Source organism: Oncorhynchus keta, chromosome 2, assembly GCF_023373465.1.
Source record: "Oncorhynchus keta strain PuntledgeMale-10-30-2019 chromosome 2, Oket_V2, whole genome shotgun sequence".
Classification (NCBI taxonomy): domain Eukaryota; kingdom Metazoa; phylum Chordata; class Actinopteri; order Salmoniformes; family Salmonidae; genus Oncorhynchus; species Oncorhynchus keta.
In genome coordinates, this window is record NC_068422.1 from 40,971,377 (window position 1) to 41,043,465 (window position 72,089).

At 42.9% G+C, this 72,089-nt stretch overlaps 1 protein-coding gene and 2 long non-coding RNA genes across 5 annotated transcripts; 2 read left to right on the forward strand and 1 right to left on the reverse strand.

Annotated features, from left to right (window-relative positions):
* The first annotated feature begins 2,978 nt into the window (after positions 1 to 2,978).
* On the forward strand, positions 2,979 to 58,875 carry LOC118400294 (ras and Rab interactor 2-like). 3 transcript variants are annotated; one of them, XM_035796994.2, is made up of 12 exons: positions 2,979 to 3,242; positions 11,401 to 11,488; positions 21,366 to 21,466; positions 24,379 to 24,583; positions 30,804 to 30,915; positions 36,059 to 36,131; positions 44,352 to 44,440; positions 49,666 to 51,183; positions 55,137 to 55,445; positions 56,114 to 56,245; positions 56,417 to 56,580; positions 56,722 to 58,875. In XM_035796994.2, the coding sequence occupies exons 2-12, from the start codon at positions 11,432 to 11,434 to the stop codon at positions 57,169 to 57,171; spliced, it is 3,210 nt and encodes a 1,069-aa protein (XP_035652887.1). In that variant the 5' UTR covers positions 2,979 to 3,242; positions 11,401 to 11,431; the 3' UTR covers positions 57,172 to 58,875. The 3 variants fall into 3 exon arrangements, with proteins under 3 accessions (XP_035652887.1, XP_052332611.1, XP_035652895.1); XM_052476651.1 differs by lacking the exon at positions 11,401 to 11,488; XM_035797002.2 differs by lacking the exons at positions 2,979 to 3,242; positions 11,401 to 11,488 and adding an exon at positions 14,299 to 14,465.
* LOC127911006 (uncharacterized) lies at positions 40,032 to 49,035 on the reverse strand. Its single transcript, XR_008077298.1, has 2 exons — positions 48,346 to 49,035; positions 40,032 to 40,683 (listed from the first exon to the last, which is right to left on the reverse strand). It is a non-coding gene; the product is annotated as an uncharacterized LOC127911006 (long non-coding RNA).
* A 9,562-nt stretch (positions 58,876 to 68,437) lies between the features above and the next one.
* Positions 68,438 to 71,190, forward strand: LOC118361784 (uncharacterized). The gene is made up of 3 exons (XR_004821063.2): positions 68,438 to 69,313; positions 70,230 to 70,251; positions 70,947 to 71,190. It is a non-coding gene; the product is annotated as an uncharacterized LOC118361784 (long non-coding RNA).
* The last annotated feature ends 899 nt before the right edge of the window (positions 71,191 to 72,089 follow it).

Consider the following 72,089-nt stretch of genomic DNA (forward strand, 5'->3'; position numbering starts at 1 on the left):
GTGGTGATCCTAACTGACCTAAAAAATGGAATTTTTACTTGGATTAAATGTCAGGAATTGTGAGAAACTGAGTTTAAATGTATTTGGCTAAGGTGTATGTAAACTTCCGATTTCAACTGTATGCTGAGCACTTGTTGGCTGCTTTTCCTTCACTCTGCGATCCGACTCATCCCAAACCATCTCAATTTGTTTGAGGTCGGGTGATTGTGGTAATCTGATGCAGCACTCTATCACTCTCCTTTTTGGTCAAATAGCCCTTACACAGCCTGGAGGTGTGTTGAGTCATTGTCCTGTTGAAAAACAAATGATAGTCCCACTAAGCCCAAACTAGATGCGATAGCGTATTGCTGCAGAATGCTGTGGTAGCCATGCTGGTTAAGTGTGCCTTGAATTCTAAATAAATCAGTGTCACCAAAGCACCATAACACCTCCTCCTCCATGCTTCACGGTGGGAACCACACATGCAGAGATCATCTGTTCACCCACACTGCGTCTCACAAAGACACGGAGGTTGGAACCAAAAATCTCACATTTGGACTCCAGACCAAAGGACAAATTTCCACCTGTCTAATGCCCATTGCTTGTGTTTCTTGGCCCAAGCAAGCCTCTTATTATTATTATTGGTGTCCTTTAGTAGTAGTTTCCTTTCAGAATTTTGACCATGAAGGCCTGATTCACACGTTCTCCTCTGAACAGTTGATGTTGAGATGTGTCTGTTACTTGAACTCTGGGAAGCATTTGTTTAGGCTGCAATTTCTGGGGCTGTTACCTCTGCTGCAGTGGATAAGTTCATTAGAGTTATCTCTGGGTCTTCCATTCCTGTGGTGGTCCTCATGAGAGCCAGTTTCATCATAGCACTTGATGGTTTTTGCGACTGCACTTAAGTTCTTGAAATTTTCTGTAATGACTGACCATGTCTTAAAGTAATGATGGACTGTCATTTATGTTTGCTTATTTGAGCTTTTCTTGCCATAATATAGACTTAGCCCTAGCCCCCCCCACCTTGTCACAACACAAATGATTGGCTCAAATGCATTAAGAAGGAAATAAATTCCACAAATGAACTTTTAAGAAGGCACACCTGTTAATTTAAATGTATTCCAGGTGACCACCTCATGAAGCTGTTTGAGAGTGTTCAACGCTGTCATCAAGGCTACTTTGAAGAATCTCAAATATTAAATATATTTTGATTTGTTTAACACTTTTTTTGGTTACTACATGATTCCATATTTGTTATTTTATAGTTGTGATGTCTTCACTATGATTCTACAATGTAGAAAAGGTTCAACATAAAGAAAAACCCTTGAATGAGTAGGTGTTCTAAAACTTTTGACAGGTAGTGTATATCCCAACCACAACTGAAATACAAATACGTTCTGTATTACTTTAAAAGATCGGTCTAACACTTTAAGTTCAGAAAGTCACAACCAAACCACTGTTTTAACTCAATTTACATGTTATAACCCATTATTCCTATTTGTGTATCCTTCACTATGCTTAGGATGTACTTTTCTACGACGCGCTGTCGTTCACGTCGATCCAGAGCATCCCAAACATGCTCAATGGGTGACATGTCTGGTGAGTATGCAGGCCATGGAAGAACTGAGAAATTTTTAGCTTCCAGGAATTGTGTACAGATCCTTGCAACATGGGGCTTTGCATTATCATGCTGAAACATGAGGTGATGGTGGCGGATTAATGGCACGACAATGGGCCTCAGGATCTCGTCACGGTTTCTCTTTGTATTCAAATTACCATCGATAAATTGAGGAAAACACTTCAAGTGCTTATGGAACATTTCTCGAATCTTTTATTTCAGCTCACGAAAGATAGGAACAACACTTTACATGTTGCGTTTATATTTTTGTTCGTATATTTAGTAACTTTGCAACTACTTATTACTTTTCAGCTACTTTGCGACTACTTAGCCCTAACCTTAAAACCTTTAACCTCAATCCTAACCTTGACCCTAACCCCTAGCCTAGCTAACGTTTGTTACCTCGCTAACATTAGCATTAGCCACATAGCTAGCTAACTTGTGTTACAACAAATTGGAATTCGTAAACAAATTATGCGTTTTACAAATTGATAACATATTGTACAAATTGCAATTTGTAACATAATGTACGAATTATAATTTGTAACTTTTCATCCGAAAAGGATGATGGAAATCCACAAATTAATACCATACAAAATATAACATATCTTACAAATTGGAGTTCCCTGGATTTACTTTTACTATGTTACATCTACCCCCAAGTGCAGGTTGGGGAGACAGCCACTGCCTCTGACTGGGGAGAGAAACAGGCTTGCTTGAGCGGACTGCCTGACCTTAATAGAAACAACCCTTCTCTAATTCTGTAGCCTACTAGAAATCATATATTTTAGGGTTCATAATACTACCAAAGTTGTATTTTGAGAAATAGCGTTCACTCACGAGATGCACATTTCTTCACTTTGCAAAATAAACTTTCTCCATTTGATTTTTTTACATTTTCTCTATCATTCTTATTCGTGCCTATAAATATTATATGTTCATTTTGACTACTATTTTATTTGTTCCATGTTTGCTCACAGATTAGAGGGTTTGTTAAGAAGAGAGAAAGAGAGGAGATATTGTGAGTTTCTCCATAGCCCTGCTTAACTTTTTTCCCTTCACAAACCAAAATAATAATTGTCAGGGGGCGGATTCAGTCATAAAATTATGAATTTAGTCGAACTGTGTGGTGTAAGAAGACAGAAAGCCAGTAGCTGCCAGGCGCTTTACAGTGGGATATGTTTATCTTGGTATATTATTGAGGGGGTCAAATTGTCCTGTCTCTAATATTGGAGGGGGTCATGACCACCCGATTCCCCGCAAGTTACGCGCCTGCGCACACATACAAAAATAAATAAAAAAAGTTGTAATTTTTCAGGAAAACAGGACATCCACACCAATAAAGCAGGGTGTACCCATGCCAAGCTCGTCCCTTGCAAAGACACGTGACGTGAAAGCACTGATTTTACTTTAGTTCTCCAGCTGTTGCTTGGGATGTCGAATGCACGCATTGAATTGTGGAGGAAGGAAAGACAGGAACTAGAGTAAATCATGGACGCAGCCGACTCGGAGCCCAACTTTCTATGACGAACTATGAAAACTCCATCATTTGAATGACACAAATGTGACTTATTACTTCACAACTGGAGGCAATTATAAACATACATCAGAGTTGTCGGTTTAGGAGCTCAATTCTGCCGACTTGGTACGTTTGAAAGAGATACGTTTTCATTGTGTTTACATTTTGCATCATTGTTTATAGAACTTTTCTCAATTTATTTCTCAATTTCCTTCCAGCAAGCCTGTCCGTAAATCACAAACGGCATATTTAGAAAGAATGATAATAGGCCCTATGTATTCATGTCGCCTGTTATTTTAGTCAAAAGAACTATTGTCCCCGAAAATACTTATCCTCCTGTTTGGATGGAGACTAAAAATCTCAAACATTGTCTCGCTAGTAACTGATTACATTCAGTTACATGTAATCTAATTAACGTTACAAATAAATAGTAAGTAAACAGTTGGCAGCAATAATAAAAACATCTGAAAAAAGAAGCACATTTAAATTTGTTCACCTAATCGAGAATGACCACACGTTTACAGATCACTATGATGACAGCAAATGCGTTTGATCGATAATTTATGTCTTCTTCTAATGCCTCTAAGGGGAAAGTCATCCAAAAGTAGTCAGATATTTACTTAGTTTGGGTAATCCTAAACTTTAGCCTGGTCTCAGATTTAATGTAACATAGTAAAGCAAATCTGGAACAGTCAAATTAGTATATGTAATGTTTGGTATGGTTACTTAAAGGCAACTAAAGTTGGGTGTGTAATGGGAACGTCTTGCAACCCAAAGGTTGCAAGTTTGAATTTTATCATGGACAATTTGAGCTAATTAGCAACTTTTCAACTACTTGCTACTTTGCAACTACTTAGCATGTTAGCTCACCCTTCCCCTAACCTTAACCCTTTTACCTAACCCCTAAAGCTAACATTATCCAGCTAGCTAATGCTTGTCACCTAGCTATAATTAAGCAATAAGCCACGAGGGGGTAAGGTATATGGCCTATATTCCATGGCTAAGGGCTGTGCTTATGTGCAACGCAACATGGAGTGCCTGGATACAGCTCTTAGTCGTGGTATATTGGCCATATACCACACACCCGAGGTTCCTTATTGCTATTATAAACTGGTTACCACTGTAAAAATAAATGTTTTGTCATACCCGTGTTATATGGTCTGATATACCACAGCATTCATTTGTGGATGTCTGTCAACCAATTCGTATGTGTTATGGATTACAATTGGTATTAAATTTTATGAATTTGCTAAAGTTATGATATATTCCAAAGTATAACTGGGTGGTTTGAGCCCTGAATGCTGATTCACTGACAGCATACCATACGAAATGTAATGTCATACTAAATGTAGCGTCTCCGATTTACATACAGAATAATACAAAATGCTCTGAGAACAGGTTGAAAAGTGACATCACTGATTTACAATTTTGGAAAGATAACTAGCAACTGTATTACATTTAGAGAGTAGGCCTAACCTAGCCAACCCTGGCTATAGCTTATTCAACACCTGTTGCCCGGTGTCTCACCTTCGATTGAGAAATACAATGTAGTGTGTGACGAGACTCTTCGGTCAGGGATGGTGATATTGTAAGTAAGTTGAAACAGTAGCTTACTCCATGTGCTCACTTGTATTCTGTGCAATTCACTCTAGGGAGTAGGGACTCAATACTGTATGTTGCTATGTTGCTATGAACCATGGCTGGATTGTTTATAGCCTACTGTACATTGGAATATTGAAGTAGGCCTACTGTAGTGGACCTTTATGATAAGATATATGAAGACATAGTCCTAAGAAAGCTCTAACCAACTTTTACTTATCATAGAAATAGAATATAGATATTGTGTGTACTTATCACAATTTACCCTCTAAATCGCCTCCAAGTGATTATCTGTGTTTTATTTCACAAAGTGAACTCAGAGTAAGCATGGAGAATACAAGGAGTTATACAGGTGCAAGCTCATTGTGACTTAGTACTGGGAGGTTTGCTTTCTGTTCAGCAGGTTGAGTCATAAGAGGAACTCGCTGATAAGCCTTCAGTTGAGTGTTTGATCTAACAAGCGTTTCAATTTCTGCATTTCTTCTGTTCTAGTGTTCAACCATTTCAGTTTCTGATTTTAAAATGATCTTGAGTTGGTAGCTGTCACCCTGTAGATTTCCAAACTACATTCAAAACCTGTTTTCGTTATGTTACCACAATCATTTCAAACTTTTCCAGCAAAAGTTACCTTTTTTCTTAATTACATATACATACCAAGGTGCCAGTTTTCCAGTATGCTCTGAAATATGTTTAAGATTAGCTTTGGGGGAAAAGCAGACTGGTGTTACGTAGAACTTCAGTCACAGGTTAGAATTTGAAGAACTGTGCCAAGACTGGCAGTTCATTACTTAGCCAATAGTTTGTTTTCCCCTTCTCTCCTTTACAGACTAGCAGGTTCCCTGTGTTCAAAGCTTCCATGCACACTCGGCTGAATATTACTGTCCAAGGCAGGATTTCTCCCCATTACCATATTGTAATTGGCTGTAGTTTTCTTTTACCTGTCAGTTTCTTCCCCCAGAAGTCTGCTGTGGTTGCGTGCAGATCACCAATAGGGAAATGTTTGTCATCACTTCAGACTCTAACCACAGAAAGCCTAGGAGATATACTACTGCAAAAAAAGCTCTTTATGGTAGACTTGGTCAGAAGTTGGAGTTTTACACTCGAATATAAAGTTAGGATTCGGCTCTGATTGAGAGGGAGAACACTTCAACCTCTGAGAACATTAGCCATAAATGCTGTCATATAGAGTTTGGCATAAAGCCTATCATAACAAGCCATGACAACAGTACAGACAATAAACCTATAGCCATTCACCTCACCCATCTGTCTGCTAGCCCCAACTAACTACTACTGTAGATGCAGTGTAGGAAATCTGTTACTGTCAGAGCAAGAAAACAAGTCTGTTCATAATTTGGTGGGGACAGATGAGCAGCTTTTGTGTTGAAACCTGCTTTTAGACCCCCTTCACTGCGTTATTTTATCCAACCCTACTGAAATACAGCTGGAGATGCAGAGCTCTACAGTGTGCAGTGTTGAGAGAAGTGCAGGGAGTTGGATGTGTAGTTGCGATTGTAGGGTGTTACGTGGGATGCTTTGATAGCTGGTACTGTCTTTAGAAATTTAGAACAGGCAACCACTGTTTTAGGATAACTCCCTCTTGTCAATCTGTGTGTATGTGTGATTCATGCGAGTCTTAGTGGCTGTGACCTCCTATGCAAGCAGGGACGCACACCTAATCCAAGTGGAAACAGGCTGAATGTGTCTTTTTGAGGGAGCCACATTTGGCCCCAAGTGTTGACACTCCAACACACAATAGTTATCCGGAATTCACCTATTGTTGCTTTATTTCAAGTTTTATTTATAGAGGACATCATATACAGGTAACTGCCAAAATAATGGAAACACTTGAGTAAATGAGGGATACAAAATATATTGAAATCAGGTTACTTTGGTGTTCTTGGGCACAGGGACTATGGTGGTCTGCTTGAAACATGTAGGTATTAGACTTGGTCAGGGAGAGGTTGAAAATGTTAGTGAAGACACTTGCCAGTTGGTCAGTGCATGCTCGGAGTACACATCCTGGTAATCCATCTCAATGTTGACGTGTTTAAAGGTCTTACTCACATTGGCTACGGAGAGTGTGATCACACACTCATCCGGAACAGCTGGTGCTCTCATGCATGGTTAAATTTTGCTTTCCTTGACATGAGTGGAGAAGGCAGTTAGCTCGTCTGGTAGGCTCACGTCAGTGTGTAGCTTGCGGCTGGGTTTCCCTTTGTGATCCGTTATAGATTTCAAACCCTGCCACATCCGACGAGCGTCAGAGCCGGTGTAGTAGGATTCAATCTTAGTCCTCTATTGACACTTTGCCTGTTTGATGATTTTTTTGAGGGCATAGTGGGATTTCTTATAAGCGTCCGGATGAGTATCCGCTCCTTGAAAGTGGCAGCTCTACGCTTTAGCTCTTTGCAGATGTTGCCTGTAATCCAAGGCTTCTGGTTGGGATATGTACGTACGGTCATTGTGGGGACCGTGTCGTCAATGCACTTACTGATGAAGCTGGTGACTGATGTGGTATAGTCCTCAATTTCATCGGATTAATCCCAGAACGTATTCCATTCGGTGCTAGAAAAACAGTCTTGTTTGCTTATGGCGGTCTGAGAGCCTGCATCGGTATGTGGTGGTAAATGGGCAGCTATGAAAAAATATAGATAAACTCCAGGTGAATAGTGTGGTCTACAGCTTTTCATGAGGTACTCTACCTCAGGCAAGCAAAACCTCAAGACTTCCTTAATATTAGATTGCGCACCAGCTGTTGTTGACAAATATACACAGACCACCACCCCTCGTCTTACCGGAGGTTGCTGTTCTATCTTTCCAATGCATGCAAAAACCAGCAAACTGTGTATTATCCATTTCCTCGTTCAGCCACGACTCGGTGAAACGTAAGATATTACAGTTTAATGTCCCATTGGTAGGATAGACTCCGATGGAGCTCATCCAATGATTGCACGTTTCCTAGTAGGACAGATGGTAAAGGTGGATTATCCACTCGCCGACGAATTCTCACCAAGCACCTGGATCTGTGTCCCCTGTATCGGTGTCTCCTCTTCATGCCAATGATGGGGATTTGGTCCTGGGAGGAGATATACACTGCTCCAAATAATCAAGGGAACACTAAAATAACACATCCTAGATCTGAATGAATGAAATATTCTTATTAAATACTTTTTTCTTTACATAGTTGAATGTGCTGACAACAAAATCACACAAATTATCAATGGAAATCAAATTTATCAACCCATGGAGGTCTGGATTTGGAGTCACACAAAATTAAAGTGGAAAACCACACTACAGGCTGATCCAACCTTGATGTAATGTCCACAGCATCAATGCCTTCCTCTTGCAGGAACTGCTGACACACTCCAGCCACATGAGGTCTAGCATTGTCTTGCATTAGGAGGAACCCAGGGCCAACCGCACCAGCATATGGTCTCACAAGGGGTCTGAGGTTCTCATCTCGGTACCTAATGGCAGTCAGGCTACCTCTGGCGAGCACATGGAGGGCTGTGCCCCCCCCCAAAGAAATGCCACCCCACACCATGACTGACCCACCGCCAAACCGGTCATGCTGGAGGATGTTGCAGGTAGCAGAACGTTCTCCACGGCGTCTCCAGACTGTCACGTCTGTCACATGTGCTCAGTGTGAACCTGCTTTAATCTGTGAAGAGCACAGGGCGCCAATGGCGAATTTGCCAATATTGGTGTTCTCTGGCAAATGGAAAACATCCTGCACGGTGTTGGGCTGTAAGCACAACCCCCACCTGTGGACGTCGGCCCCTCATACCACCTTCATGGAGTCTTTCTGACCGTTTGAGCAGACACATGCACATTTGTGGCCTGCTGGAGGTCATTTTGCAGGGCTCTGGCAGTGCTCCTCCTGCTCCTCCTTGCACAAAGGTGGAGGTAGCGGTCCTGCTGCTGGGTTGTTGCCCTCCTACGGCCTCCTCCACGTCTCCTGATGTACTGGCCTGTCTCCTGGTAGCGCCTCCATGCTCTGGACACTACGCTGACAGACACAGCAAACCTTCTTGCCATAGTTCGCATTGATGTGCCATCCTGGATGAGCTGCACTACCTGAGCCACTTGTGGGTTGTAGACTCCGTCTCATGCAACCACTAGAGTGAAAGCACCACCAGCATTCAAAAGTGACCAAAACATCAGCCAGGAAGCAAAGAAACTGAGAAGTGGTCTGTGGTCCCCACCTGCAAAACCACTCCTTTATTGGGGTGTCTTGCTAATAGCCTATAATTTCCACCTGTTGTCTATTCCATTTGCACAACAGCATGTGAAATGTATTGCCAATCAGTGTTGCTTCCTAAGTGGACAGTTTGATTTCACAGAAGTGTGATTGACTTGGAGTTACATTGTGTTGTATAAGTGTTCCCTTTATTTTTTGGAGCAGTGTACATCTTTTGCCTCCGATTCGTTAAAGAAAAATTATTTGTCCAGTCCAAGGTGAGTAATCGCTATTCTGATGTCCAGAAACTCTTTTCGGTCATTAGACGGTGCCAGAAACATTGTACAAAAACAAGTTACAAACAATGCAAAAAAACACACAGAATAGCACAATTGGTTAGGCTCCAGTAAAATGGCAGCCATCCCCTTCTGCGCCATTACTAAAAATGTTGCTGGGTTTTCCACTCTCAACAGTTGTTCCGTGTGTATCAAGAATGGTCCACCACCCATTGGAGTCAACATGGGCTAGCATCCCTGTGGAATGCTTTCAAGACATTTGTAGAGTCCATGTCCTAATGAATTGAGGCTGTTCTTAGGGCAAAAGTGGGTGCAACACAATATTAGGTGTTCCTAATGTTTGGTATACTCAGTGTAGGTTCCTACCTTTGATGCCCGCTCCTCCGCTCTCTCCACTGGCTTCCAGTTGAAGCTCGCATCCGCTACAAGACCATGGTGCTTGCCTACGGAGCTGTGAGGGGAACGGCACCTCAGTACCTCCAGGCTCTGATCAGGCCCTACACCCAAACAAGGGCACTGCGTTCATCCACCTCTGGCCTGCTCGCCTCCCTACCACTGAGGAAGTACAGTTCCCGCTCAGCCCAGTCAAAACTGTTCGCTGCTCTGGCTCCCCAATGGTGGAACACACTCCCTCACGACGCCAGGACAGCGGAGTCAATCACCACCTTCCGGAGACACCTGAAACCCCACCTCTTTAAGGAATACCTAGGATAGGATAAAGTAATCCTTCTCACCCCCCTTAAAAGATTTAGATGCACTATTGTAAAGTGGCTGTTCCACTGGATGTCATAAGGTGAATGCACCAATTTGTAAGTCGCTCTGGATAAGAGCGTCTGCTAAATGACTTAAATGTAAATGTAAATGTAATGCCGTCAACACTAGCAATCAATAATAAGTGCCATTTATTTTCCATTATTTGATTCACTTCTGAATTGACACCAACCCTGGCAGTGAATTGTGTTTTGCTATAACTAGGGTTATTTTTCCTGACATTGTTACATAACCTAGAAAGACTTTCGGCCTGTTTTGTTTTTTTACTTCATTCTGGTCAGTTGGTCATTTATTTATACCCATGCAGGGCTTTGAGTCAGTGATGATATTTGTTACTGTAGATTTTATTTTGCCTCAAATGTCAGCCGTAGGAGCTTTCCTGTTTACCTGGCCCTTTGCAATGTGTGTTTGTACCGTATGTGTGTGTGACAAGATGGACGAACATGGGGATGTTTCAGGGCAGTAACAACATCAGATACAGAACAATTAAAGAATTGGGTCAAATCTCTCACTGGCTGTTGGGGCTTTTCAGGAAATGCCTTCAAATACCTTCAAACCTAACCTCCTCCACTTCCTCTTTCCCGTTCTCTCTCTCCTCTGGTATTTCCTGAGGAATGCACCAAAACATGGAAATATATTTTTGTTTTTTCAGGGGGGGGTTCTGTCCCAGATACTGGAGAGTCCATACAACAGGGGCAATGATTGACAACAGGGGTCTGGTCACAGACCAGCATCTGCGCGAGAGTGTGGATGTGTGTGAGAAAGTCAGAGAATTTTTATACAGTCCTAGACATGGCTGTCGGATCAAAGCCAGTCTGGGTAGGGCCTGAGCTACAGGTGATTGTCCTGGTTTCCCCCCAAAAATTAAACTACCCTTTCACCTTTTAACCCCAAACAGTAGCCACTAGCAGTTACAATTAAATAGGCAGGTCTGAGACTGAAGTAGTCTCCTACAGTTACAATATAGTACATCTATGTAGACTGAGGGACTGTAGTCCTTTCAGATACACAGTGATGATGTTTCATTCTCATGCCTGCTCTCTCTGGGCTGGAGAGCTGGCATTTCATTTATAAGCATTGTGTATGTACAAAATATGCCCCAAAACATGCTTAGACCATGCACACACACGTTTTCTAGTGGTTGAGATATTGCATTGCAAGAAGGCAAACGTAGCCTAGTAGTAGCCTTATGCAAATGGTAAATATGATACCTCTTATTCATAACAAAAGAACAGGTAGGCCAAGCTAAATATAATAACAAGTTGCAATCATTTGCCATTAGTGAGAAAAACGAAAATGTATTTTTCTTTGCATTCAAAAATAATAATTCTGGGATATTTTGTGTTGACCTTGGCTTTACTGGAATATACCAAATACTAGACAGTACTGGAGTGTAGCCTACAGGACTAAGCATGACATTCTGTTTTCTCCCCCACAGAGACAGGTACGACAAAGGACAGGAGGATAGCATGTCCATCAGCTCACTCATTGAACGCAGCGAGGAGAAGAAAGGGAGCTTCTTCAAGGTATGGTGGGAGGGAGGGGGGAGTAAATGAGAGAGAAGATGAATTATGGGGGTCAGGCAGAAGAGGGAGATGGGGAGGAGCCTTCTTGAAACTGTCCTTGTGACTTTTGTTCTGTCATTGTCAGTATGTCCATCTGTCTGTTATGACCTGTTCTAGTTTTGTCTGTTAAGTTAATCAACTGATACTTATTTGAGGAAGTTGGGGTTAGTTAGGTTATTGAAATTAAAAAGTCCCCATGTTCTTTCATTTTCGCATCTCAAAGTCCATGCAACAGATTTATGATATATACCCTCCATTATAGCTGTGGCTGAGCCCTCACTGTTTACCGTAAATGGTCCGAGTTGTGGGTTGTGGGTTCGAGCCTCTATCTCTCTGTAATAACGACATCAACCACATTTAAGCTGTGAACTCGGTGAAGAGCCTCTTTCAATAGGTCTGTTGGGTGGTTATGTGCTGGGACTTGCTTAGCTAGTGAGCCTCAACCTCACTAGCTAATTATAGACCTGCACACTCCACACCACCACACTAACTAATTATAGACCTGCACACACCCACACTACCACCACACCACTTGTCAGTGTTTGTGAAGAGGGGTAGAATATCTACTGATTCCAAATCAACTCTTTATATATCCTACCTTTGAATGGGAGGGGTAATAGGTTACTCTAATGAACTGTGTCCATAGAACACACCCTCAAAATTTTGAGACCAGGCAATTTCTCACACTTTGAAGCCATTCAATTCAGATAGTAAATTAAAGCTATGATGGGGTTATGCATTCAGTATGAGTTACTGTAAGGCTGATGTTTGATATCAGGAAAGGGGATAACGAGAGGAAAGTCGAGGGGAGATGAAAATCGAGAGGAGGAAATGGGAATAGGAGCACTAGGTCCACTTCAGACTGAAATTCCAGAAATCTGTCTCGGCTTTGTTTGATGTGGCTGAGCCCTCACTGTTTCTTCTTTTTTAAATTTTTTTAATTTTACCTTTATTTAACCAGGCAAGTCAGTTAAGAACATATTCTTATTTTCAATGACGGCCTGGGAACAGTGGGTTAACTGCCTGTTCAGGGGCAGAACGACAGATTTGTACCTTGTCAGCTCAGGGGTTTGAACTCGCAACCTTCCGGTTACTAGTCCAACGCTCTAACCACTAGGCTACGCTGCCTCTTGATCACATTCCAGAGGTTTTCAATGCAGTTCATGTCTGGAGATGGCTATGACAGGGTCTTGATCTGGTGGTCCTCCATCCACACCTTGATTGACCTGGCTGTGTAGCATGGAGCATTGTCCTGCTGGAAAAGCCAAGTTGGGGAACATTGGGGAACATTGTTGGGGAGTTGGGGAACATTGTCTGAGCAGAAGGAAGTAAGTTTTCTTCCAGGACACCCTTGTACGTGGCTTGATTCATGTGTCCTTCACGGACACATCTGCCCGATTCCAGCCTTAATGAAGCACCCCCAGATCATCACCGATCCTCCACCAAATTTCAGTGAGTGCGAGACAGTGGCTTGTAAGGCCTCGCCAGGTCTCGCACACACTGTGAAATTTGGTGGAGGATCGGTACTGTTATTGTGAAGTGGCAACGTCTAGGAGCAACAACCGATCAGCCGCAAAGTGGTAGGCCACACAAGCTCACAAAGGTGCGTAAACATAATCTGTCCTCGGTTGCAACACTCACTACAGAGTTCCAAACTGCCTCTGTAAGCAACGTCGCATAATAACTGTTTGTCGGGAGCTTCATGAAATGGGTTTCCATGGCGGAGCAGTCGCACACAAGCCTAAAATCACCCTGCGCAATTACAAGCCTCGGCTGGAGTGGTGTAAAGCTTGCCGCCATTGAACTCTGGCTTGATGAACAGTAGGCCTGATTACCAACAATGCTGAAACAGCCTACAGGGCTCTCCAGAGGGTGGTGTGGTCTGCCCAAACCATCACCGGTGGAGAAACTACCTGCCCTCCAGTATACATACTTCACCTGATATCACAGGAAGGCCAAAAAGATCAAGGACATCAACCATGAGCAGCAACCAATGAGCACCACCAACACAGTGAATGGAAAAATTGATTAAAAGGGATCTCCCTCTGCTGGTGATTGGCTGAATGTGCAATCCTACAGGAGGGTTGATTGGTTAATGATCTATAATGTACATTTCTATGTATTAAAATGTAGAATATCTTCAAAAGTAGCACAGAGCCCACTGGAAATGTTATATTGTTCCAATTAGGGGTGTGAAAGTTTAAATGTTAAAACGTTTAAACATTCAATTGTTTAAAAGAAGTTTGGATCCTTAACGCTAAGAAACATCCCTCATAACTCAGTGGGGTGCCAGAGTGGTGATCTTCTTAAGGCCACAACACCCCGCACATGTTCGATTCTACCGCCTGTGTGCATACGAATCCCGGCACATACCGGCCCTACTTTGTTTATCCCTTCTCTCGGTCTCCCTTTCATTTCACACAGTATCCGTCATTGGAAAAACAATGAAATACTGATGGAGAATGCAAGTTCACAACTTTTACTGATCTCTTATGGGGTATTTGTTGCCAACATAGAGGCTAGTTGCAGAACTCCTGGTAAATGTGTCATACTGACTGTCTTCCTGTATAACTGCTGCCTAGTGCAGGAGGAAAGGAATTTGCTGTGCTATTGGAAACTATTAGAATTGTGGTTTTCACGATGTTCTTTAAATAGTTTAAATCCTTCTACCCTGCGCTATAACAGCTGAACCTAGTTGCATAACATCTATTCTGAAACTGGTCTTGGAACAAGTGACACTCGTGCTTGTGAGTGTGTCCATGCGCATTCGTGAATATGTAATTGAGCAATTGCATCACTTGATTTTCAGGAAGACATTTATCGTCTCACATGAAATGAAAAAACCCAGAGGTGACTGCTGGCAAACTGGGGTCTTATTTCTTTACTAATGATGTTAGACTTTTGCTTATTTTACCTATTATTTTTTTACACTTTCAAGGTAAGCAGAGATTTACACTGTACTGACTATAGTGAACTATTGTAAGTCATTCACTAGAATAGCTGATGTACAGTAGTTTATGCATGGAGAATGTGGTTATTTTGCAGTCCCTTTTGGATTCTAGGGTTAAAGCTACATCGTCAGTTTGCTTTTCTGGCTGTGTCTTGGCAGTGAACTGGAGAGGGACAGGCAGACCCACTGCTGTGTGTGTTTTCATTGCCTGTGTTCGTGAGAGCTTGCGTGCGTGTGGTTTGCTGACTGGGGTTCAGTTAGGGTTAGACTATAACAACCCTGTGAGTAGTTGTGAAAATGAAAAGGTACTGTAGAAGCATTTACTCAGTGGTGCTAGGATGGGCTCTGGTTGTGTGTGAGTCCAGTCAGATTTTACAGTGGTGTGAAATCCGCTAGGTTCATTATGTTCATGTTTGAAACAGTGACCTTTTCTGGAGATGTTTTTATTTAACGAGGCAAGACGGGTAAGAACAAATTCTTATTTACAATGACGGCCTACACCGGCCCAACCCAGACGATGCTGCGCCAACTGTGTGCCGCCCTATGGGATACCCAGTCACGGCCAGTTGTGATACAGCCTGGATTCGAACCAAGCTGTCTGTGGTGACACCTCAAGCACTGAGATGCAGAGCCTTAGACTGCTGCGCCACTCAAGATTACTGGTTTGGTCTTTGTTTTGCATGGCTGTTTATTTCTCCTAGTTAACTTTAGTATCAGCGTTAGAGGATGTTATGTGAGTCTGGCTTCTCATCTGGTTTGTTGTCTTAGTGGGCATTTTGTCTTGCTTTTCTTTTCTCTGTTTCTCTTTCCTTGTAGTCTTGGTCAGTCAGTAAAGGGGAAGTGGCTCTTCTGTGAAATAATTGTATGGTTAAAATATATAATAATAATATGCCTGTACGTTGACTAACAACCTAAATTCCATTGCTGGTTGTGTGTTAACTTCTCCTGATTGGATATTTCTACTACAGTGACAGAAAAGGATGCAGTTAAATGGTTATACAGGGTCAATTGATTAAATGGAACAGTGAAACATGTGGTTTGCATATTTGTTTTGTTTGATACTCTTCAATTTATTCAATTCCAGCCTTTTACAATGAGCCCTTACTCATATAGCTCTTCTCACCAGCCTCCTCTGACACACACTGGGAGGCGACTAGGGCTGACCCCATTTAGTTGACTGGTCGATATACATTGCCTTCAGAAAGTATTCACACCCCTTGACTTTGTCCACATTTTTTTTTTACCAAGTGGAATTAAAATGGATTTAATCATAATATTTTGTCAATGCTCTACACAAAATACTCTTTCAAAGTGGAAAAAAGAATCGACATTTGTAAAAACATTTGTTAAAATTATTTAAAAGCACACAAAGAAATATATTAATTTAGATATGTTTTCAATTACAGCTTAGTCTTTCAGTATAAGTCACTAAGAGATTTGCACACCTGGTTTGTACAATATTTGCACTTTATTTTTTATTTTTTATTCTTCAAGCTCAGGCAAGTTGGTTATTGATGAATGCTAGGTAGCAATTTTGAGGTCTTGTCATAGATTTCCAAGCAGATTTAAGTCAAAACTATAACTAGGCCACTCAGGAATATTCAATGTCATCTGGTAAGCAACTTGTGTATATTTGTTTTAGGTTATTGTCCTTCTGAAAGATGAATTTGTCATCCAGTATATGTTGGAAAGCAGACTGAACCAAGTTTTCCTCTCAGATTTTGCCTGTGCTTTGCTCTTCTGCTTCTTTTCATCCTAGACGAGGGAGTTCTTGCTGATGACGAGCATAACATGATGTAGCCACCACCATGCTTGTAAATATGAAGTGGTACTCAGTGACGTGTTGGATTTGCTCCAAACATAAAGCTTTGTATTCAAGACATAAAGTAGATTTTTGCAGTTTTACTTTAGTGCCTTATTCCAAACAACATGTTTTGGAATATTTGTATTCTGAACATGCTTCCTTTTCACTATGTCATTTAGGTTAGTATTGCGGAGTAACTACAATGTTGTTGATCCATCCACAGTTTTCCCCTATCACAGTCATTAAACTGTAACTGTTTTGAAGTCACCATTGGCCTCATGGTGAAATCCCTGAGCGGTTTTCTTCCTCTCCGGCAACTGAGTTAGGAAGGACGCCTGTATCTTTGTAGTGACTGGTGTATTGATACACCATCCAAATTGTAATTAATAACTTCACCATGCTCAAAGGGATATTCAATGTCTACTTACATTTTAATTTTTCAATTTTTTTTTTTTTAACCCATCTACCAATAGGTGCCCTTCTTTGCGAGGCATTTGGAAAACATCCCTGGTCTTTGGTTGAATCTGTGTTTTGAAATTCAATGCTGGACTGACAATTATCTGTAAAGTATTAATGTGTGGGGTACGGAGATATGGTACTCATTAAAACATTTTGGTAAAACTCTATTGCACACTGAGTCATGCAACCTATTATGTGATTTGTTTAGCAAATATTTTCTTCTGAATTTATTTAGGTTTGTCATAACAAAGGGGTTGAATACTTAATAAGACACTTCACCTTTTCATATTTTCTTAATTTGTAAACATTATTCCACGTTGACATGGGGTATTGTGTGTAGGCCAGTGTCACAAAATTTAATCCAAATAAAAATGTATGCTCCAACAACACAAAATGTGGAAAAGGTCAAGGGGTGTGAATACTGTCTGAAGGCCCTGTATCTACAGCAATAAGACAGATGCTGCTTCTGTTGCCTGTTTGAGTGTTTGTTTAATTGCCTGCTGATTCACTGTGCTCCAAGCCTCATGCAACCGCAACATGTCGGATACAGCAGTTCCACAACTTTGCCATGCTGAAAAAAAAGGCTCTTTCAACAAATGTACTATCAACCATAATTTCATGTGTCAATCTGAGTAATTAATGCTATAGGTTTGAAATTTGTGAAAATGAACCATGCATCAACATCACCATATTTTGCCTTACAGTATTAATTGGACTAAAATGGATCACATAAGCTATACTAACCATCATTTTCTCAGCTCACTTTCATTGTAATTTTCAATTACTTTTCATGCTTAGCCGTACCAGCTGTCCTTGTCATGTCTTGATAAAATAACTGTCTTTATTCTCGTTACAAACGACATACACAAAATGAGTATCACATTTCCAACGGCTTGACATAAGGTAATTGACCCCCAGAATGATAGATTTTTTTAACCACTAACCTGTTGATTTTAAAAGCTTATGTGAGAAGCTGCTCTGTCAAGTAAATTGATTAAGGCATAATTCTAATGTCAATTTTCAAACATTCAGTCACGTTGCTATTCTGTTAACATTATAAAAGCAATATGAACTAATGGCCTGTGCTCAAATGTTTATTTTATTCCAGGTCATCAGTGTTCGGTTGTAAGATTCGGGTACAAATTCTAGTCAGACTCTGAAGAAAGTTCCAGCTAGATGTATTAAATCACACTGGGTCAAACAGCTGCAAAGACAAAGTATGATTATACACGCACATATATTTATAACCTCCGTTTGTACCCTCCCCCAAGACAATACCTCCCCCTCCAGAGTCTAGGCTGTACAATGCATCTCTGTGGCTAGGCAGGTGGTGTTATCATCCCAGCCCAAGTACGGAACCTTTGATACTCCTCCACGCATCTCCTGGTCTACTTATCAGCCAGGAGAAGCTTTGAGACTAGGGAGTATACATTCTTCAGCCTGACTCAGTCCGTTGTTAATTATCCGGACTCATACACAGAGGTATTTGAGAATAAGCCACCCATTCGTACTCAAGTGTACATAATGATGCAAAACATATTGAGAGAATATGATATAAAAACAGTGAAGCTATAAGACCGTGTCATAGGGCAGTACTTTACAATCTATTAGCTTTAACACATGCCTCCCATCTCACCCTTAAGAAAACATTGTCTGCAACAGTTCTTCTTTGTTTTGTAAATATAAATATGCTCTAGTCAATTTGTTTCCAGCATCAGTTTACATTCGTCCCACCCACACGATACATATGCTGTCATTTAGTTACCAGATGGGTTAAGGAAATGACATATTTGAAACAACTACACAACTGAAAAACACTTCCAGGCCATTTTTTTTTTACTTACATCGCTCAAAGCCACTAAATGTTTAACTTTGCGAAACAACATCTGGGCAGTTATTTTGCAGGGAGGTTAAGAACAAATTCTTATTTTCAATGACTGCCTAGGAACAGTGGGTTAACTGCCTAGGGGCAGAACGACAGATTTGTACCTTGTCAGCTCGGGGATTTGAACTTGCAACCTTCTGGTTACTAGTCCAACGCTCTAACCGCTACCCTGCCGTCCCAACTCTGAAGCAGCCAAGAATAACTAAGTACTTCCGCGTCATGAATCCTTCAGAGTAAGCGTTTCGTCCTTTATACTTAGTAAATTAATAATTAGGGCAAAAAATGAATTCTAGTTATGCAAATAATGTTTAGGTATTTCTCTAAGAGATTGATAGATTTTTTTTTTCCTAATACTATATAGTCAACAATGTTTTATGTATGTACACAATTTTCCGTATATTGTGTCCAGATCCAGCTCCAGGATAAAGTGACTAAGGAGGCAGTTGAAATCAGCGAGGGGGCACTTTTTTGGGGGGTGGGGGGGGGGTTATATTATTATATTATATTATTGTATGGAATTTAATTCTGCTTATATAATCACGCTATACAACAAACAAAGCTTAAATGCAGAGACTCTGAGTCCTTATGAAATCTATCGCCCATCCCTGCTGCACTGTCAGCACAATTGACAGCGCACTACAGCAAGGCCACTTTGGTCATGAAAATAGGCTACAAGGGTAATACACCTATTACAAACGGCCTATGTGAATGCAGCCGTACACAGCTGTCTTACCAAAATAATGCAAACTAAATGCTGAAAGTAGTAGCCTAGTTATTCATGCTTGCAACAACAACAAAAAACAATAGCAATTTTGGTTTAGAATACCGACACATGCGAACAAATTAATTTGAACAAAACAGCGGTACCAAGTAGGCATAGTAAACACAATATCAGATCGATAAAGGCATGACATAATCTATATTTACGCTAGTTATATTAACAGTAAACAGAAGGTGACTGGAGATAGCAGCTCACTGTAGTAGGCTGTCTTGCCAAATAAGTAGGCAGAGACGGGCCCGCTTCAAACATGGAAAATAGTACCGCTCACTCGTGAGTTCAGCAACACGTTGTATGGTACAATACACTTCTGTGAATCAAATTCAACCCAATTACCCAATGCTAGCCTACCACAAACACTTTTCCAATACGCACAGTTCCATTTACAGCAACAAAAGCCATAATATAGTGTATCTGTTTCTATGAAGAAACATATCGATATGTAGCTATTCCCAGAGGCGTCATTTGGAATAGTGCATTGGAATTCTATTGAATTCTGCTTATGTCACGCTATACCACAATAAACATGCGTTCAAATGCTTTTGACCAAGAAGTGACAGGTTCAATGGCACAAAATCAGGGCTGCGCTCTATCAGCAACATGGACAGCACCATACAGACTAAAGCAAGATTTGGATAGAAAACAACCACCTAGATTGTTTTCTGCTGCCTCCTTGATGCTCTGTGGAACTTCCTGAATAATCAATAATTCTATTCTCCTTAGAAACTTGTAAAATCCCCCTCAAATGCCAGTTGTATTAGTGGAGCTTTCCTCTGGTAACATCCTCTTTCGGTGCTAACTGAAAACTTATCAAAGGTGGAAAATTAATTGACATGTAGCTGTGGACATCCCAAAAGTCAGTCCATGTTTCAGTGCATTAAGCACGGTTGATATAGTGGAGAGGGTCCAGGTGTCATCATTGGAGGCAGAGTGGATGATTTCAGTCTGCAAAAACTGGCGAGCGACACTAAACTCAGCTTCCACCAAATCGGTTCTGCTTCGATCCAGCCAGCAGTGGTTAATTGTTTTACCTGTTTATTTGACTAGGCAAGTCAGTTAAGAACAAATTCTTATTTACAATGACTGCCTACCCGGGCCTAACCCGGACTACGCTGGGCCAATTGTTCTCTGCCCTGTTGGACTCCCAATCACGGACAGTTGTGATACAGCCTGGAATCGAACCAGGGTCTGTAGTGACGCCTCTAGCACTGATATGCAGTGGCTTACACTGCTGTGCCACTCGTGAGCCCTGAGCATTTTTCCACATATAGAAAGTCATGGCTCTCTCCTATTTTCAGTGGTTACTGGTTTGAAACTAGGAACTCGATAATGTCCTCAATCACCGAAAAATAAATGTGATTTCTTGCCAGATGCCCATAATTATATATGGATTAAAACTGAGGGGGCTAAACCCACTTTAGCCCCCTCGTGTGGACTGGTACAATTTGTGTTGCAGTAAAATCTACTGCAGAATGGCCCATTCTACTCAGGAGCACTTCTAGTTTCCAAATCCAGAGTTTTCACTGAGGAGGGTCACTTAGTTGGATTTAAGCAGATTGGCCACACTGTTTCTTTCATATTGGACATGCATATTGCACTGTACACAATTTCCTGTAAGTTCTGTCGCAGGAAAGGGAGGCTCCATTCTACTCAGGAGCACTTCTTGTTTCTAAATCAATTGCTGTCGGGCTCCCTCTTGGGTTATTTGTGTCTTAATTATTTAATCAAACGGTGCACTTAAAGGATCAGACAACTCGATCAACAATGATTATTTTGTATTTTTTGGGGGGGGGTCGTGGACAGCCCTAGAGGTGACAATTATCCCAGCTCCTGAGTCTGCAGGAATGAGTGCAAAGTTGTCTCACACGAAAATACATTCACTATACACACACATTCTCAACTTGTTTGCCTCGTACGCCCTCTATCCCTCGTCACTAATCAACTCGTCTTTCTGTGCTATAGCTGATTGACTCGTTTGTCTGGGAGATCGGGACTCTGAAGAAGGAGATGGTGCAAAAGGCTGAGCAAGCAGAGGGAGATCCAGAGCCTGTAATACTACAGGGGTAAGTGTTAAAACCTACCGACAAACGGACTAACAAAATTGTTCTTTCTGTCCATCCATTTACTCTAATAGTGGTACGATGAGCAGACTTGCTTCAACCTTATGATGGGCTGATGTAAAACTAACGTTAGCTGTGTATGTTAGAGCGAGGGGGGAGAAAAAGGAGGAAGACATTAACAGTGATTTGTTTCCTTGAAGAATTTCAGACCACTCTCAGTTTGTTCAAGTGTAATAACAACAGATGTTGAATTCATTGTTTCGCCTGGTTCACCAACTACTTCTCTGATAGAGTTCAGTGTGTCAAATCGGAGGGCCTGTTGTCCGGGACTCTGGCAGTCTCTATGGGGGTGCCACAGGGTTCAATTCTTGGCCGACTCTCTTCTCTGTATACATCAATGATGTCGCTCTTGCTGCTGGTGAGTCTCTGATCCACCTCTACGCAGACGACACCATTTTGTATACTTCTGACACTTTTGGACACTGTGTTAACAACCCTCCAGACGAGCTTCAATGCCATACAACTCTCCTTCCGTGGCCTCCAACTGCTCTTAAATACAAGTAAAACTAAATGCATGCTTTTCAACCAATCGCTGCCTGCACCTGCCCGCCCGTCCAGCATCACTACTCTGGACGGTTCTGACTTAGAATATGTGGACAACTACAAATACCTAGGTGTCTGGTTAGACTGTAAACTCTCCTTCCAGACTTACATTAAGCATCTCCAATCCAAAATTAAATCTAGACTCGGCTTCCTATTCCGCAACAAAGCATCCTTCACTCATGCTGCCAAACAAACCCTCGTAAAACTGACCATCCTACCGATCCTTGACTTCGGCGATGTCATTTACAAAATAGCCTCCAATACCCTACTCAATAAATTGGATGCAGTCTATCACAGTGCCATCTGTTTTGTCACCAAAGCCCCATATACAACCCACTGCGACCTGTACGCTCTCGTTGGCTGGCCCTCGCTTCATACTCGTCGCCAAACCCACTGGCTCCATGTCATCTACAAGACCCTGCTAGGTAAAGTCCCCCCTTATCTCAGCTCACTGGTCACCATAGCAGCACCCACCTGTAGCACACGCTCCAGCAGGTATATCTCTCTGGTCACCCCCAAAACCAATTATTCCTTTGGCCACCTCTCCTTCCCGTTCTCTGCTGCAAATGACTGGAACGAACTACAAAAATATCTGAAACTGGAAAAACATATCTCTCACTAGCTTTAAGCACCAGCTGTCAGAGCAGCTCACAGATTACTGCACCTGTACATAGCCCATCTATAATTTAGCCCAAACAACTACCTCTTCCCCTACTGTATTTATTTTGCTCCTTTGCACCCATTATTTCTATTTCTACTTTGCACATTCTTCCACTGCAAATCTACTATTCCAGTGTTTTACTTGCTATATTGTATTTACTTTGCCACCATGGCCTTTTTTTGCCTTTACCTCCCTTATCTCACCTCATTTGCTCACCTCGTATATAGACTTGTTTCTACTGTATTATTGACTGTATGTTTGTTTTACTCCATGTGTAACTGTGTCATTGTATGTGTCGAACTGCTTTGCTTGATCTTGGCCGCAATTGTAAATGAGAACTTGTTCTCAACTTGCCTACCTGGTTAAATAAAGGTGAAATAATACAAAAAAATTGTTACTGGTTGTTTGATAAGCATGATTTGAGGATCATGATGATAACGATGATGAGTGCCAGTGAGTAAAGTTGATTGGTGTTCTGTAGTTCCCTGTTTCCACCAGCAAGTGGGGATAGTGTGCTCTGGTCATTCAGGTAGCTGAGTTTCATGATGTCATTGTGTTGACGAGATGTCAGAGGGAAAGGTGGATAGAGTATCAGTGATTTCCAAAGTGAACACCAAACATGTTTGTGTAGATTAAATTATAGGCTACAAAAAATGATTTACAGATTACCTGACATTAGGTACATAATGACATGTAGATTACACTGGGTGTACAAAACATTAGGAACACCTTCCTAATATGGAGTTGCACCTGCTTTTGCCCTCAGAACAGCCTCAATTTGTCGGGGCAATGGACTCTACAAGGTGTTGAAACCGTTCCACAGAGATGCTGGTCCGTGTTGACTCCAATGCATCCCACCATTGTCAAATTGGCTGGATGTCCTTTGGGTGGTGGACCATTCTTGATACACACAGGAAACTGTTGAGCATTCAAAACCCAGCAGGGTTGCAGTTCTTGACACACTCAAACAAGTGCATCTGGCACTTACTACCATATTTTGTTCAAAGGCACATAAATATTTTGTCTTGACCATTCACCCTCTCTCTGAATTGCACACATACACAATCCATATCTTAATTTTTTCTAGGCTTAAATATCCTTATTTATCCCGTTTCCTCACCTTAATCTACACCACGTGTCAAACACAGGGCAACACAGGGCAATGATACATTTCTATCCAGCCCGTGCGATGATTTGGGTTGTCAATTCATTTTGGCCCGCTTACATACCACCCCTAATGCGGTGCTCTACAAGGTTACAAGTCACAGCAAGCACTATCAGTGGCGTTAGCGGGTCTGTTCTGACCTGATAGGATGTTAAAGCAGTTTCCGTGGAATTGAAAAAGCACCTATTTCTGAAAAAGTATGAATGGTGGGCGTTCTTGCGTTGAGTCATTTCATTGGGTACATGTTTTACACTGGAATACTGAACCAGTTTTGAAATCCATTTATAACTATGATTCAACTCAATAATACTTTTTGGTTCTCATGCTGATCTATTACGTTCTTGTTTTTATTATGTGTTTGTGTGCACTTGTGTTTGCATAGTTTTTTGTGTGCATGCATGTGTCTGTACATTAGATATCACTATTAGTAAACAAATAGAGGATATAAATAGTATATTTCTAATTTGGTCTTTCTCCCCCTCTCAGGCTAGATGGGCAGGTGGGAGGTCTGTTCCTACCTCCCTGTGTTGGTGTGCGGGCAGGGCTTGCTGGAGTTAGGGATTCAGGCTACGACTCTTTGCGTAGAAGGATGAGTGTGCTGGACAGGCTGGTGCAAACGCACGCTGTGTGGCTGCAGCTGGGACTGAGCCGGGCAGAAGCCACACGCAAACTGCAACCACAGCCCACTGGGGTGAGACCAGATGCACTCACCTAGTCACAGGACCCAATTCATGTTCTACTAAGCTAACATATGGAATTGTTTTTAAGGTCATACCATGGATCATTTAGCCATTTGATTTAGAATTTTAGGACCCCTGTAGGCATCATAAAAATATCGAATGTGGCCTTTTATTTGCCCTTCACTACTATACCCCTTAGAAATGCGTTGAATAACACATTAATACATGTAAAAAATGAATCAAGGTTTTGAAGTGTCTGTCCTATATCTAGGAGATGTAAGAAAGCTCAGGAAATAATGTAGTTGTTTTTGGACACACGTTTCACAATACATTTTTTTGGACCCAAAACTACCTTCATACTTCCATAAAATGTTTTAACCATTACTGTGTTGCCTTCAGACGAGTACAGTGACAGTTGAGGGGGTCGTAGAGCAAAACGGTAAAACCATCATGTTCGTGAGTCTCCCCTTTTCCATAGTGGTCATATTAGTTATTAGGTCAAACCATTCGGACGGTACAGACTGATTTTTCAGGATATCTCCTGGTCTGACAAACAGCGCTGTAGCTCTGGCGGAAGGCACATACAGGCAGAAGGAACACACAGGCGGAAGGCACACACAGGCGGAAGGCACACACAGGCGGAAGGCACACACAGGCGGAAGGCACACACAGGCGGAAGGCACACACAGGCGGAAGGCACACACAGGCGGAAGGCACACACAGGCGGAAGGCACACACAGGCGGAAGGCACACACAGGCGGAAGGCACACACAGGCGGAAGGCACACACAGGCGGAAGGCACACACGGATGCAGTGAATTGAAACGTGTCCCATGCAACAAAAAAAAACATCTCTAACTTAAACTAAAGGATTTTGATGGGGATTTTTATGTTAATTTGATTGACGAGTAGGTGTCAATAGACTCTTAAAGAGATTATAGTGGTATTGTTTACATGCAAGCCTCAGCAAGCACCCATAAGATACTGGACACTATCACTGGCGCTTAATTAATAACAAAGGAAAGACCACTCACCCGTATTTCCTATAATTCTACACATTTTGTCATGTCTTATGTGTGTTCATGTGATATTTGAGTGACTCAAACGTTACAACAAAATCAATGGGCTAAAAAATGATAGCTGACATGGGATAGTTGATCTGGACATTTCTAAAAAGTTATAAATAGCTCTCGAAGGTCTGCAATGACTGACATGACAAGAGGAAAACTGCTGACGCACTACCCAATTTCGAAATTGCACCTTGAGCAACTTACATTTACATTTAAGTCATTTAGCAGACGCTCTTATCCAGAGCGACTTACAAATTGGTGCATACACCTTAAGACATCCAGTGGAACAGCCACTTTACAATAGTGCATCTAAATCTTTTTAGGGGGGGTGAGAAGGATTACTTACCCTATCCTAGGTATTCCTTGAAGAGGTGGGGTTTCAGGTGTCTCCGGAAGGTGGTGATTGACTCCGCTGTCCTGGCGTCGTGAGGGAGTTTGTTCCACCATTGGGGGGCCAGAGCAGCGAACAGTTTTGACTGGGCTGAGCGGGAACTGTACTTCCTCAGTGGTAGGGAGGCGAGCAGGCCAGAGGTGGATGAACGCAGTGCCCTTGTTTGGGTGTAGGGCCTGATCAGAGCCTGGAGGTACTGAGGTGCCGTACCCCTCACAGCTCCGTAGGCAAGCACCATGCTCTTGTAGCGGATGCGAGCTTCAACTGGAAGCCAGTGGAGAGAGCGGAGGAGCGGGGTGACGTGAGAGAACTTGGGAAGGTTGAACACCAGACGGGCTGCGGCGTTCTGGATGAGTTGTAGGGGTTTAATGGCACAGGCAGGGAGCCCAGCCAACAGCGAGTTGCAGTAATCAAGACGGGAGATGACAAGTGCCTGGATTAGGACCTGCGCCGCTTCCTGTGTGAGGCAGGGTCGTACTCTGCGGATGTTGTAGAGCATGAACCTACAGGAACGGGACACCGCCTTGATGTTAGTTGAGAACGACAGGGTGTTGTCCAGGATCACGCCAAGGTTCTTAGCGCTCTGGGAGGAGGACACAATGGAGTTGTCAACCGTGATGGCGAGATCATGGAACGGGCAGTCCTTCCCCGGGAGGAAGAGGAGCTCCGTCTTGCTGAGGTTCAGCTTGAGGTGGTGATCCGTCATCCACGCTGATATGTCTGCCAGACATGCAGAGATGCGATTCGCCACCTGGTCATCAGAAGGGGGAAAGGAGAAGATTAATTGTGTGTCGTCTGCATAGCAATGATAGGAGAGACCATGTGAGGTTATGACAGAGCCAAGTGACTTGGTGTATAGCGAGAATAAGAGAGGGCCTAGAACAGAGCCCTGGGGGACACCAGTGGTGAGAGCGCGTGGTGAGGAGACAGATTCTCGCCACGCCACCTGGTAGGAGCGACCTGTCAGGTAGGACGCAATCCAAGCGTGGGCCGCGCCGGAGATGCCCAACTCGGAGAGGGTGGAGAGGAGGATCTGATGGTTCACAGTATCGAAGGCAGCCGATAGGTCTAGAAGGATGAGAGCAGAGGAGAGAGAGTTAGCTTTAGCAGTGCGGAGCGCCTCCGTGATACAGAGAAGAGCAGTCTCAGTTGAATGACTAGTCTTGAAACCTGACTGATTTGGATCAAGAAGGTCATTCTGAGAGAGATAGCGGTAGAGCTGGCCAAGGACGGCACGCTCAAGAGTTTTGGAGAGAAAAGAGAGAAGGGATACTGGTCTGTAGTTGTTGACGTCGGAGGGATCGAGTGTAGGTTTTTTCAGAAGGGGTGCAACTCTCGCTCTCTTGAAGACGGAAGGGACGTAGCCAGCGGTCAGGGATGAGTTGATGAGCGAGGTGAGGTAAGGGAGAAGGTCTCCGGAAATGGTCTGGAGAAGAGAGGAGGGGATAGGGTCAAGCGGGCAGGTTGTTGGGCGGCCGGCCGTCACAAGACGCAAGATTTCATCTGGAGAGAGAGGGGAGAAAGAGGTCAGAGCATAGGGTAGGGCAGTGTGAGCAGAACCAGCGGTGTCGTTTGACTTAGCAAACGAGGATCGGATGTCGTCGACCTTCTTTTCAAAATGGATGACAAAGTCATCTGCAGAGAGGGAGGAGGGGGGATTCAGGAGGGAGGAGAAGGTGGCAAAGAGCTTCCTAGGGTTAGAGGCAGATGCTTGGAATTTAGAATGGTAGAAAGTGGCTTTAGCAGCAGAGACAGAGGAGGAAAATGTAGAAAGGAGGGAGTGAAAGGATGCCAGGTCCGCAGGGAGGCGAGTTTTCCTCCATTTCCGCTCGGCTGCCCGGAGCCCTGTTCTGTGAGCTCGCAATGAGTCGTCGAGCCACGGAGCGGGAGGGAGGACAGAGCCGGCCTGGAGGATAGGGGACATAGAGAGTCAAAGGATGCAGAAAGGGAGGAGAGGAGGGTTGAGGAGGCAGAATCAGGAGATAGGTTGGAGAAGGTTTGAGCAGAGGGAAGAGATGATAGGATGGAAGAGGAGAGAGTAGCGGGGGAGAGAGAGCGAAGGTTGGGACGGCGCGATACCATCCGAGTAGGGGCAGCGTGGGAAGTGTTGGATGAGAGCGAGAGGGAAAAGGATACAAGGTAGTGGTCGGAGACTTGGAGGGGAGTTGCAATGAGGTTAGTGGAAGAACAGCATCTAGTAAAGATGAGGTCAAGCGTATTGCCTGCCTTGTGAGTAGGGGGAAGGTGAGAGGGTGAGGTCAAAAGAGGAGAGGAGTGGAAAGAAGGAGGCAGAGAGGAATGAGTCAAAGGTAGACGTGGGGAGGTTAAAGTCGCCCAGAACTGTGAGAGGTGAGCCGTCCTCAGGAAAGGAGCTTATCAAGGCATCAAGCTCATTGATGAACTCTCCAAGGGATCCTGGAGGGCGATTAATGATAAGGATGTTAAGCTTGAAAGGGCTGGTAACTGTGACAGCATGGAATTCAAAGGAGGCGATAGACAGATGGGTAAGGGGAGAAAGAGAGAAAGACCACTTGGGAGAGATGAGGATCCCGGTGCCACCACCCCGCTGACCAGAAGCTCTCGGGGTGTGTGAGAACACGTGGGCGGACGAGGAGAGAGCAGTAGGAGTAGCAGTGTTATCTGTGGTGATCCATGTTTCCGTCAGTGCCAAGAAGTCGAGGGACTGGAGGGAGGCATAGGCTGAGATGAACTCTGCCTTGTTGGCCGCAGATCGGCAGTTCCAGAGGCTACCGGAGACCTGGAACTCCACGTGGGTCGTACGCGCTGGGACCACCAGATTAGGGTGGCCGCGGCCACGCGGTGTGGAGCATTTGTATGGTCTGTGCAGAGAGGAGAGAACAGGGATAGACAGACACATAGTTGACAGGCTACAGAAGAGGCTACGCTAATGCAAGGAGATTGGAATGACAAGTGGACTACACGTCTCGAATGTTCAGAAAGTTAAGCTTACGTAGCAAGAATCTTATTGACTAAAAAGATTAAAATGATACAGTACTGCTGAAGTAGGCTAGCTGGCAGTAGCTGCGTTGTTGACACTACACTAATCAAGTCGTTCCGTTGAGTGTAATAGTTTCTACAGTGCTACTATTCGGGGGCTAGCTGGCTAGCTAGCAGTGTTGTTTACGTTACGTTGCGTTAAAAGAACGACAATAGCTGGCTAGCTAACCTAGAAAATCGCTCTAGACTACACAATTATCTTTGATACAAGGACGGCTATGTAGCTAGCTATGTAGCTAGCTACGATCAAACAAATCAAACCGTTGTACTGTAATGAAATGAAATGAAAATGTGATACTACCTGTGAATGCGACCGGGTTGTTGAATACTATTCAGTAGACGTTGGCTAGCTGTTAGCTGTTGGCTAGCTAGCAGAGTCTCCTACGTTAAGGACGACAAATAGCTGGCTAGCGAACCTCGGTAAATTAAGATAATCACTCCAAGACTACACACTCTAAACTACACAATTATCTTGGAAACAAAGACAGCTATGTAGCTAGCTAACACTAAACTAATCAAGTCGTTCAGTTGAGTGAATAGCACTACAGTGATGCTAATCTGTGGGCGTTTGCTAGCGTTTGCTAGCGTATGCTAGCTGCTGGGCGAATAGCAGTGAAGGCTACGTTAGGGCGACGAAATACGATAATTATGCAATTATCTCTTTCAGGAGTAAGTTGAACGCCTGACTGAGTTCCTTAAGGTACCCCCTGCCGAACCCTTGCGTACACCAGAACCACTGAGTGAGAACCACCTTTTGTTACTGGCTCAACGCTTTAACCACTAGGCTACCTGACGCCCCCTAGATGAAGAAAAGTAGACAGGTTAAAGAAGGATTTTCAAACCTAGAGACAAATTAATTGTGGATGGATTGTGTATGTGAGCCATTCAGAGGTGCTTTTGAATGGGGTATGGTAGTTGGTGCCAGTGCACGGGTTTGAGTGTGTCAAGAACTGCAACGCTGCTGGGTTTTTCACACTCAACAGTTTGCCGTCTGTATCAAGAATGGTCCACCACCAAAAGGACATCCAGCCAACTTGACACAACTGTGGGAAGCATTGGAGTTAACATGGGCCAGCATCACTGTGGAATGATTTCCACACCTTGTAGAGTCCATGCCCTGACAAATTGAGGTTGCTCTGAGGTCAAAAGAGGGTTCCACCCAATATTAAGGTGTTCCTAATGTTTTGTACACTCAGTGTATATGACATGGTGAAATGTCCCTCTTCCTATGAGAAGGCTGACTCACTGGTACATCTTCGTGTGCAAAGCAGTGCTTGGAGTATTTCCTACTCATCTGTGATCATAACAAAGTAGCAGCTGTTTGTGATGACCATCTTTCACAGTACCTAAGGCCAGGATGAAATTGGAAAAATAAATGTTCCTATAATTCTCCTTTTGTCGAAATACTTTAAAACTGGAGGAGAGGGTATTGCTTGCTGAGTTTAAAGCTCTGATAGAGGAAAATTACTATCGTGATTGTTTTTAATGTATTGTGCTAATGTGTTGCATGTACACACTGACTACTTCCTTGCCAGGTCCCCCTCAGTGCTTTCTAACCTCAAGGGTTTATTTTTCTGTTTAAATAAAAATGAAGCTCCTATTCATGCAACAACACAGTACACAGACACCCTTACATTCTCACACAATGGAGGACTAAATGAGAAACATACTTCAGAGGTGTCAGTGATTTTTTTCCATTTCAACGTTTTTATTGATGTCTGTTTCTCAATGGGCTTTTTCCCCCTGGCTGCAGACGTTTCTGGTGAGAAAGTCGACTACCCTGCAGAGGAAGGTGATCTCTCTGCGGATGCACCAGGACTCTGAGACACCCGTCAAAGATTTCCCTGTGAAGGAGTGTCAATACAGTAAGCACATGGCCTATCAATTCCTATCTATTAGGGATCTTTATCATCCAAATCTATCCCCCATAGACCTGTTATTATAAGCTTCTCAACACACCATTTATTTTTCCTCTGATTATTTGAATATTCTATTTTAATCTATATCCCTTTTGCTCTAATTTCCCCTCGTGTTTTCCCCCCATTCTAAATCAACACCAGTGTTGACGTACTTCTGTCACGGTACAGTATGTGGTGTTTCTCTACCTGGGCCTCAACATTATTATCTTCTCTCTCTACTCAGAGGTCGATGCAGAGAGCACTGGGTGTTTCTCCAAGCCTATTTCCCAATACTTACCTAGTGAACGTATTTATGTGTTATGCAGTTAAGTCACACAAAGATTCACTTCTTAAACCAGGCTTTATATTGCTGCCTCTCTTTTGATGTTCTTGGGTTGAATATAACAATCTGACTAAACTATTTGTTGGGTGTGTTGTCCCAGAAAATGGCTGACCAGATATTTTGTGTGGTTTCTTAATGTGATGTAGCCTGGTACGTGTTGCAGCTTGCTCTCCGATTCTATGTAAACGGTTGTACTACGCGTAGACAAATGCCTGGAAAACACATGCATCCCTCCTGCAAAAAGCCCCACTGAACAAGGCAGCTAACTGGGCATTGTTTAGCCATGGAACAATAATGTTGGAGAGTAGTGACATTGTCCAAATGTATGCTGAACAAAAATATAAACGCAACATGTAAAGTGGTGGTTTCATGAGCTGAAATAAAAAAATCACAGAAATTGTCCATACGCACAAAAAGCTTATTTCTCTCACATTTTGTGAACATATTTGTTTATATTCCTGTTATTGAGCATTTTCTCAAGATAATCCATCTACCTGACAGGTGTGGCATATCAAGAAGCTGATTAAAAGGCATGAGGGAGCGTGCAATTGGCCTGCTGACTACAAGAATGTCCACCAGATAATTGATTGTTCATTTCTCTATCAAAAGCTGCCTCCAATGTTGTTTTAGATAATTTGGCAGTACATCCAACCGGCGGGATCGTCTTGTGACATCCATTTATTTATTTCTATTGACTCATTTCCTTATATGAACTGTAACTCATTAAAAGCTTTGAAATTGTTCCATTGTTCTCTTTATATTTTTGTTCAGTATAGATGCTGATCATAAGTTGGTTTATTTTTTTCCTGCTAACTTGAGTACTGTTTGATGCAGCAAGAGTCGAATAGAAATGTGCAAATGTAGAGTACTTTTATGTAAATGTGGACATACTGTTTTCACATTACACAGCAGACTTTGACATCCTGTTGCTCTTCTCAAGCTCAGAATTCGTCCAAGTTAAGCATTAGTAATGGAGTTCAGTGTACAGATGGGGACTGCTCGCTGGCCTGCTGTCTGGATTTAACCCACTTCCCCAATTTCCCCTCTTAAATGTAAATACACATTCTCTCCCCCTTCCTCACTCTCTTTGCCTCTTTCTTTCCTTCCATCTCTATCACTTCCTGCATACCCCAATCTCTATTAAAATATACTTTTTTCTTTCTCTCTCTCCGTCCATCCCTTTTTTCCAGATCTGGGACACGTGTATGGGTTATTAAAGACTTGTTGTATACAGTTGCCTTTGTGTGTCTGGCTCTTCATGCCTTGGCAAATGAACCAGCAAGGCACCAGATGTGTACCCTGTTGTCTTAGTAGAGTGACGCCAAACGTATGAGCAACAGTTTTTCTATTAAGTTGTGTCTCAGAAGACCACAATGAAAGGAAAAACATTGGGAAACAGTGATCAGTTAACTACTCGTGATAATGCAACTTGTGTGTATTAGAGGTCGACCGATTTATAATTTTTCACCAAATCGACCCCGATACCGATTAATCGGCCGATTTTATTTATTAAAAAATATATATATATGTGTATATTTTTATTTTTTACATGTATTTGTAATAATGAAAATGACAACAATGCTGAATGAACACTTATTTTAACTGAATATAATACATCAATAAAATCAAGTTAGCCTCAAATAAAATGAAACCTGTTCAATTTAGTTTAAATAATGCAAAAACAAAGTGTTGGAGAAGAAAGTAAGTGCAATATGTGCCATGTAACCATGTAAAAAAAAAAAAACCTGACGTTTTAAGTTCTTTGCTCAGGACATGTGAAAGCTGGTGGTTCCTTTTAACAGGAGTCTTCAATATCCCCAGGTAAGACGTTTTAGGTTGTAGTTGTTATAGGACAATTTCTCTCTATACGATTTGTATTTCATATACCTTTGACTATTGGATGTTCTTATAGGCACTTTAGTATTGCCAGTGTAACAATATACAGTGGGGCAAAAAAGTATTTAATCAGCCATCAATTGTGCAAGTTCTCCCCCTTAAAAAGATGAGAGATCCACAAAATCACATTGTAGGATTTTTAATGAATTTATTTGCAAATTATGGTGGAAAATAAGTATTTGGTCAATAACAAAAGTTTATCTCAATACTTTGTTATATAACCTTTGTTGGCAATGACAGAGGTCAAACGTTTTCTGTAAGTCTTCAAGGTTTTCACACACTGTTGCTGGTATTTTGGCCCATTCCTCCATGCAGATCTCCTCTAGAACAGTGATGTTTTGGGGATGTTGCTGGGCAACACAGACTTTCAACTCCCTCCAAAGATTTTCTATGGAGTTGATCCTTCGGTCCTTCTGTAGCTCAGTTGGTAGAGCATGGCGCTTGTAACGCCAGGGTAGTGGGTTCGATTCCCGGGACCACCCATACGTAGAATGTATGCACACATGACTGTAAGTCGCTTTGGATAAAAGCGTCTGCTAAAATGGCATATATGGAGACGAGCTAGGCCACTCTAGGACCTTGAAATGCTTCTTACGAAGCCACTCCTTCGTTGCCCGGGTGGTGTGTTTTGGATCATTGTCATGCTGAAAGACCCAGCCACGTTTCATCTTCAATGCCCTTGCTGATGGAAGGAGGTTTTCACTCAAAATCTCACGATACATGGCCCCATTCATTCTTTCCTTTACACGGATCAGTCATCCTGGTCCCTTTGCAGAAAAACAGCTCCAAAGCATGATGTTTCCACCCCCATGCTTCACAGTAGGTATGGTGTTCTTTGGATGCAACTCAGCATTCTTTGTCCTCCAAACACGACAAGTTGAGTTTTTACCAAAAAGTTCCATTTTGGTTTCATCTGACCATATGACATTCTCCCAATCTTCTTCTGGATCATCCAAATGCTTTCTAGCAAACTTCAGAAGGGCCTGGACATGTACTGGCTGAAGCAGGGGGACAAGTCTGGCACTGCAGGATTTGAGTCCCTGGCGGTGTAGTGTGTTACTGATGGTAGGCTTTGTTACTTTGGTCCCAGCTCTCTGCAGGTCATTCACTAGGTCCCCCCGTGTGGCTCTGGAATTTTTGCTCACCGTTGTGATAATTTTGACCCCACGGGGTGAGATCTTGCGTGGAGCCCCAGATTGAGGGAAATTATCAGTGGTCTTGTATGTCTTCCATTTCCTAATAATTGCTCCCACAGTTGATTTCTTCAAACCAAGCTGCTTACCTATTGCAGATTCAGTCTTCCCAGCCTGGTGCAGGTCTACAATTTTGTTTCTGGTGTCCTTTGACAGCTCTCTGGTCTTGGCCATAGTGGAGTTTGGAGTGTGACTGTTTGAGTTTGTGGACAGGTGTCTTTTATACTGATAACAAGTTCAAACAGGTGCCATTAATACAGGTAACGAGTGGAGGACAATAGGAGCCTCTTAAAGAAGTTGTTACAGGTCTGTGAGAGACAAAAATCTTGCTTGTTTGTAGGTGACCAAATACTTATTTTCCACCATAATTTGAAAATAAATTCATGAAAAATCCTACAATGTGATTTTCTGGAGAACAAAAATCTAATTTTGTCTGTCATAGTTGAAGTGTACCTATGATGAAAATTACAGGCCTCTCATCTTTTTAAGTGGGAGAACTTGTACATTTGGTGGCTGACTAAATGCTTTTTTGCCCCACTAGCTTCAGTCCCTCTCCTCGCCCCTACCTGGGCTCGAACCAGGAACACATCGACAACAGCCACCCTCGAAGCAGCGTTACCCATCGCTCCAAAAAAGCTGTGGCCCTTGCAGAGCAAGGGAAACAACCACTCCAAGTCTCAGCGAGTGATGTTTGAAACGCTATTAGAGCGCAGCCCGCTAACTAGCTAGCCATTTCACATCGGTTACACCAGCCTAATCTCGGGAGTTGATAAACAGTCATAAACAGCTCAATGCTTGAAGCACAGCGGCGAGCTGCTGGAAAAACACATGAAAGTGCTGTTTGAATGAATGCTTATGAGCCTGCTGGTGCCTACCATCGCTCAGACTGCTCTATCAAATCATAGACTTAATTATAACATAATACACAGAAATACGAGCCTTAGGTCATTAATATGGTCGAATCCGGAAACTATCATCTCAAACAATACGTTTTATTATTCTTTCAGTGAAATACGGAACCGTTCCTTATTTTATCTAATGGGTGGCATCCATAAGTCTAAATATTCCTGTTACATTGCTCAACCTTCAATGTTATGTCATAATTACGTCAAATTCTGGCAAATTAGGTGGTCCAAACTGTTGAATATACACTGACTCTGTGTGCAAGGAACGCAAGAGAAGTGACACAATTTCACCTGGTTAATATTGCCTGCTAACCTGGATTTCTTTTAGCAAAATATGCAGGTTTAAAAAATATACAGTGAGAGAAAGTATTTGATCCCCTGCTGATTTTGTACGTTTGCCCACTGACAAAGAAATTATCTGAAAGAAATTATCTGTCTATATTTTTAATGGTAGGTTTATTTGAACAGTGAAAGACAGAATAACAACAGAAATCCAGAAAAATGCATGTCAAATGTTATAAAATATATATTTTTTTAATCTGCCAAATCGGTGTCCAAAAATACCGATTTCCGATTGTTATGAAAACTTGAAATCGGCCCTAATTAATTGGCTATTCCGATTAATCGGTAGACCTCTAGTGTGTATGGTATGTCACTGTAGTTCCCAAGTGAAAACATCACTCCTTTTCTCATCTAGGAATATTGCTGTTCTGATTTATGGGAATAGCCTATGGAAATGTCTCACGGTTCCTTAAATATACATTTCTCCACAGCATTCTCCTTGGAGAGATCAGGCCTCAGCTTTGCAGACCTGTTTCATCTTGTGGCTTTCTGCTGCATCAGCAGGTAACACACACACATACACACCCCCCAAAAAACTGTACCCTTTTCATCCCAGCTATAAATCACCCATTCCTTTTGAAGACAAACACATGGAGCCCAGAGGTTACTGAAAGAACCTGAATCAGTTGAAGTTCAGAGAACAGCATTTACTGGCCACCTCATCAGTTCATGTTATGAGACAATTGCACTGTTTTCTTCAAACTATCATTATCAGTCTAGTCTGCACTATAACAATTCCAATTACTAGTGTTGAGCAATTATTATTATTATTATTTTTTTTTTGGGGGGGAGTATTAAACAACGAATTGACAGACAGTTTAATTACTTTAACTACATTTAGTTTTTTTTTTTGTGAGCCCAACGTGCTGTTTTTCTTCAGAGAAATCCAATTTATGAGAGAAATTTAGTCTAACTATATGGGACACTGGGGCAGAAGGGAGTTGTAGGTTTCACTCAGTGGCGGGGTATTTATGGATGCCAAGAGAAGCCAGGCTTCCCCAAAATATGTTACTTAGAAAAAAAACATGCATTTTTCGTCTCTCCGTGTTTCATGATTTTCCTTACATTTGCAAGAGGCTGAATGGACAGTATCTCATCTGAGAAAGCATTCGAGTGAGCGAAACAGCCCCTCTGTCTCTGTATTTGTAGGCCATGTACAGTTGAAGTCGGAAGTTTACATACACTTAGGTTGGGGTCATTAACTTGTTTTTCAACCACTCCACACATTTCTTGTTAAACTATAGTTTTGGCAAGTCTGTTAGGACATCTACTTTGTGCATGCCACAAGTAATGTTTCCGACAATTGTTTAGACAGATTATTTCACTTATTCACTGTATCACAATTCCAGTGGGTCAGAAGTTTACATACACAAAGTTCACTGTGCCTTTAAACAGCTTGGAAAATTCCAGAAAATGATGTCATGACTTTAAAAGCTTCTGATAGGCTAATTGACATCATTTGAGTCAATTGGAGGTGTACCTATGGATGTATTTCAAGGCCTACCTTCGAACTCTCTGCCTCTTTGCTTGACATCATGGGAAAATCAAAAGAAATCAGCCAAGACTTCAGAAAAAAATTGTAGACATCCACAAGTCTGGTGGAGGTACCACGTTCATCTGTACAAACAATAGTACGCAAGTATAAACACCATGGGACCACGCAGCCGTCATACCGCTCAGGAAGAATATGCGTTCTGTCTCCTAGAGATTAATTTACTTTGATGCAAAATGTGCAAATCAAACCTAGAACAACAGCAAAGGAACTTGTGAAGATGTTGGAGGAAACTGGTTCAAAAGTATCTATATCCACAGTAAAACGAGTCCTATATCAACATAACCTGAAAGGCCGCTCAGCAAGGAAGAAGCCAATGCTCCAAAACCGCCATAAAAAAAGCCAGACTACAGTTTGCAACTGCACATGGGGACAAAGATTTGTACTTTTTGGAGAAATGTCCTCTGGTCTGATGAAACAAAAATAGAACTGTTTGGTCATAATGACCATCGTTACGTTTGGAGGAAAAAGGGGGAGGCTTGCAAGCCGTAGAACACCATCCCAACCGTGAAAGCACGGGGGTGGCAGCATCATGTTGTGGGGGTGCTTTGCTGCAGGAGGGACTGGTGCACTTCACAAAATAGATGGCATCATGAGGCAAGGAAAATTATGTGGATATACTGAAGCAACATCTCAAGACATCAATCAGGAAATTAAAGCTTGGTCGCAAATAAGGCTTCCAAATGGACAATGCCCCCAAGTATACTTCCAAAGTTGTGTTAAAATTGCTTAAGGACAACAAAGTCCAGGTATTGGAGTGGCCATCACAATTCCTTGACTTCAATCAGTTAGAAAATTTGTGGGCAGAACTGAAAAAGCGTGTGTGAGCAAGGAGACCTACACACCTGGCTCGATCAGGAGGAATGGGCCAAAATTCACCCAACTTGTTGTGGGAAGCTTGTGGAAGGCTACCCAAAACATTTGACTCAAGTTAAACAATTTAAAGGCAATGCTACCAAATACTAATTGAGTATATGTAAACTGCTGACCCACTGGGAATGTGATGAAAGAAATAAAAGCTAAAATAAATAATTCTCAACTATTATTCTGACATTTCACCATCTTAAAATAAAGTGGTGATCCTAACTGACCTAAGAAAGGGACTTTTTACTAGCATTAAATGTCAGGAATTGTGAAACTGAGTTTAAATGTATTTGGCTAAGGTGTATGTAAACTTGAATGCAAGGGCTGCCAGCGAGCATTTGGTCTCCCTTGATATATATATATTTTTAAATAATAGCCAATCAGCATTGCGCTAAACTGAGCGAGCTAAACTGTGAATGGTTCTGGCGCACCAAAAAAGTGTCAAGGGAAGCCCGATTGGATTTGTCGGCCCTCCTATTGTGGCAACTTGTTTTTGTCCTCCAGTGGCTAGCTAGCTCAGATTTGGCTATTTCCTAAATTGTTATTGTCTCGGCCTTAGGCCTATATATCATGGCCACAAGGCATATGAACTAACAGGTTATAGCACAAACAATGTTTTTTTTTTGGTTTGGCTTCCCCAGTGATTTACCCAAGCACCGCTACTGAATTAACTACAATGACCATCCCCATTGTGCCTGTTCTTTTCTGGGTCGGACAGAGATGGATACACTTTTATGCCTGCTTCGTTGTGTTAGATACGCACAAACTGCATACGCCGCCGCATATGAGGAATGTACACAGCACGAGACCGCACGTGAAAGTATGCCTTTTCTACTTTGAAATCTTGTTTAAAAAATATTGTAGTACAGCTCTTAGCATACTTGGGCAGGCAAGCCTAGAATGACTAAAGATGGTACAATAAAGAGATGTTAGATGGTTGTCTGGCTGGCCAACCTGGTCTCGGAGCATTTCATATTATTTTGTACGTAATTCCGAGACACTGCATTTAGTATGATATGTATTTATTTGTGGCTGTCCATCAACCATGTTGTATTATATGTTACGAATTTGCAAAATGTACAATATGTCACGAATTACCAATACTTTGGACATGTTACGAATTTGCTAAACATATATGTTACGAATTCTAGCTAGGTTAACGTTAGCTAGGCTAGGGGTTAGGGTTCAATTTAGGAGTTAGGTTAATGGGTTATGGGAAGGGTTAGGGTTAGCTAATATGCTAAGTAGTTGCGAAAAAATGTAAGTAGTTAAAGTTGCTAATTAGCGCAAATGCTAAAGTTATCCGTGATGAGATTCGAACTCTCAACCTTTGGGTTGTTAGATATCCACCCCGACCAACCACTCTACTAAGTAACATTTGTATTATGTAACCATATCATACTAGTTTCAGTGTACTAGATTTACATTTCCTATGTTACTCTAGTCTATGAGACCAGGATGGGCAGGCTGGCTGCTTGTGTCTGAGCAGAGATGAGATTACTTTAAGGAATGAAAAATTATAGTAATGTACACAACTGAAATATTTTATTATTTCATAGCAATTGGACCTGACAGAGACAATGGAATATTTTCAGTTTTGGCAATTGAATGTTCACTATTTGGGGCTTTTAATTTCAATTAAAAAGCTCTAACCATTTTACTTTAATTATTTCATAATGCATTTCATGTGTAAAAAAATATATAATTTTGAAATATATATATATATTTTTTTACAGAACAGTCCTCAAAAAGCACTTATCGCTCAGCAGAACTCGTTTTTTATTTTTATTTTTTATTTATTTTTTACATTTGGTTAATAAACAAGGGGTCACTTGATGTTATTCAAACTATGCTAATCTTGGATAAGACTTAGAGGTTGTGATTGATTGAAAACATGCAGAGATCATCCGTTCCCCCGACTCTGCATCTCACAAAGTGGTTGGAACCAAAAATCTCAAATTTGGACTCATCAAACCAAAGGACAGATATCAATCAATCAATCAATTAAATTTTATTTATATAGCCCTTCGTACATCAGCTGATATCTCAAAGTGCTGTACAGAAACCCAACCTAAAACCCCAAACAGCAAGCAATGCAGGTGTAGAAGCACGGTGGCTAGGAAAAACTCCCTAGAAAGGCCAAAACCTAGGAAGAAACCTAGAGAGGAACCAGGCTATGTGGGGTGGCCAGTCCTCTTCTGGCTGTGCCGGGTGGAGATTATAACAGAACATGGCCAAGATATTCAAATGTTCATAAATGACCAGCATGGTCGAATAATAACAAGGCAGAACAGTTGAAACTGGAGCAGCAGCACAGTCAGGTGGACTGGGGACAGCAAGGAGTCATCATGTCAGGTCGTCCTGGGGCACGGTCCTTGGGCTCAGGTCCTCCGAGAGAGAGAAAGAAAGAGAGAATTAGAGAGAGCATATGTGGGGTGGCCAGTCCTCTTCTGGCTGTGCCGGGTGGAGATTATAACAGAACATGGCCAAGATGTTCAAATGTTCATAAATGACCAGCATGGTCAAATAATAGTAAGGCAGAACAGTTGAAACTGGAGCAGCATCATGGCCAGGTGGACTGGGGACAGCAAGGAGTCATCATGTCAGGTAGTCCTGGGGCATGGTCCTAGGGCTCAGGTCCTCCGAGAGAGAGAAAGAAAGAAGGAGAGAATTAGAGAACGCACACTTAGATTCACACAGGACACCGAATAGGACAGGAGAATTACTCCAGATATAACAAACTGACCCTAGCCCCCCGACACGAACTAATGCAGCACAAATACTGGAGGCTGAGACAGGAGGGGTCAGGAGACACTGTGGCCCCATCCGAGGACACCCCCGGACAGGGCCAAACAGGAAGGATATAACCCCACCCACTTTGCCAAAGCACAGCCCCCACACCACTAGAGGGATATCTTCAACCACCAACTTACCATCCTGAGACAAGGCTGAGTATAGCCCACAAAGATCTCCGCCACGGCACAACCCAAGGGGGGGGCGCCAACCCAGACAGGATGACCACAACAGTGATTCAACCCACTCAGGTGACGCACCCCCTGCAGGGACGGCATGAGAGAGCCCCAGTAAGCCAGTGACTCAGCCCCTGTAATAGGGTTAGAGGCAGAGAATCCCAGTGGAAGAGGGGAACTGGCCAGGCAGAGACAGCAAGGGCGGTTCGTTGCTCCAGAGCCTTTCCGTTCACCTTCCCACTCCTGGGCCAGACTACACTCAATCGTATGACCCACTGAAGAGATGAGTCTTCAGTAAAGACTTAAAGGTTGAGACCGAGTTTGCGTCTCTGACATGGGTAGGCAGACCGTTCCATAAAAATTGAGCTCTATAGGAGAAAGCCCTGCCTCCAGCTGTTTGCTTAGAAATTCTAGGGACAATTAGGAGGCCTGCGTCTTGTGACCGTAGCGTACGTGTAGGTATGTACGGCAGGACCAAATCAGAGAGATAGGTAGGAGCAAGCCCATGTAATGCTTTGTAGGTTAGCAGTAAAACCTTGAAATCAGCCCTTGCTTTGCCTGGAAGCCAGTGTAGAGAGGCTAGCACTGGAGTAATATGATCAAATTTTTTGGTTCTAGTCAGGATTCTAGCAGTAACTGAAGTTTATTTAGTGCTTTATCCGGGTAGCCGGAAAGTAGAGCATTGCAGTAGTCTAACCTAGAAGTGACAAAAGCATGGATTAATTTTTCTGCATCATTTTTGGACAGAAAGTTTCTGATTTTTGCAATATTACGTAGATGGGAAAAAGCTGTCCTCGAAATGGTCTTGATATGTTCTTCAAAAGAGAGATCAGGGTCCAGAGTAACGCCGAGGTCCTTCACAGTTTTATTTGAGGCGACTGTACAACCATTAAGATTAATTGTCGGATTCAACAGAAGATATCTTTGTTTCTTGGGACCTAGAACAAGCATCTCTGTTTTGTCCGAGTTTAATAGTAGAACGTTTGCAGCCATCCACTTCCTTATGTCTGAAACACATGCTTCTAGCGAGGGCAATTTTGGGGCTTCACCATGTTTCATTGAAATGTACAGCTGTGTGTCATCCGCATAGCAGTGGAAGTTAACATTATGTTTTCGAATAACATCCCCAAGAGGTAAAATGTATAGTGAAAACAATAGTGGTCCTAAAACAGAACCTTGAGGAACACCGAAATTTACAGTTGATTTGTCAGAGGACAAACCATTCACAGAGACAAACTGATATCTTTCCGACAGATAAGATCTAAACCAGGCCAGAACATGTCCGTGTAGACCAATTTGGGTTTCCAATCTCTCCAAAAGAATGTGGTGATCGATGGTATCAAAAGCAGCACTAAGGTCTAGGAGCACGAGGACAGATGCAGAGCCTCGGTCCGATGCCATTAAAATGTCATTTTACCACCTTCACAAGTGCCGTCTCAGTGCTATGATGGGGTCTAAAACCAGACTGAAGCATTTCGTATACATTGTTTGTCTTCAGGAAGGTAGTGATTTGCTGCGCACCAGCCTTTTCTAAAATTTTTGAGAGAAATGGAAGGCCGATAGTTTTTAATATTTTCTGGGTCAAGGTTTGGCTTTTTCAAGAGAGGCTTTATTACTGCCACTTTTAGTGAGTTTGGTACACATCCAGTGGATAGAGAGCCGTTTATTATGTTCAACATAGGAGGGCCAAGCACAGGAAGCAGCTCTTTCAGTAGTTTAGTTGGAATAGGGTCCAGTATGCAGCTTGAAGGTTTAGAGGCCATGATTATTTTCATCATTGTGTCAAGAGATATAGTACTAAAACACTTGAGCGTCTCTCTTGATCCTAGGTCCTGGCAGAGTTGTGCAGACTCAGGACAACTGAGGTTTGGAGGAATACGCAGGTTTAAAGAGGAGTCCGTAATTTGCTTTCTAATAATCATAATCTTTTCCTCAAAGAAGTTCATGAATTTATCACTGCTAAAGTGAAAGTCATCCTCTCTTGGGGAATGCTGCTTTTTAGTTAGCTTTGCGACAGTATCAAATAGGAATTTCGGATTGTTCTTATTTTCCTCAATTAAGTTAGAAAAATAGGATGATCGAGCAGCAGTAAGGGCTCTTCGGTACTGCACGGTACCGTCTTTCCAAGCTAGTCGGAAGACTTCCAGTTTGGTGTGGCGCCATTTCCGTTCCAATTTTCTGGAAGCCTGCTTCAGAGCTTGGGTATTTTCTGTGTACCAGGGAGCTAGTTTCTTATGAGAAATGTTTTTAGTTTTTAGGGGTGCAACTGCATCTAGGGTATTGCGCAAGGTTAAATCGAGATCCTCAGTTAGGTGGTTAACTGATTTTTGTCCTCTGGCGTCCTTGGGTAGGCAGAGGGAGTCTGGAAGGGCATCAAGGAATCTTTGTGTTGTCTGTGAATTTATAGCACGACTTTTGATGGTCCTTGGTTGGGGTCTGAGCAGATTATTTGTTGCAATTGCAAACGTAATAAAATGGTGGTCCGATATCCACCGGTCTGTCTATTTGCTGTTGTTTCTTGGCCCAATCAAGTCTCTTCTTATTATTGGTGTCCTTTATTAGTGGTTGCTTTGCAGCAATTTGACCATGAAGGTCTGAACAGTTGATGTTGAGATGTCTGTTACTTGAACTCTGAAGCATTTATTTGGGATGCAATCTGAGGTGCAGTTAAATCTAATGAACTTATCCTCTACAGCAGAGGTAACTCTGGGTCTGCTTTTCCTGTGGCGGTCCTCATGAGAGCCAGTTTCATCATAGCGCTTGATGGTTTTTGCGACTGCACTTGAAGAATATTTCAAAGTTCTTAATGTTCCTGATTGACTGACCCCAATGTCTTAAAGTAATGATGGACTTTTGTTTCTCTTTGTTTGTTTATTTGAGCTGTTCTTGCCATAATATGGACTTGGTATTTTACCAAATAGGGCTCTCTTCTGTATACCACCCCACCTTGTCACAACACAACTGATTGGCTCAAACGCATAAAGAAGGAAAGAAATTCCACAAATTAACTTTTTTTAACAAGGCACACCTGTTAATTGAAATGCATTCCAGGTGACTACCTCATGAAGCTGGTTGAGAGAATGCTAACAGTGCGCAAAGCTGTCATCAAGGCACAGGGTGGCTACTTTGAAGAATCTCAAATATATTATATATATATATTTGGATTTGTTAAACTATGTTGTGGTTACTACATTATTCCATGTGTGTTATTTCACAGTTTTGATGATCTCACAATGTATAAAATAGTAAAAACCCTTGAATGAGTAAGTGCATCCAAACTTTTGACTGGTTCTATCTCTCAATCATCACACATATTGACTCTGTCTGCCTCTCTCTTAGGGATGTCTTGCCATTCACTCTAAAGCTTCCTGAAGCCATCTCTGCAGCCAGGACGCCAACAGACTTGGAGGTGGCCAAGCAAGGAGCAGGTGAATGTCCACTAGACTGATACTGTACATTTGTATTGATTTAATACATATCTGAAGCTTCTCTGAGCCCCAGATCAGTGGCTGCTAGGCACATGATGAGGGGAGTATTGGGGCCCTGGGACCACGAGTAGGCCTCACTGGGGTCTTAGACCTCTAACTCAAGTCACTGTACAATGTGATCTCTCTGTGCCAAAGCTGTAATGTTGCACTGCCTCTGAAAGAGCCAATGTATAGGCCTATACTAGCCTCGGTGACACACTGATTTGATAACATACTTCCTTTGGTGTGGTTTCAAGTGATCTTCACACACACAACAGGCCCACTGTGTAGCTTTTCCCTCTGATTAACGTGAGGAGACCGATTTGAGACTTAAACAATGCTTGGGTTTGTGTGTGTGTTGAGGTAGATGCACGTCACTGAAGGTTCACATGGATTTTAATGATGTTCATATAGGTGACCATGCTCTATGAGCCGTGTGTAGGTAGGCTATGTCGCGTCACTGAAATATGGCTTTGGACATAACAAAAGACACCAGTTCTGACGTCTAGATCGGTACCCATGACGTGGGTCTGATTTCAATACAGTTGGACACAGCCCATCTATGCTTCAGAGAAAGTAGACTTTCTTTCATTCTGTCTATTCAACCATGGTTAACAGACCAACAGAAGTTGAGCTTGATTGAAAAAAAAGTGCACATTTGCTGGACATACTAGCAGATGCTTGATAAATAAGTTTTTCAAGCAGTGAACCATAAGCAGACATTTCTCTTTTACCATGAGGCTGAACTTTGGTAGTATTTATTCACTCTGCCTGTATTTCAGGTTTCACTCGCCTCCATATTCCTCAGCTCAATCTAGATTTTCCCAGCTGACAGTTTGTTTTTAGACCAGAACGTTTCCCCGTTAGGCCACACCCTCCCAGTGCCTCAGGTGTGTAACCTGCGAGACAGGATTTTAGTAGCAACAAGTTCACCCCTTGCAGACCACAGTTATTATTAACACTTTAGGGATGAATGTGTTTTCATCCAAGACAATTGATTTTCTACATTATTTTATGTTCAAAACAGGGGCAATGGGATTTGAACTTAACGGAGAACTGCACTTCCTGATTTGGCGTCGTTTTTTTCATCAATGCTCATTAAGAAATGCAAGCGGCCATGAATGAAGGCAAACGAGTTGTCTTCGGGTGTGGTTTCATGTGTTTTTTTTGGGGGGGGGGTTGTTTATTTGCCATTCAATCACAACAAATGAGCTAAAATCACTCATGACTGCAAAGCCAGGCATAACTCCAACACCATCATTAAGTTTCTGATGACACAACACTGGTAGGCCTGATCACTGACAACTATGAGACAGCCTATAGGGAGGAGGTCAGAGACCTGACCGTGTGGTGCAAGGACGACAACCTCTCCCTTAATGTGATCAAGACAAAGGAGGTGATTATGGACTACAGGAAAAGGAGGACAGAGCACGCCCCCATTCTCATGGACAGGACTGTAGTGGAGCAGGTTGAGAGCTAACATGGTCCAAGCACACCAAGACAGCTGTGAACAGGGCACGACAAAACCTATATTCCCTCAAAACCTAAGATTTGGCATGGCTCCTCAGAAGCTCAAGGGTTTACAGCTGCACCATTGAGAGCATCCTGATGGGTTGCAATCACTGCCTGGTATGGCAACTGCTCGGCCTCTGACCGCAAGGCACTACAGAGGGTAGTGTGTGTGGCCCAGTACATAACCAGGCCAAGCTTCCTGCAATCCCGGACCTCTATACCAGGAGGTGTTAGAAGAAAGACTCCAGCCACCCTAGTCATAGACTGTTCTCTCTGCTACTACACAGCAAGTGGTACTGGAACACCAAGTCTAGGTCCAAGAGGCTTCTCAACAGCTTCTACCCCCAAGCCATAAGATTCCTGAACAGCCTATCTAATGTTAGCTAGTGAATATTTCTGTCAAATCACAGTTATAACAAGATGGCAAGAACCAGTGTCTAGAATGTGTTTCATGAGACACTTGTTCTACAACACCTTGCAACTCGCTAGCATTATCCAATAATGTAGCTAGCTAGTGTAAACAACTCGCTGTCATCAACAACACCAGGCACAATCTCCACGTTTGAACGTGTATCTAGAGTTTGATGTAATCCAGATCCTGGCCATATGATTGAACAACTTTACGAAAGCCCATTTTCACTAGAGTAACTATTTTCCGATCAATATGTGCATTGCACCTGAAGCTACTGCCAAAGATACACGATTGTCTGGTGAATTCGTTTTGCATGGCCAGATTTGCCAGGTAGGTGGGTTTGCTCCTTTAAACCCATTCCACACCCAGTCTTTTCCCAGAAAACATGCTTCCACCACGTGTTAATAGGCAAAAGGGGGCATGAATTGTTGATATAATTGTAATCTAAAACAACCCCCTTAAATCATGACTCATTCACTTGCCAAACTCAATTTTAGATGTGCATTTGACCAAAATTATCCTATTTACACTTTGTAGTCTATTTTGACACATTGTTTCTGACTCATATCCATGCCGAAAGCTGTTTACAGCCAGAAAAAATCGGTTCTAAGGCACAGTTGTCCTTTAAGGCCAGAGGAAAGAGAGCCCTTTACTGGCTCTCCAAAACCACCTCTCGTCTCCCATCCATCCCTGCCTAACTTTAGATCCAAGCCAGCAGTGGGATGCATGGTGCTATGCTGCTTACACTTCTTCAACTTTTATCAATAATAATATTTTCCAGAAAACAAGAAATATCAGATTAAATGCCACTGTGCTATTGTTAAGTCACAAAAATGGACTGTAAAGGTAACTGATTAAGAAAATGGAAGAGCTGCTTAATGAAAGAATAACGAAATATTTAAATATTTGAAATATCAGTCAAGCGAAATTTTAGAAGTCTGAAGAAGTCTGGAGGAGTTGGGTAGGAACAACTTTGGCTTCGAGCTGGCGCGCGAGTGAGGGGGTGACTGGGGGAGGAGAGAATGCGCTGTTGACAGCCCGCCCCCACGCACTTATTAGCATGTGTGAGTCATAACACAATCCGTGTGTGAGACACGACAGCAAGGCTGGACAGATGCAGCAGTGTGCTCTAAAGTTGTCACTCTACTAAAACTACGGTCAACTAAAATCAGAGCTGGTCTTTGTCTTCTGTGAGTACAGTAAGTCAATGTTTGCTCTTATCTTACATTGTGATGTGACTTTGGCTGTGTCTGGTACGGCTGTGTGTATTTTATTGTTCTATAGAGTGAGTTTTCTCCGTCTAGTACAGCACTGTTGTGTGCGCTCTTCAGTTGGACGTGTCTCGTGTAGCAGCAGTAGGTTTAGTTCTGTCATAGTGTATCATTGTTTGGTATATGGCTTTGGTTGCGAAGTTGGTGGCTGTGTACAGTCGTGTCCAGCGCTGTTCTTCGTTAGTCCTTTATGGTTAACGTTATATCGTACTGATTGGACCGTTACTGTGTTGGCATTATGCAGGTATGGTTGTATTTATTTGCAAGATGTATTAATATGTGACGTAGGTAATAGGCATTGATAACGTGGTATGATAACAGTAATTCATTGACTCGATGATGTAACGTTGATGTGTATTGGCATTGTTGTGCCTACTTTTTCCGTAACTTAGCTGTATCCGTGTTATTATCAGGCTATTGCAGCCTCCGTTTTTAAAATGGATAGTTCCGGATTTATCTACTTCTCCAGAGTCCGATTTAACTTCTCGATACCATTTGTATGTATCTGCTCCAGTGGCGATTTTAGCATGTAAATTATTAGGGTGAGGCACATGGGCTACTAACAGTTTACTACACAACATACACTTAGTATTAGTTTTAGTTACAGTATACATATCTACCTGGCATATTACATAATTTATGCAGCAGCATACAGTATATTTAGGACTCACAGGAGGTCCTTCGTGTGCAAATGTTGTCATCAACCTTTGTCATCAAAATATGGCGTTCTCTGGATTTATGGTGCTTTCAAGACAACTGGGAACTCGGGAAAAAATAACGAGGTCAAATCATAACTTCAGTGATCTTCAGGTCGTGGCTCTGGGAAGAGGCCCGAGATACGATTTACAAATCCGAGTTGGATGACCATTCAAAACGTATTTTCCCAGTCGGAGCTATAAAAAAAAAAACAGAGTTTCCAGTTGTCTTGAACGCGGCAGAAGTCATGCTGGGTTGACAGTATGGCCAATGTTGAATGTTTATCCTTCTAAATTTGGAAAAGAGACCCTTAAACCCAGATTTGGACCACACACCCACTCCACTGAATAGCATTTGCAATGCTTTCAGTTAGCCACTGATTCCTTTCAAACCACTCATTGTTGGATTTGGAATTTCCAACTTGTTGTGTAATGTTTATGTCCAATGGATTTTGCGGTGATGTAGGGTCCCTATGAGTGACAGAACACTGAGCCAATCACGGCGCAACTAGAGAACATTACCAGCCCCTACACTCCGTATCTTCTGCTGGCTGCACCATCACATAAAGAAAGCACTTGAAATAGGCTGAAACGCCTGCATTTTGGAGCTACCTCAACAAAAGCAAGAAAGAGACCATGTTTTTAAGTGAATGCTTTTTTAAAAATCTGCATGATTTTCAAGCAGATATGTGACGTAAATGCCAAAATTACATGATCAATAAGATGTTTTTTTGTTGCCTGTTTTTCATGTTATTTTGGCATTAATATGTGTCATCAGTTTGTATAAATAATAATTGAGTTAATAAAGCCTCATACAAACATGGTCTCTTTCATACTGGAGCAGATCAGTGGCGAGCCCCACCTGCCCTGAATGACGGGTCGCCACTGATCTGCTCCAGTATGAAGGAAGTTACAGGTAGTTTCCCGAGCCAATGCTGGCTGTTCCTGTAGACTTCGTCATTGTGCTAAAGCATGTTAGCAACTTCCTTCAAACTGAACACAGAGACATAAAAATGGTATCCATAAATTCATCTGATATTGGGGAAGTATATAAAGGGAGTCATTGACAAAATCCTGAACTCTCCCTTAAACGTGTTTGTATTATATTACAGTATCATGTTACCCTTCTGTTTTGCTGTTGTGTAATATCAGGCTGACTCTGGCAGTGTTTGACCGGTAATGTCATTGTGAGTTAGGGCAACATAAAAATAATATTGGCATGATGTTAATGTAATGTTAGTGTTATGTTACAGTAATGTTGCTGTTGTAGTGTCTGAACCTCTCTCTCTCCTGCAGGGTTCTGGGACTCTGAGCGTTGCCGCAGGAGGAGTTCTCTCTCCTCGTTGTCCAGGACAACCACCCACGACAAATCACCTAGCCTGAGGCAGAGATCCGTTTACACTCCCCTGGTCACCCGCACCCCGTCCCAGCTGGAATGTTCCCAGTCCAACGGGGCTCTCTGCTTCATCAACCCCCTCTTCCTAAAGGTTCACCATCCAGAGGGTGGCAACCACACCTTTCCCTCCTACACCAGCCACAACAACAACCCCCAGCACCTAAACAATAGCAGTACAACTACAGCTACAACTGTACAAGTACAACAGCACTCTACCAGCAACCCAGAGCAACTTAAAGACAGCCCTCAACCCCATAGCGACAGCCCTCAAAGTGATAGCCCTGGCAATAGCACCCAGCATCATAACAGCTGTGGCAGCGTGAGCCGGGCTAACAGAGTTTCCCTCCCACCACCTCCTCGCCCCCCACCTCCCTGCTGTGCCCCCCGTCGCCCTGCCTCACCTCAACGCCAGCGCAGCATGCCTGAGAAGATATCCTGGATCAATCCCCCCAAAGAGAAGGAGAGGGTGGGAGAGAGGGAGAAGAGCAGTAGCCTTCTCTCCCGCCTGGGCTCCACTCTCAGCATCAGCCCTTCCTCATCTTTCCTCTCCTCCTCTTTCCTCTCCTCCTCCCCTCCCAAGAAGCGCAGCATCAGTGCCCCCATCTCTATCCCCCTGTCCCTCTCCTCTCCAAGTGACGTCGACTGCCGTCTTGTTCTCGATGACCAGACTATTGAGAACGCCATATCTCTCAGTCTGGCTAAGCGGGCACTGAGAAACGCCACCACCCCCGATGAAAACACAGAGGGAAACAGTCCGTCCACTCAAGACCAAGCCCTCTCCTGCCAAGAGGAAGGAGGAGGAAGAGGAAGAGGCGGAAGAGAAGAGGACTGCATCCAGCGCCTGAGCGACATGAGTATTTCCACCGACTCCACTGACTCAGTAGACTTCTCCCAGGGCTTCTTCCCCCCAATCGCTGAACCCAGCCCACCCACCACCAATAACCTGGTGCTGCCCCTCACCCACCCCTACAGCAGCATGGAGGAAGACGATGATGAAGACGAAGCAGACTTTGGCGTGAGTGTGGAGAACGACCAAGACCAGGACCTGACCATCACCCCTCCCGGGCTGCGCACCAAACGACGAGCCAGTGTCGGAGCCATGGTCATCCAGCAGGCCCTCAGGGGCCACTTCCGTAAGATGAGTGGGGTATTCAGCTCTCTCCTAACCCCTGAGAAACGGGCCATACGGAGAGTCCTGGAGCTGTCCAGGGATAAGGGCTCGTACTTTGGATGCCTAGTGCAGGACTACTTGAGCTTCTTGCAGGAGGGAGGGGGCTGCCAGGCCTGGCAGTGCCACGCCTCAGGGCTGGAGCTGCTGCAGACGCTACGCCAGTTCATCACCCAGATGAAGAGCTACCTGCGGCAGAGCTCTGAGCTGGAGCCCCCCATCGAGTCACTCATCCCAGAGGACCAAATTGGTGAGTGGGGAGGGGGGGGGGGTGCAAATATGTGCGTTTTTACCGTTTTCCAACATTTCTGCAACTATTGGACATCAGATGCTGATTAACCGTTGCTAATTTGCTAGACAACACAGTAAAAATGTACATTGAACTTCAGCTGTTCCATTGCCATCTTTGAAATGGGTAATTCGTTGACATTGAGACACCCAAACAGCTAAAGAAAATATATATTTTTAACAATCACATCTGGAAATATACTAACTGGATTAGACAGTGTATGCCTATAGACAGGGCGAGAGCAGCTCAGTGCGCAAGTCTGTATGCATGTGTGTGTGACCTGGCCACTGTGGTTAGGATTATATATTTAATCTCGGGTTGAGATGAGTCCTGTGTCAAATCTACTTGTTCTCAACTTGCCTACCTGGTTAAATAAAGGTGAAATAAAAATACACCATTACACAAAAAGCAAAACACAATCATAGAAGAAAACATTCTTCACTAAAACGGTCCTCAATCAGTCTTTTGAATTGCCCTATATGCTTCAATTCATCTAATTTTAGAGAGCCTTGGACATTATTCCACAAGTAAGTTGCAAAAGAAACCTAAAAGCAGATTTACTTAACTCTGTGGAGATAGAAGGGATCTCCAGGGTTGGCCATCCCTGAGAGCGGGTCTGGTATCTCTTACGTCTGTAAGCAACAATGAAGTAAGATCTGTCCGAAGTTCATGCAGAAGGGCTGTATAAACAAACAGAGTGCAATGCATCGATCTACAAGACTTCAAAGAGGGCCAGCCTACTTTTTGATACATAAAGTAGTGATGTGAACCGACTATGGTTCTCTGTGACACTGACATGTCAAACACCTGCCTAGGGGAGAGGCTTAAAGATATGTGTGGGCATTATTGGGGTTGGAAACTGGCCCGAATTGTAAACAGTGAAAACAAAGCCTGTTTCCGCTAGAGGATAATTCTGTGAACTAGCTAACATAAACTAACCTGTTCCCACTGGTCCTTTTGACAGAATTGGCAGGTGAAGAAGACAAAATAGCATGGAATTGTGAAGCAGTAACACACATGGGAGGCATCTTTTGATCCTTACATTACCATTCTCCTGTTTGCTGTGTGTCAGGAACAACCATCAAAGAGATCTCTCTTTAAGACAAAGACAGTAAAATCATTCTGGCTTCTTAAATATTCTTGATTGACAACTAATCCCAAGAATTTCATAGGCTACTATACTTCATGATTACTTTTTCTACAGTGTTTGGTATCGGAATTGTTTCGCAATGTTTTCGTAGTTGCAGAAAGTGTTTTCAGTTTAGCTGAATGAATTGTCTCTGCAGATCTGCTTCAGTCTCTCCCATGTGACCATTACTTCTCTCTCCTCTTTCTGTCCCTCTCTTCATCTCTCCCACTCCTCCAATCACAGATAAAACCTTTATTGCATGCCCCTAAATAGCTCTCCCTCTTTTTCCCTCCCTCTTTCTTTTTGTGTTCAACACTCACATGTGTCTCTGGGTGTGTGAGGAAAGAGCATGGAGCGCGGAGGAGGGGAGGAGAATGGGGACCCTTGTCTCTTAAACCCACACTGCAGGTTTTTTTCCCTTCTATTGCTTTAATTTCTATGCTCAGTGCCAAGTTGCGCAATATAATGTTCTGAAGCTCTGCTTGTGAGAAGTTTGCGGAAGGGAGACGATATATTGCCCAATTCCAAATGGAATGTTTGCGCTGCATGTGTGCGCCCGTGTGTGTTTGCTGCTCTGTGACGCACATTGAGCTATAAGCCACTGGTGGCACGATTATTGTTGGATGTGTGAATGGATTCACTTCTCCTCTCCAGCTCTGTCTGCCTGTTTGTCTGCTTGCCTGTACATAACAGTACATAACTCCGGTCCACGCGGAAGCTCTGCAGGGAGGATGTTCTGAGTGAGATTAGGGGCGAGGGAGGATGTTTATTGGAAGTGGAAGGGCCCTCTCAGATAGTACAAACTGCATGTTTGTGTGGTTGGAAAGTAGCCTAACTATAAATAAGTGTGTAACCTTGGCTGACGCTAACTCATTCCTAAGTGGGCTTGCGCCTCTGTGTCGATCTGTCCCTTCTGTCACACCATACAACTCATCACTTACTTACTGTAGGTGTAACCGGTGTGAGATGGCTACCTAGTTAGCGGTGCACGCTAGTAGCATTTCAATTGTTGACGTCACCCGCTCTGAGACCTTGAAGTAGTTGTTTCCATTGCTTCGCACATATTTTGTGGAGCAATAGGTAATTATGCTTAAGAGGGTGACTTGTCGATGTGTGCAGAGGGTCTCTGGTTCAAGCCCAGGTTGAGGCGAGGAGAGAGATGGAAGCAATACTGTTTACACACATTGACCTCCAACTTCTTTACAGACTAGTGATGGGGGGAAAAATCTACATAGTCATATCGGGATATTATTTTTTGACAATATATTGTATACTTTTGACTATCACAATATTATTTTTACACAAGTTGGCTGTTCCAAAACTCCAGTATTTCCTTCATACCTTGTTCTCCATCTTCTTTTTAAATAGGGAGCAGATTCATTTTCAAAACTTTTTTTTGACTGATCAAACTTGTTTTCTCATGGGTCTCGCTTGTCCCTCTGCAGCAGACATGTGGTGAGCAATATGTTTGGAACCTTCGAAATCACAGTATCGAATCGCAATCCATATCATTTCGGCGCCTACCTATCGTGATAATATTGTGATGTCCCTGGCAATTCCCAGGCCTACTAATGCCCACACACACTCCCAACATCTACACATCTAACATGTCTATAGCCTATAAGCCATACAGTTAGGCCGGTGTAACCACTGCATTAGTAGGCCTACACTACAGGATTACATGTGACCACTCCATGGTTACATGTTATTACACTCCACAGTGCTAATGACCAGAGTTATGAGCAGTACCAGTACAGTAACTGGAGGCAGTGTTTAAAGTCCAAGTCCAGCTAAAGTGGAAAAACATGCATGCAAAAACAAAGGCCACTGGGGATTTTGCTTGCGTGTGTGTGTGTGTATACATATGTGCTCCCACTGGGAAACCCATGCGCTGAGCCCAACTGCAGGCCTGAGGTCTTGAAATGCTAGCACTGCATTCCAGGGCTTTTAACCGCTTTAACAGAACTATAGGGTGCCAGACGTGCTCTACATCTGCATTGAAAAGACAGGGAAGCGACAGAGACTGAGAGAGGCTGACTTCATTAATGATGACCGGGTGATATCCAAGTTAACATGTGTGCTTTGAAGTCTGATTGCCAGTGACGTGTCAAGTCTGGTTTAATCTGTTGGGTAGTTTACTGCTTACTGGAAAATATCAGTCTATTCTTAAACAATACTTTTGACAATGATACAGTGATGTTACACCTACAAGGAAATCTGTTGCTGATCTTGACTTACGGAACGAGGAAGGACTCGTTGATACACACATTCTGAGACTGTGTCGTAACTTTTGAGAAGTTTAGATAACAAATGCTTGGGACGAGAGACTCGCCTTTGACAATCTGGCAGACGGGGTAGGAAAGAAAGAAAAGTGGGTGTTGAGTGAGTTGAGAATTAGGGAACGAGTTGAACATTCAGTGGAGGAAGCTGTGGCTCAGTCTGCAGATGTCTTCAGTATAATCTGCTGAGTTTGCCCCATTCAACTGCACAGTCAGTACGATCTCTCTCTGTGGGGCTTATTCAGCTCTGTGGTTTGGATTCCCTGTCTGCATTTATCCTGTGTATATTATGATATCATGGCTACTATTAGCCAGTCTCTTTGAGTAAGCTTGTAAAAGCTGAGGTCTACATAATGTCTTGATGACATGATATGGACTGAATCCCACTCCTACTGCTACCAGGCATCAAGTAAGACTTCTGCAATTCGTTAATAATACAGATGGATGGTGCCATTTCAGTATTTGCTGTCAAAATAAGTATCTTTCTCCCGCTCTCCTCCATACAGACTATGTCCTAGAAAAAGCCATGCATAAGATAGTCCTGAAGCCCCTGAAAGGTGTGGTGGGGGTGGCCCTCCAGGAGTTCCAGGTCCGCAGCGGGGCGTGGCAGGAGCTCAAGGAGAACCTCTCATTGGCCAAGGCCCGGCAGCCTCATGAGATGGGCGTGGCCAACGCCTTCCCTCCGGATCCAGTTAACATAGAGAAAATCCGGCACAAGTTCCACACCATGTGTAAACTCTATTCACCTGAGAAGAAGGTGACCATGCTGCTGCGCGTATGTAAACTCATCTATACCATCATGGAGCACAAGTCAGGTGCGTAGTAACACATGTATGTAACTCAATATTAGGAAGGTGTTCCTAATGTTTGTAAACTCAGTGTAGATGCACCGACTCTCAAATCAAATTTTATTGGTCGCAGGTTTAGCAGATGTTATTCCGGGTGTAGCAAAATGCTTGTGTTCCGAGCTCCAACAGTGCAGTAGTGTAAAATAATGGATTTAAGAAATATTAGGATGAACAATGTCGGAGTCCGGAGTATAAATGTTTGTGTGTGATATAGAGACATTATTGACATTATTAGAATATTTATTATATCCAATCTGTAGAATACGTAGAATAGAATAGTGTGTGTATATATACACACAGCAATAGTTGAATAGGATGGCATTGAGTAGAATACAGTATGATGATATGAAATTAGTAAAACAGTATGTAAACACTATTAAAGTGAACAATGATTCCATGTCTATGTACATAAAGTAGCAGCCTCTAAGGTGCAGGGTTAAGTTATCAGGTGGCAGGTAGCTAGTGAAAATGACTAAGTTCAGGGCAGGGTGCTGGGTGGAGGCCGGCTAGTGATGGCTATTTAAGTCTGATGGCCTTGAGATGGAAGCTGTTCTGTCTCTCGGTCCCAGCTTTGATTCACCTGTAAGACCTCGCCTTCTTGATGACAGCTAATACCAATGCTGTGTGTGTCTCAGGTTGTCTGTATGGAGCAGATGACTTCCTGCCCATGCTGACCTATGTGTTGGCCCAGTGTGACATGCCTCAACTAGACAACGAGATCCTCTACATGATGGAGGTTCTGGATCCTTCTCTGCTGCATGGAGAAGGTACAGCACACATCTGCTGTACATGTATTTCCTTCCTTCCTAAACTTTACCTTTAATTTTATTGTTAATTGTAATGTTCAAATAAACTAAATATCGATTGTCATTGACTGCTGTTGTAGCAGTGTCAGGTTGCAGAGATGTTTGACCCTCCTCTCTCCTGTGTTGTTCCAGGTGGATACTACCTGACCAGTGCATATGGAGCCATGTCCCTCATTAGGAACTTCCAAGAGGAGCAAGCAGCTCGTGTACTCAGCTCTGAAACACGCAACACACTCCGCCAGTGGCACTGTCGCCGCACCACCCAGCACAGTGCGCCCTCCGTCAATGACTTCCAGGTAATACACACACACACACACACACACACACACACACACACACACACACACACACACACACACACACACACTGGATGCTTAACTCTAAGTCCCTGAATAAATGCATCTGCTAAACAACCGTATTTTTACATTTTTTCTCAGAACTACCTGCGGGTAGCGCTCCAGGACAGCGGTTGCACTGCCAAAACTCTGCAAGTGCAACCCTATGCCACGACTGAGGAAATCTGCCAGATTTGCGCCTACAAGTTTAACGTTTCCGACCCTGAGAATTACGCCCTAATCCTGCTCACTGAGGGCTCATGCCAGCAGCTAGCCCCCGACACACACCCCCAGAAGATCAAAGCTGAGCTCCACAGTCAACCCCAGGCCGCACCTTTTCACTTCGTCTTCTGTCGGGTGGCTAACCTCAATGACCTGGCCGCAACCTCGTTTGAACCCCAGTCCAACCTCAATGACATCACACTTACCAAAGAATCTGAGCCCAACCTTAATGGTGTGGCCTTGACCCCTTCTGACCCCCAGCCCAACCTCAACCTGGGTCTCAGTCCCAGTCTCAGCCTCAGTCTACCCCCCCAACCAGCACAATGGTAACTCCATATCCATCTGAGACTACAGGGCTGGAGAGTTTAAACCCCTATCTGGACTACCATCACTCTTACTGTACCCCAACAAAACTGGGCTGAACTGTGTTTAACTGGTCTGAGCTAGGCTGAACTGGGCCTAACCGGGTTAAGCTGCATCATGCTGAGCTTAGCCCCAAAAAACTTCCCCTTTTGGTGATTATTCTGTCTTGCAGGGAATCCTCACTGTAAAGCTTTGTCTGAGTACAAGAGGAAAGGAGAGGAAGAGGGAAGGAAATGCGACAGATGGGGTTATTTTGCAGCTCTATTTGTGAACTTTTGGGACATGGCACACGTGAGGGCACACGTGAGGGCAAACGCAACTCTCATAAAAGATGGATAAAGGTTTTGAAATAGTCTTGTTACAGACAGCCAGACAGTTCAATTCCAAAAGTGTCAAAGTGCAGATTCAGGGTCAGTTTTTGGTTTGTCACTCCTAGTGGTGAAGCATAGGATTAAGTAAAGGGAATGCTGATCTCAGATCGGTGGATAGGGTTCACTTTTATCTGCTTTGGTTCCCATCTAGGGATGTACTCGTTCATTCCATTAACTTTTTCATCAGACTGAAAATGTTCCTTTTCAGGCAGAAAAGAGCCTCCAAGTCTTTACAGAAAATATACAGCAATTATTTTATCTGGGTGATACTTCTATAATGAATTACTTGTTGCAGTTGCTGGTAAACTGCATTGTGTTTTTATTGAATTTTTATGTTATGAATTTTTATGTTATAGCATTGCTTTTCTTTGTTAAAGTAAAATGTTAGGAGCAGGCATGTCTGCCAGTGATGAAATTATTAACTTAATGTTTTTATGATTATCCAGGAGATATGATACTGTACTTCCCTCATAGCTAATACTTAGTTAATCGAGGTCATCCCTCCCGTAATAATGGGTGTGATCATAAGATATGTGATTGACTGACTTGGTCTACGGTACAAGCGTCAAATCGTCGACAAGGTCATGAAATATTGTACTACTGACAAATATTAAAAGTAGGCCTAAGTTGCCTTGTGAAATTTAGTGTGTTGATTCTCAAACTGGTCTGAGATTCTGCGCGCGCACACAAACGTGTGTGTGTGTTTTGACTCTTGACTGGTAAGATTTTTAGCGTTGGGTATGAGAGGGTGCAGATTTAAAAGATGGAAAGAGAAGGGAAAGGAGTAAGAAGAGAAGTAGAACTGAATCATTAATGAAATAGTCTCTGTTCTTTAACTTAACACAGATAATGGTAACACATTCTATTCTATTGTATCAGTTCTTTAATGTTTACATTATGAAATGTAAACATGGGCATTGCTGGAGAGATGACCAAAAAGTGAAATGGGGAAATGTGCTTGAGATAAGGTTGAGTAACCAGAGCATGATTGTTAAGCAGTAGCATTATTGTTAGAAAAACTATGTAGCTTATGTTAGTTCAAATATATTAAACTATTTGGACTTTTTAATAATAGATGTGTACTGTAATACAATTGCTACTCTAACAAGATATTTTAAATGATACAAATGTTAGTATTTATATGTATCGGTGCTGGGATTTTTCACATATAGCTTTTTTCCCATGTCTGTCGTATTGCAGTTGTCCCAGATCAACAAGACATGTCCTTATGTTCCAATGCTGTCTGCATCATTGAATGATATTATTTTGCACTCAATACATTTTGGTCATGACTAATTACCATCGGTCCATTGTGTGTGTGTGTGTGTGTGTGTGAACAGTACACGCCCACACAATGGAAACAGTCTTTGTGTGAACTGTAATTTCTACTCCTACAAGTTTTCAGTAGGACTCTGATTCAACAGAAAGGTGTAGTTATAACGCTGGCTGGGTCATTTAGGGTCAGCATCAGTTTCAAGCCAATAGGCTCTGATCCATTTCAAACTATTAGAAAAAAGTAATTTAAAGGTAGACTGCGATAGGATGTAGATGCATAAAGTAAACCGCATAGTGGGTCAATTGCCGCAACAACTAAAAGCGTTCTGTGTTATTTTGGTGCCTGGCTACCACGCTGTGAAAAGCTTGATGCAAACCTGTGCACATGCACAGAAACTGTCGCTATGAGAGCGAAGTGTTGCATCTCACTCATCTCTACCGCTGCTGAGTCAATCTTTGTAAGTCATTTCTTTTTTTAATGATTTTCCCATTCTTTGACTGAAATGACTGACCTCAAACAAATTCATTCCTAAAGTTTTGATCCGATCATCGAAAGAGGAATCTAGTGCCCAAAAGCCAGTTTCACCATTTTGAAGTAGTTAACTGGGTGGGACTTATAAATATATATACACACACACACACAGTGGGGAGAACAAGTATTTGATACACTGCCGATTTTGCAGGTTTTCCTACTTGTAGAGGTCTGTAATTTGTATCATAGGTACACTTCAACTGAGACGGAATCTAAAACAAAAATCTAGAAAATTACATTGTATGATTTTTAAGTAATTCATTTGCATTTTATTGCATGACATAAGTATTTGATCACCTACCAACCAGTAAGAATTCCAGCTCTCACAGACCTGTTAATTTTTGTTTAAGAATCCCTCCTGTTCTCCACTCATTACCTGTATTAACTGCACCTGTTTGAACTTGTTACTTGTATAAAAGACACCTGTCCACACACTCAATCAACTAGACTCCAAACTCTCCACAATGGCCAAGACCAGAGAGCTGTGTAAGGACATCAGGGATAAAATTGTAGACCTGCACACGGCTGGGATGGGCTACAGGACAATAGGCAAGCAGCTTGGTGAGAAGGCAACAACTGTTGGCGCAATTATTAGAAAATGGAAGAAGTTCAAGATGACAGTCAATCACCCTCGGTCTGGGGCGCCATGCAAGATCTCACCTCGTGGGGCATCAATGATCATGAGGAAGTTGAGGGATCAGCCCAGAACTACTCGGCAGGACCTGGTCAATGACCTGAAGAGAGCTGGGACCACAGTCCCCCTGCTCACGCCAGCGCATGTCCAGGCCTGTCTGAAGTTTGCCAATGACCATCTGGATGATCCAGAGGAGGAATGGAAGAAGGTCATGTGGTCTGATGAGACAAAAATAGAGCTTTTTGGTCTAAACTTCACTCACCGTGTTTGGAGGAAGGATGAGTACAACCCCAAGAACACCATCCCAACCGTGAAGCATGGAGGTGGAAACATCATTCTTTGAGGATGCTTTTCTGCAAAGGGGACAGGACGACTGCACCCTATTGAGGGGAGGATGGATGGCCAACAACCTCCTTCCCTCAGTAATAGCATTGAAGATGGGTCGTGGCTGGGTCTTCCAGCATGACAACGACCCGAAACACACATCCAGGGAAACTAAGGAGTGGCTCCGTAAGAAGCATATGTGTGTGTGTGTGTGTATATATATACACATATATACACATATATATATATACACACACACTTAACAAAAAAATGTACGTCCTCACTGTCAACTGCGTTTATTTTCAGCAAACTTAACATGTGTAAATATTTGTATGAACATAAGATTCAACAACTGAGACATAAACTGAACAAGTTCCACAGACATGTGACTAACAGAAATGGAATGTGTCTCTGAACAAAGGAGGGGTCAAAATCAAAAATAACAGTCAGTATCTGGTGTGGCCACCAGCTGCATTAAGTACTGCAGTGCATCTCCTCATGGACTGCACCAGATTTGCCAGTTCTTGCTGTGAGATGTTACCCTACATTTCCACCAAGGCATCTGCAAGTTCCGGATCATTTCTGGGGGGGAATGGCCCTGGCCCTCACCCACCAATCCAACAGGTCCCAGACGTGCTCAATGGGATTGAGATCCGGGCTCTTCCCTGGCCATGGCAGAACAGACATTCCTGTCTTGCAGGAAATCACGCACAGAACGAGCAGTATGGATGGTGGCATTGTCATGCTGGAGGGTCATGTCAGGATGAGCCTGCAAGAAGGGTACCACATGAGGGAGGAGGATGTCTTCCCTGTAACACAGTGTTGAGATTGCCAATGACAACAAGCTCAGTACGATGATGCTGTGACACACCGTCCCAGACCATGACGGACCCTCCACCTCCAAATCAATCCTGCTCCAGAGTACAGGCCTCTGTGAAACGCTCATCCCTTTCGACGATAAATGCGAATCCAACCATCACCCCCGGTGAGATAAAACCTTGACTTGTCAGTGAAGAGCACTTTTTGCCAGTCCTGTCTGGTCCAGCGACGGTGGGTTTGTGCCCATGGGCGATGTTGTTGTCTGGTGATGTCTGGTGAGGACCTGCCTTATAACAAGCCTTCAAGCCCTCAGTCCAGCCTCTCTCAGCCTATTGCGGACAGTCTGAGCATTGATGGAGGGATTGTGCGTTCCGGGTGTAATTCGGTCAGTTGTTGTTGCCGCCCTGTACCTGTCCCACGTGTGTGATGTTCGGATGTACCGATCCTGTGCAGGTGTTACACGTGGTCTGCTGCTGCAAGGACAATCGGCTGTCCATCCTGTCTCCCTGTAGCGTTGTCTTAGGCATCTCACTGTACGGACATTGCAATTTATTGCCCTGGCCACTTCTGCAGTCCTCATGCCTCCTTGCAGCATGCCTAAGGCACGTTCACGCAGATGAGCAGGGACCCTGGGCATCTTTCTTTTGGTGTTTGTAGAAAGGCCTCTTTAGTGTCCTAAGTTTTCATAACTGTGACTTCAATTGTCTACCGTCTGTAAGCTGTTCCACATGTTCATTAATTGTTTATGGGTCATTGAACAAGTATGGGAAACCGTGTTTAAACCCTTTAATATGAAGATCTGTGAAGTTACTTGGATTTTTACAAATTATCTTTGAAAGACAGGGTCCTGAAAAAGGGATGTTTATATAGGTTAAGGAAGGTTTGTTTGCCAACTCCGAAGTAGTAGAATAAGATAATTGACTACTTGAAAATGGAGATGGACTCAATGGCGCTACAGATAGAACAAGGATGTTTCGCCGGATGTATAAATCTGAAGCATCCTGTTGGAATTCCCACATCCCACCAAATATGGTGAGGAGAGGAAGCCCAGTGGCCAGCAGTGGGAGCATATCGAGCGAGATGGAACTAGGCCGACATTCTGCTGATTTTCAAATCCGATTCAAAGTCTAACGGGCGTGAAATGGCGTGCGAGCAAGATTCATCAATAACCAGTGGTGGTTCCTCAGAGGAGGAAGGGGAGGACCATCCTCAGTGATTTTCGATCTGTGGTGGTACGTAGACAGCTGTGAAAAATACATATGAAAACTCTCTAGGTAGATAGTGTGGTCTACAGCTTATCGTGAGATACTGTACCTCAGGTGAGCATAACCCTGAGACTTCCTTAGATATCGTGCACCAGCTATTGTTTACAAATATGCATAGGCCCCCGCCTGGTTTCTTACCAGAGGCTGCTGTTCTGTCCTGCCGATAGTTTATGTTCTTTATGTCGTCATTCAGCCACGACTCTGAAATAAGAGATTTGTTTTTAATGTTGCGTTGGTAGGATATACTTGCTTTCAGTTCGTCCCATTTATTTTCTGCCGATTGACCGTTAGATAGCAGAATGGAAGGCAAAGGCAGATTAGCCACTCATCGCCTGATCCTCACAAGGCATCCTGATCTCTTTCTGCGAAACCTACGTTTTCTTTTCCAGCGAATCACGGGGATCTGGGCCTGCTTGGGTGTCAAGTAGTATGTCCCTCGCAGCGGACTCATTGAAGAACTCGTCCAATTTGAGGTGAGTAATCCCAGTTCTGATGTCCAGAAGCTCTTTTCTAAAACAGCATGGTTGGTTCATTAAGAGCCAATAAGACCTCAGCCCTACCGATTATAACTTCTTTTTTTTAAAGAAGCAAACGGAACGCAACTGGGATAAACATACCTGAACTTGTCCAATAGAAGCTCTTGTTTGTCTAATGATTACAACCTAGATCATCTAGATGCAGGAAAGAATGTGCAAGGCGGTAATGAATGTCTGTCACCTTGATTACTCTAATTTCTCTTGACCTGTGCACCTACCTTGTAAACTTTCATTCTTAGGCTTTGTTGTAGCAACCTCATGATGGGTATAGAGGAAATTTGAGTATCATGTAGTAGACTAAACCTATAAATGTTACATTGAGCTGTGTGAATGGAATATGAATGAGTCATCCAAAATGCTGTAATAGAAATAAGGCCATGCGCTTAGAGAAAAAACTCCTCCCTCGCCACTCGCCCCCGCAACTGGTTTGAACATCTACAAATATTTTTGTCATGGTAGGGCACTAAAGTACTGCCCAAACTCTAAGCAAAATTTACACGTAGTAGGTTTACAGATTATATTTTATTTAATGTTCACAACTCATCAGTTACATGTTTGGGAATGAGGGGAGGAGGGAATGCCTGCATGCAGGAATGCCCGAATTGTAGGCTGCAGTTGTACACTATTGAGCTAGCAAGCCCTCTGCGACAATGTTATTGGGACACTGGAATTTATGATTTGTATATAAATGTTAACTGTCATTGAAGTTGGTGGTTACTGCTGTACTGGTTTCAGATCCGAAGCGAGAGAAATGGTCTGCATGTTTTGGTAAGGGGTCAGTGACGTACCACCCCCAAGAAGCTCAATCAACCCGATGGATTCGCGACTCGTGAATATTCATACAATTTGCCACTGCTTTTCTACTGCTAAGCCATGTTCATGCGCTTTTCGGAACTTGGAAACTCAGACATTCACGACTGGCTAACTGGTGGAACGCAGCAAGTGTAAAACTATAACCAGTTAGCAAGTCGGAAATGTCAGTTTCCTAGTTCCGACTAGCATATGAACAAGGCATAAATTTCGCCTCGGGTTCATGCCTCAGTGGGTTCCCCTCAACGTCCGCTCACAGTTCTCGTGATTCAATGCTGACTGCCGTACTTTCATACAACAAACATTTAACTCTGATGTGCAATGGACCTATATGCATCGGAGACCGATGCTCAAGAACGACCATTGTTACTCAGCCGACAAGATGATACAGTTGAAAAAGGTCAGTGCAAGCTGGAACAGCTGCTTGAAGCAATCTGACCGTTGCCCCAGGCTAGACTGGCCCTGAAATATCTTAGCCTGTATTAACACAACCATTTGTTACCCCTGGGCTAAGGTTTAGCACTGACCTAATACACACTAATATTCCAAAGTCCTGGGCTAACGGACAAACAATGCGACCAACATTCTATCTCTGACACGCAATCAATGTTAAAAGCAAAGCAATAACACACTTATTAACACTAACACATTCATTACCTCTTGCACTAGCATTTTATTTCCAACAGTGGTGGTTTGTATAAACCTTGCTGACTGCCTGTCTGATCTCGTAAACAAAATGTTTTACTTTTGAAATTCGACCTCGCTCCTGTCAGAACAATGTGCACGAACGAGACATCAACTTTTCTGATCCAGGCGAAATCATGAAACAATATTATTAAAATGGTCATATCCAATCAAATATCAATATAAAACCTATGAAAACAGACAAAAATGGCGCACTTCCAATTGTAGAGTTTGTAGCTTTACTAGTTGGCTAAGTGAGAAGAGCTTGCATAGCAACCATTTTGTTATTCATGGCAACCAATGATTTAGAGCGAGTGAAAGTTTTTTTTTTTGTCCTCGGATGGAAATAGTATGCATCTACTTATCAAAATAATGCAGAACGCATTACAGCCATCACGAGCATATGTTAATTGACAGCGCAACTTTTGATGGACAGTGAATATTCTACGCGTTTTTCTAGACTCAATTTCACACGGGCTATTTTGGCACGGTATTTCTGGGGCTAACCCCAGAAGTACATAGCCGCGGAATATTGGGGGCTGCAGCACCCCCTGAAAAAATGAGTTTTTTCATATAAAACATTTATTAAAATAAACTTCAATAATTTTTTCACACTATTTTTCACTCTTTCAAAACAAATACTGTCAGGCTGTAGTTTAACTGTAGTTAGAGTGCAGTATAACTGCAGAATGTTGAAATTACCACGTCCAAAATACTAGTCGAAATACTAGTTGACTGCAGTTTCAAAACTGACTTTTTTTTTTGTAAGGGCAGGGCCTTTACTGTTCTTCTATTGGCAGATCATTTTTTTGCATCCTGTTTCCATTGATCATCCTAGATGTTTCTACAACTTGATTGGAGTCCACCTGTGGTAAATTAAATTGATGGGACATGATTCGGAAAGGCACACACCTGTCTATGTAAGGTCCCACAGTTGACAGTGCATGTCAGAGCAAAGACCCGGCCATGAGGTCGAAGGAATTGTCCATAGAGCGCCAAGACAGGATTGTGTCGAGGCACAGATCTGGAAAAGGGGAACAAAACATTTCTGCAGCATTGACGGCCCCCAAGAACACAGTGGCCTCCATCATTCTTAAATGGAAGAAGTTTGGAACAACCTAGAGCTGGCCGCACGGCCAAACTGAGCAATCGTGGGAGAAGGGCCTTAGTTAGGGAGGAGACAAAGAACCCAATGGTCACTCTGACAGAGCTCCAGAGTTCCTCTGTGGAGATGGGAGACACTTCCAGAAGGACAACCATCTCTGCAGCACTTCACCAATCAGGCCTTTAAGGTAGAGTAGCCAGACGGAAGCCACTCCCCAGTAAAAGGCACATGACAGCCCACTTGGAGTTGCACAAAAGGCACCTAAAGGACTCTCAGACAATGAGAAACAAGATTCTCTGGTCTGATGAAACCAAGATTGAACTCTTTGGCCTGAATGCCAAGTCTGGAGGAAACCTGTCACCATCTGTACAGTGAAGCATGGTTGTGGCAGCATCATGCCGTGGGGATGTTTTTCAGCGGCAGGGACTGGGTGACTAGTCAGGATCGAGGGAAAGATTATACAGAGCAAAGTACAGAGAAATCCTTGAAGAAAAGAGCTCAGGACCTCAGACTGGGGCAAATGTTCACCTTCCAACAGGACAACAACCCTAAGCACACAGCCACACACAGCCAAGACAATGCAGGAGTGGCTTCGGGACAAGTCTATGAATGTCCTTGAGTGGCCCAGCCAGAGCCCGGACTTGAACCCGATCGAACATCTCTGGAGAGACCTGAAAATAGCTGTGAGCAAACACTCCCCATCCTGGGGACACAAGGGGGAACAATAGCTATTGAATCCATTTTAGGCCTTTTGGATCAACTGATTTATTTGATCAGCCCATGTCCATTTACTATTATTGACATTTATTATTGGCATGGCTAGTGGGACACCCCTGCGAGGCTACATAGGTGCCTCCAAACTTTTCTTACCCAAGGCTCTGATGAAGTAGCCTGGTGCTAGGTGATGTTAGCAATGTGACAATATTTTATTTTAGCAACGCGGATGTATTTAAAAACAGTCCGTGAGAAGCTAGACGTAAAATACAAATCCAATGCAACTTACTGTGCCGATGGGCAGGACGGTTGGTCATCATGACACGGGGGTCCTATAAGTGTGCCATATGTGGACAAAAAAGGAATAACTTGTAGTGGGCTTTTATATTGACATGAGGAAAGCAGCAGAGATGAAGTGGAGCTACAACAGACCCACATTTGGCAAGTCTGTTTAATAATACAAACCTACTTAGTACCCACTACAATCAAATGCAACGCAAGTGTTTGTAAATACACCCGTGTTGCAAAAAGAACCTCCCTGGGTCACAGTCTGTTTTTGCTCTCTTGCCAACTCCTTGTGGAATTGTCATGCCACCTAGAAAAAGATTCACTGTTGAATCTTGCTCCACTACAAGATGTCTTATCTTTTGCACTACCATTACCAGCTGTTTATTGATTCATTGTGTCACGGGTTGTGGAACTAATTTCCATCACCATCAGCTAGGGCTAGTTAAGAAACGTATAAAGTCAAAGTTCACTCTCGAAATCGAAGTTTGTCAGATGTTTTAAGTTCACGTTTCAATCCACCTCAAAAAGCACAAGAAAAAGATTGACACCTGCCATCTCAGATTGTGTTGGAATTAGAAACAGAGATTAGCATTCCTGCAACATTATTTTGTTGAAATATAATTTAACCTGTGAGAAATAAAGGTAATTGCACACAAATTGGCCACTTAATTTATAGGATTCTTATATTCAATAAATATTTTACCCAACATCCGATTTGGACTGAACATATTTTCTAACACTATGAGTGAGACATGAGGAATCCAAAGAAATTGTCAAAAGCCACCCACAGACGATGACTATATAGTATGAGTTCTCTGTTTGACACGACTTGTTTTTCTATTTAGAGAAATTCGTCATTGAGGTTTTGGGGTTTGTCCCATCCTGCATCTTGATATTTTCAAGTTCTGATCACCTAGATGGTACTGTTCCTGCTATTAGGTGATTGTTTTTTTAAAGGGATCATTCACTCAAATTAAAATTCCTTATTTGGTTTTCTTACCCAGTAAGCCAGCGTTTCTTAAAGTATGGGTCGCGGACCTGTTAATGGTGGGTCGCGAAGTAAATGTATAATTATTTAATTAATTACGGGAATTGATTTGGCCAAGTAACTGGCTCTCGGTTCAGTGTGCTCTCTGCTAAGCTGCTCAGTTTGGCAGCTGCGCCAGTGGGAGAGGGAGAAGCGTGTGTGCTTTGCGGTTTCCCTGATCTTTTTTAGGAAGTTTTCTTGAAGATCACTCATCGACCCACACACTACATCGCTGTCTTTCAGCAGCAGACGATGCCCTGTCATCCACTGACTTGTCATTCCCACTCACCGCTGTCATGAAATGGTCTCATGCTGGACACAAGTTCTGACTGAGCGCAATCGTCATGACACGCAAATACAGTGATGCCTCTCCGTCTTTCATACAAACCTTGAGAAATAACGAGGAGCACCCACAATGTGTTTTGTGCGGGGAAGTGCTTAGTAATGAGTCTTTCAAAACGAACAAATAAATAAAACGACACGTCCTGACCAAACATCCACAACTTGACGGTAAACCCAGGGAGTTATTTCAGAACAGGGGAGAATGCTTCAGGAAACAGTGCTACGAAAGTGGAAAAGTCAACCAACAAGGCATTGTTGTCATTTTATAACATGTGGTGATAAGCAGAAATAAGGGAATACTCTCTCCTAGTAGATGTGAGTTTCTCTTTCAAACAGTATATATGAAAAATTATACTGTACATCTTACTGTAGAAAATATTGAACACATGTCTAGGTTGGAACTGTTGCTGTTAAAATACAATTCATAATTTTATTCTGAACTGGAATAAACTGATTGAAGCAAGATGCTTTTTGATGCAAACATAGTCACTATTCTGCCCTGGAATTGCGTTCTCATACAAAACTAGACAGGTGGCTAACAACGGAGTCTTCAAACTCGCAAGCCGTGACTTTTCTGAATGAATATATTGAGTTTGTTGTGAAACTGCGAAATGCAGAAAATAATATAATTTAATATTCAATTCACATCGACATACTGTAGCTGTACATTATACATTTCATGCTGAAGTTACATAAATACAAAGCATGGGCCAAGGTACCATGCATCTGGCATGATGCCAAATCAGATAGACAATTATGAGTAGCAACTAGCCAACTCCTTTCATTTACTCGAATGATGTGCAAACACCTCCGTACAATAACAAAGCATATTACACTAGAAACAGTAACAAAACTACAGTATTGTATGTTTTACAATTCGTTTACATGACGCACGAGCAAACTAATACAGCTGACGGCATACATGCAAGGCAATTTGCGTGAGTAAATGCAACCAACTAGCATTGATAAAGTAAGCAATTATACCAATAACAATATCATCAGAAGCAATATGCTTGATTCGAATTTAAAAACAAATATTTTCCGAGGCTGAAGCGTGTCAAGAAATGGCTGCACTGAAATAACTGCACCCGTAGCGTTGTTTTTAGCCGATTCTCTGCGTGCAGAAATGGCTACTCTAATCTACTTCCTGTTTCCGTGCAGTCTTTATCCTCCCCAGAATTATTATTTAACAAGCTAAATTTAAGTCAGATGTGTTCATTCCTCCTCCTTGACTCCGCCTCTCGTTAGTCCCAAAAATCGAATTATGTCTACAAAATAAGGTTGATTAGCGTACTAGGGCTACACTTCTCCTGTGGCAAAGTGAAGCTAGCAAGAAGAAATCTTACCACCCTTCACGCATCCAATTTGTCAATCTGTAAAAAGGTATTTTTTTTTTTTTTTGGACAGAACCCAGAAAAGTTTTCAATATTGATTGATTTGGCATGTTGTGGAAGTATTAAATGTGTCACACTTTGCATAAGTACCGGTCTTAAGTGCCTCCAGAAAGGCATTCCTTACATAGAGCCTTATATACTGCTATCTAAACCTACATCAACATGATTCATTGGATCGGTTCCCACATGTGACTGGCTCTGTCTCCTATCTTAACTGAAAGAGCATATTCTGGGGCGTTCTGACAGATGTTCCTCCGGAGGGCCTCCCCCCCTCCCCATCTCTTGACCAGACATAGGCAGGAACCAAGGATTGTCTATGACACCAAAGATAAGATGCACAAAGAACATTTCCTTTACAGGCATATTGAGTTCAAGAACTGGCCTAAATTACATACGGCGATAAACTCAAGTGTGTTGCGGAAATGGTTATCTGTCACCCCGTTTGTTTATAATGTTGTCGTCTTGATATAATTGTGTTAGTGGCGGGTTTAGCCTAATCCAGTGTTTCCCAAACAGGGGTAGGGTCTCCAAGCAGCCTACCATATGAACGGCAGTTGAATATGGGGGACACAGTCTCGCCTTTTTAGCTAACCAACCTTGTAAAAAGATGCCATGATTTAACAATAACAACCTTCAGTCTCATAAACAGCCTTTAGCCATAGTTAATGGTGCTAAAGACAGAGATGCTGTAGAATATTGTGAAGGAAAAAAATGATACTAATACTGTAGCTGTCCTCTATGATCAACATTAGTTGTATGTGACAATACAACATATTTTAATAATAATTGATTATTGTGATATTTTACTGTGCCTGGTCCATTTCCAACAGGTTACAGCATCTTACAACTCTCTCTGGTCTCCCTCTACTCTCTCCTTCTATCTCTCCCCTCCCTCTCTCCTTCAGCCCCTGCATGCTGCTCGTTGAGGTACGGTCTATCACTGCTCTCCTGTTATGGTTTATTTGTGGCTTATGCCCTTAGGGTCAACCTCAGTGTTGACATGCTTAACACAGACGCCAGCGGCAAATCCAGCACATCAGTGCGTCCTGCACACCCCAGCCCTGCTCGCCCCAAGCACAACCACACTGTGCGTATCATCACCCCAGCCCTGCTCGCCCCAAGCACAACCACACTGTGCGTATCATCACCCCAGCCCTGCTCGCCCCAAGCACAACCACACTGTGCGTATCATCACCCCAGCCCTGCTCGCCCCAAGCACAACCACACTGTGCGTATCATCACCCCAGTCCTGTTCGCCCCAAGCACATCCACATTGTGCGTATCACCACCTAGCCCTGCTCGCCCCAAGCACAACCACACTGTGCGTATCATCACCCCAGCCCTGCTCGCCCCAAGCACAACCACATTGTGCGTATCACCACCTAGCCCTGCTCGCCCCAAGCACAACCACACTGTGCGTATCACCACCCCAGCCCTGCTCACCCCAAACACAACCACACTTTGAGAAATAATGTAATACTGCAACCACTATGACTGCACACATTACACAACCTCACTGTGATTGTGACGCTTAATCACAACACCACATGATAAGCAACCGTATGTGTTGACTCTTGTTTGCTCTGGCCAGACAGACTAAGGATTGTCTGTGTGTCTGCTAGGTCAGTGTGTACGACTGGGACTCTGAGACCCAGGGCTAGATCCTGGGCTCCTTCTTCTACGGCTACATCCTGGCTCAGATCCCAGGGGGCTACCTGGCAAGCAAGTATGGGGCCAAATGGCTGCTGGGCCTAGGAATCCTGGGAACTGTAATCTTCACCCTCCTCACCCCCATGGCTGCCGACCTGGATGCAGGTTACCTCATCGTTGTCAGAGTGCTAGAGGGCATCGGAGAGGTATTGTGTGTGTACGTACTAGAGGTCGACCGATTATGATTTTTCAACGCTGATACAGATACCGATTTATTGTATTTCATTAACCTTTGACGATTGGATGTTCTTATAGGCACTTTAGCTTAACTGACTTGCCTAGTTAAATAAAGATTAAATAAAGGTGTAAAAAAAAGGGGGGGAAATCGGGGCCCAAAAAAAACTATTTCTGATTTTCATGAAAACTTGAAATCAACCCTAATTAATCGGCCATTCCGATTAATCGGTCGACCTCTAGTGTGTACACGCAAGTCTGCTATAAGCTCTGTTAAGTACTCATGAGAACTCACACTATAGCATCTGTTTGACCTCTTAATTACATATAAAACAAATGTGTGGTTCCTTTGCCATGTTAATCGGATTACTTCTCGGTGTGTCCTGAGTCTGTGCCCAGTCGTAACCCAGGGATATTTTTGTTTGTCAACAGGGAGTGACGTTTCCCGCCATGCAGCCCCCCCCCCCCCCAAAAAAATAAAATGAAATAATAATTTTGGATTTTTTTTGGGGGGCGCTAACTTCCAATAATTCTCCAAATGTTACCATGGGTCAAAGAGAAAAATGTTCTGTTTTATAGCTAATTTCACGATAATCTACACATTTTGCCATGAGGCTGAGAGGAAAATGTGCAGATTTAAAGCTAAGGAAAAATGTCCCGAGTTCGCTCCAGGTATGGGCTGAATCGGTCAGGAAGTTGTACTTGATAACATTTTGTTTTCACCACTTCCCCAAATCGTCAGACAATGTTTGACCCCCATTCATTTTCATAGAAGGCACGCAGAGCAATGCCAGGGGATTGTGGTAAGGTGAGTGGTGAGGACCCTACTAGCAAAGCTGTAGAAATAGTTCAGCTCTACTTCCTGCAAATTACACACCCCC

Bases quoted from the DNA above. Each gene is read 5' to 3' on its own strand.
- LOC118400294 (XM_035796994.2), top strand. From the start codon at position 11,432: ATGTCCATCAGCTCACTCATTGAACGCAGCGAGGAGAAGAAAGGGAGC. The intron at 44,441-49,665 runs GTGAATGTCCAC...TCTCTCCTGCAG, and splicing joins GGTGGCCAAGCAAGGAGCAG to GGTTCTGGGACTCTGAGCGT. The intron at 56,581-56,721 runs GTAATACACACA...ATTTTTTCTCAG, and splicing joins CCTCCGTCAATGACTTCCAG to AACTACCTGCGGGTAGCGCT.